Source organism: Molossus molossus, unplaced genomic scaffold, assembly GCF_014108415.1.
Source record: "Molossus molossus isolate mMolMol1 unplaced genomic scaffold, mMolMol1.p scaffold_m16_p_1, whole genome shotgun sequence".
NCBI classification, from domain to species: domain Eukaryota; kingdom Metazoa; phylum Chordata; class Mammalia; order Chiroptera; family Molossidae; genus Molossus; species Molossus molossus.
The window spans coordinates 48,528,794-48,600,882 of record NW_023425344.1 but is presented as its reverse complement, the minus strand read 5'-3'; positions in this window follow the sequence as shown (position 1 = coordinate 48,600,882).

The window sequence follows — 72,089 nt, the reverse complement described above, 5'->3', positions numbered from 1 at the left end:
TCACCACTGGTAAAGTTTGCTTCAAATGTCCTTTCATCTACTTTTTGTGTATTTTGCTAAAGTATTTCTTTCCATAATAATTTTAGACTATCTACTGTAAATAAAGTAAGTTGTACATGTGATCCTTCCTCAAGGAGGTTATCAACCATTTCTTATTAGATCTTGTTTCTTCTAGTTTTCCTAACTACCCACGTAACCAACCAAAAACTCTCTTTACACGCACCCTTGTACGACCTCTCCTATTTATTAACTAGTGCACTTTTTCTAGTTTTTTACTTTTTCCTACTTATTTGCATCTTATACCTCTTGCATCTAGCCAAAAGCAAGGTACGTAGATCATAAAACTTCCATTAATATTTAATTTTTTTCAAAATAATACATGTATATTTTAAAAATATAAAATAATACTAGTAGGCTAATATTTAATAATAGCAGTCACCTGCCCCTTCTTTCCTTGTTTCTACTCCCTTGAAATAACCCCATTTACACCTTTTTATTTGATTATATTGCTATTTCTTGATTTTTCAATTTTATAAATAATCTGTTAGCCCCCTGTTCCTCTTTTTCTTTGTTCAACACAATTATATTACAACATTTAATTATATCAACATTCAATATTTACATTTTTATAATCATTATTCACAGATGACTCAAGAAGTGTACTTTGATTAAATTTTTTTTCTTGTTAATATTTTGCTTTTTTGGAGTTACTCTTAATGACTAATGTTATAATTTGTTTCATTTTCTATTAATCTATTGTTAGTTAATCTGCACTCTACAGAGACCTCATCTAAATTTTTTAAACATAGTGGATATTTCACCAGCTATATTTTCATCTTGAAGATGCCTTTCCCAGGCCTCTGCCCTCCTATTTCAATTGGGAATGGTTGTTCTCTGTGTATGTTGCACAGACTCATCCTGATTTTACCTTGTTTAGGTTATGGATGAGGTTCCAGTGAGCCACCTACATGGAGATGTGTAGTAAGCCATTAGAGGGAGCTAAAGTGTGAGGTCTATTCTTTAGGTAAGTGTTTGCTAATTATTAATATATAACCTATGTAGATAGCAGAGGTCATGAGTATATGTGTAACCGCCCAGAAAGAATGTGTAGATAAAGGAGAGATTTTGCACCAAGGATGAAATCTGAATGTGTACGGAAGCCTATGAGTTAGGCTGAGATGTCCCAGGCAGGAATATTGAAGGAAAATCCAGAAACTGCTGGGCAGCTGAAGCCAAGAAGTAAAAAGTAGTCACATGAATGAAAATACTGTTAGATGAGGAAGTTTGTTGTATTTAGCAGCATGCAAGTCACTGATAAAAGCACTTTAGGTGGAATTATGGGGGATGATTTTAGTGGCTGGATAATTAAAAATGGGAAAGAATCATGGTCATAGTTAAATGCTAATGTGGAGTTAAAAAGGAAGAGTTTGGAGATACAGGGAGAAGTGGAGAAAATCAAGAGTAGATGACAAAGAAAAGAATGGTTATTAATGCTTGTAGCTTTGCAGCCTTGTAGGTTTTTGGTTGGAAGTTTGAAGGGGTTCCCTTATCATTTTTATGATTAAAAAAAGAGTGAGCTGAGTTGAGGTTTAGGGACAATGGAGAGTGTTCTGAAGAATGAGAGAGTGAATTAAGAAGAACTGCCCTGGCCGGTTTTGCTCAGTGGTTAGAGCATTGGCCTGCGGTCCCGAGAGACCCAGGTTGGGTTCCCCATAAGGGCATGTACCTCAGTTGCAGTTTGTCCCTGGCCCTGGTTGGGTTGTGCAGGTGGCAGCCACTCAGTGTGTTCCTTTCACGTCGATGTTTCTCTCTCTTTCTCTGCCTTCCACTCTATCTGAACAACAAAAGGGAAAAATGTCCTCAGGTGAGGATTAAAAAAAAAAAAAAAACCATCCGTATTTTCAGGGAGTACAGTTGATGTTTGTGAGCACATTTATGGTTGGCCCCGTCTATCTAGTTGTACGTATTTTTTTAGGTGAAGTTGCAGAGAAAGACATTTTTGTTCATTCAGAGTAAGGTTTTGTTGGGTACAGGGAAGGAAGGAAAACGAAGAAAGGACACTGAGAATACTGACAGAAGGGTCCAAAATTGTTAGAATTAGAATTATTAAGGATAAAAAACCAACATGATCAATAGTCATTATGATAAAAAGAGATAAAGTAGAAGGGTCAGTATTGTAGCGGTCTTGATAAGGCCAAAGAATTGGTATAGTAAGGAATGATTAAAAAAATTTTTTTTTTCTTTATTGATTTTAGAGAGCAAGGAAGGGAGAGGGGTAGAGACATTGGTGAAAGAACATTGATTGGCCACCAGCTGCATGCCCCCCACTGGGGATCCTCAAGCCTCTAGTTAATGCCCTGCATTGACTATGTATGTATGTATGTATGTATGTATGTATTTATTCTCATATCCCCACCTCCTTCCTTTTGGCCACCATCAGCGTGTTCTCTATATCTATGGGTCTGTTTCTGTTTTGTTTGTTTCTTTACTTATTTATTTTAGATTCTACATATGAGTGAGATCATATAGTACTGTATTTGTCTTTTTCTGACTTATTTTACTTAGCATAATACTCTCTAGGTCCATCCGTGTTCTCACACATGGTAATATTTCATTCTTTTTTATTGATGAATAATATTAACATATACTTCTTTATCTATTCATCTATTGATGAATATCAAAGTTGTGTTCTTATCTTGGCTATTACTGGTAATGCTACAATGAACATAAAGGTGCATATATTTTTTAGAATTAGTGTTTTTGTTTTTTTTGGATGATACCCAGAAGTGGAATTGCTGTATCATATGACAGCTTTATTTTTAATTTTTTGAGGAATCTCTATAATCTTTTCTATAGGGGCTGCACCAATATACAGTCCTACCAACAGTGCACAAGGGTTTCCTTTTCTCCACATCCTCACCAGCACTTGTTTATTTTTAATTTTTTTTATAAATTTATTTTTCTTTATTGATTTTAGAGAGAGAGAAAGAGAAAGGGAGAGAGAGATAGAAACATCAACGAGAGGGAACATCCATTGGCTGCCTCCTGCATGCCCCCCACTGGGGTTTGGGCCCACAACCTGGGCATGTGCCCTGACTGGGAATTGAACCGGTGACCTCTTGGTGCATGGGTCGACACTCAATCACTGAGCCACACCGGCCGGGCAGTAAGAAATGATTAAATGAATAAACTTGGAGGATAAAAGGCTATGTTCATAAAGTGAGATGAGTGAGATCGGAGGAGAAACTGATCCAGTTAATGAAAATATGTGTGTATGCTTATGGTATGTGGGACTGAAGTGGTGCTGAGATAACTGAAGCGATATAAGGAAATAACTAATTGGATGGGTTAGTGAATTGATCAGACTTGTGAACATTAAGAGCATCCAAGTTGACTGTAGGCCATTTGAGAGAAGTGTCAGGGGTTGTATCATCAAATGACATGCTCTTCAAGTATGTAATGGTCTATGAGAAAGAGAGAGGAGAAGATAGACTTGGGATCCAGACTCAGGCTGTATCAATGAATAAACAAACATGCTGTTTATTCTTATTGAGAGTGCTCAATAAGAATGTTGTTCTTTGGAGTATATTAGAATAGGCTCCATTAAGCTGCTGAAACAAACAGAACTAGATCTCAGGGGTTTACATACCAAAAGCTTAACACATAAAAGTCACTGTCAGATTGAATGACTCTCTAGGACAGCTATCTCCAAAAATCAAATGTTCTGGCTTCTCAAATCTGTACACTGAGGCTGACCTCAGGAGTCTCAAGGGATGGACAGATCCATTGCATATGTTGTAATGCATAGGGGTTCAGGGGGAAGTTTTTAGTATTGTTCACAGAAGTGATATCACTGGTAGCTGAGCATGTTTAGTTTTAGCATTTTTCCCCATGTCTTTATTTCTATTCTGTATTTTAAAATTAACTTTTAAAGTTTATTTAAAAACATACTGGCCTTTATTTATTTTAGCTTTATTATTTTGAAATTCAATTTTTTACTTTTGTAATTATTTCTACCTTAAATTTTCTCTCTTATTCTCTATTTTGATCTTACCTTTATTGAATTTTGTTTCACTTGATCATGCTTCCTAGAAGAACTTATTTTCTCCCCTTTCCAATTACCTTGGGGAACTTAAAAGTATATTGGAAAGTCTTACTTTGAGGAGATAAACAGACATGAAAATAAGACTTGAATCATGCATGAGGGCTAAATACAAAAATTTTAGAATATATATTACTCTTTAAAATCAATGTAACCTCAAATGTAAGCTTTTGGGTTTGAAAATACATTTTATGATAAGTTTATACTTTAAGAGAAGTAATGAGATAAAAGAAAAGTTTTATGGGTCATAGGATAATGATATTGTCATCTAAGTCCTTGAGAACCAACATTCCAAAGATAATTGTATATGGCCTACCCTATACTTAATGTAGTACTGCAGAATTTCTAAAGTGATTTTCAGCTGTGACAAAGTGACGTTTTGAGACTGTCACATTGTTAAATGTTAAACTATGAGTATGTGAAAATCAAATGGCTTGTAAACTGTACAAATTTTTAATACGCTTTGATAAAAAATAATTTGTTTTAAAATCCATTAGAATAATGGATGCAAATGACTTGTGACACTAATTTTTTTTTTATATTCACTTTAGTTTGTTCTCCGTAACCCATATCAGTCACCCTAATGGTTCAACACATTAAAAAATTCTGCTGATTGGGGATACCATTATGGTTAGCAGTGAACAATGAAGCTAAGAAAGAGACAAGACAGTTTAGTAAAGTACCCATCAGAGGTAGAGAACTATTTTCTATCTAAGAACCTAAAGTGGTGAATTTGGAAAGTTTTCTAAAGTGTGTGTGTGTGTGTGCGCCATTGAGTTAGCTTTGGCTCCTGGTGACCCTATGAATGAGTGATGTCCACAATGTCCGGTGCTCAACAGCCCTACTCAGCTCCTATAACTCATGCCTCTGGCTTCTTTTATGGAGTCAATCCATCTATATTTTGTTTTCCTCTTTTCCTCTCGCCTTCTAAATAGAAGCATTATTGTCTTTTACAAAGAACTCTGACTTCTCATAATGTGACTGACATTGCAAGAGAAAAAATAGTGGAAATTAATTGAAGAGAGAGAAATAGTTGAGTTGTTTTTTAGATTTGAAATCAACTTAATATGACTGCCTAAATGAAAACAACTAGAATTGACAATTGGCATCTTGCCCTCTGCTACCACATTAAATTGGTGAGAGGCTCTTGGAAAAGGGTCAGACAGCATATAATATATAAACTTTCTCCTAAGTATCTCAAAGCATTTAGGAGCTAGGATACTTGGCATTCAGTTCTAGCTCTGCCACTGACCAGTTAGGGGACATGTTGGATCTACATATATCTCACCAGGAGCCATGAGATAATAGTTACAGCCTTTCATCAATAATCTGTGCTTCTTTTTTGTTTTTTTTTTATCCTCACCCGAGGACATTTTTGCATTTATTTTCAGATAGAGCAGGAGGAAGAGAGGGAGGAGAAGAGAGAAAGAAATATAATGTGAGAGAGACACATCGACTGGCTGCCATCTACACGACCCCAACCAGGGCCGGTGACAAACTGCAACTGAGTTACGTGCCCTTAGCGGGAACCGAACCCAGGTCTCCCTGGTTCGCGGGCCGATGCTCTAACCACTAAGCAACCGGCCAGGGCTGCTCTGTGCTTCTAATCCAGGTGAAACACAAAGCTGGCTTTTCTGCTGGGCAGAGTGATTTAAAAACATTTAGGATCTTTTTTCCCCCTTGCCCTAATCTTACTTTCCCTTTTAACTTTATTTCTTTCTTCTGAAATATTTATTGAACTAGTACTTTATGCTAGGCATTATGCTAGCCTATGAATATTGCATTTATTTCTGAAGAAAAAAACATGTCATTGAACACTTATGACCCCACTTCTAATTACAAGGACTTTAAGGTAGATGGCAGCTCCACATCTTTCCATCTCGCTGTCTCTGCCTCTGTCTCTGTCTCTCTCTCTCACTCACACAAAGACACACACACTTATGCACAGAAACAAAGTTAAAGGTAGATCCCTGATGTTTTTACCATGTAATCCTGCGTGATTTATGGGAGGATATTACAAGAGAATGTTGCTCAGTCTGCAAGCTAAAGGAATTTATGTAGGATTGGCTTCATATTTGGCACTTAAAACAATGAAAAAGGATATCATTAATCATTTTATCTTCATTTGAATAGTCATTAAAGATGCTATCTGAACTGCCTGCCACACTCCCAGGTGCACAGTGGGCCCGGTGACTATACTTAAACACAATTACTCCGTGGCTTCCATCTCTACACCACGCTGCTCTGACAGCTGCTGCAGCACCCCACTCAGATGGATGGTACTTTATCATCATTTTTGATGCCATGGAGGTTTGCTATGATGTGCATCACATTTGTCCTGGTAAGCTTGTTTACTACTTATAATCCTGTCCTTTTACTTTAGGTTCATTATGACTTGGAGGAGCTCTTGTGTTATTTATGTTTAGATCCAAATTCCCTAAATAGGAAACATTGTTTTAGGTGCAGTTTTGGACACACTGATGCTACCCTATTTGCTTCTTCACAGAGGCCTTTATTTCTGTTTTTTTTTTTTTTTAATTATCATGATACCATTGAAAAATGCTTTGCATAATTTCAGGACAGTTTTTTTTGTCATTGTGTTTTAATGAAAATGTTACATTCTGTGGGCAATTTTCTTGATTGTTCTGGTATTAATACATAATTGGCAGTTCATAGTACTGTATTTAACTCTGCAAATCTCTGTGTGGTTAATAGCACACTGTGTGTTCACTTTTGTGCACCTGGCCAAGTCCCTAGATGAGTGGCCTACGTGGTTTTGGTTACTATCTTTTGTCTGCTGAGTTGGAAAATGGAGGAGATTAAGAAGAGCAGAAAATTGTCTTCTGGGCCCTAGTTATCCATTAGGCCCTGTTCCTCTCCCCTGCTCTCTGGTCCTGCTTGAAGATTCCCTAGGACACATAGGTTTGGAAAGGGTGTGGTGGTGCTTTTCTGATGTTTCATGGCCTGGACGTGAGCCAGGGAGAAGGACCAGCTTTGGACAAAGCCGTCCATGGCTTTGAGAACTTGCCAACAAACGTTAGTGAATAATAATAATAATAAAATGACACCAGTGATAATAGCATGTCTTGAATGTTTATTATTTCCTTTATTTATTTAACACACACACACACACACACACACCCCATATGACAAATGTAGTATCTCCACTTTGCAGATGAGGAAATTGAGGCACTTGTCCATAGTCACCATGTAGTAAGTGGCCACACGGGTGTTTGAACACAGGCAGTCAGGGAAAGTGGTAGTAGGACACTACATTCCTCAGAGGCACCCAACAGTCTCTTCTCTACTTCTTGTCTTCTGCCTTCTGTTGTCTTGCTGGTCTGAGGACATTTTGCCATCTGGTGTCTGGTTTGCCTGCTCCTCTTAGCCGGTGTTTTTCTTCTGCCCCTTCCTTTTTGTGTCATAAGGTATTTCTAGGTCTGGCCTCAGGACTAGGGCCACTACTCATCCATTTGACACCTTTGTTTGAGTGACAAAAGATACGCTTCCTTAAGTCAAACATTTCTATATGATTTTGCAACCTGGAGAGGCCTATGTGGCAGTGGTCCTGGCCGTGTGCACACGCTCCTCTCACCCACTCACTCCTGTGCCTTCGGTGCACACGCCACTAGCACCACACACATTCTTGACACCCCCTCTGCCGCCCACCTTCCAACACCCTTTGTAGGTTAGCAGTTGGATTCTGAGACTTCAGGTAGGTGAGGTCTAGCCAGAGCTCAGCTTTCTGCATGTGTGTATGTGTATGCATGCACATGTGCACATGTATATGTGTGTAAATCTCAAGTGTGCACAACTTTAAAGGCCAGTAGTTTGTATGTAAGATCATTTCTTCTCTTTTTCACAAGACTAATATAGAAGCCTCAGGATCTCTGCTCTTGCTCTCATGTAAGGTAGCAAAAGTCTAAGATGTAGAGGTGGTACCTCTGAGTAGTGGGACCTGAATGCCTACATACCAAACCCTGCATTGTCCTCATTTAGGGGACCTTTTCCTATGTGTATCCCACAAGACAAAGTCTGTCCTTGCTAGTCATATAGGCTTAAAAATCAGATACTCTCAAAACAGGATATTGTCTTCATCATTGTTATTGTCATAAATGATTCAATTTCAGTAGCAGCTATCTGACATACATCACATAATTTCCAAAATAACCCTGTGGCATAGGGGTTGTCCTCATTTTATTTTATTTATTTATTAATTAATTTTATTTTTGTTACACATATATCTCTTTTTCCCCCACCAATTCCCCCCTCTACCTCCCTCCCCGCCCTGTCCCCAGCTTTGTTGTCCATGTCCATTGTTCATGCATACATGCATATAAGTTCTGTGGTTTATCTCTTCCCTCCACCCCCTCCTCTGGGGATTGTCAGTATGTACCTGACTCCCACGTCTCTGGGACTACCTCATTCCTCAGACTGTTATGTTCATTATATTCCACAAATAAGTGAGATCATATGATACTTGTCTTTCTCTGTTTGGCTTGTTTCACTTAGGATGATACTTTCCAGGTCCCTCCATGTCGTCTCAAAGGATAAAAGATCTTTCTTTCTTACAGCTGCTTAGTACTCCATTGTGTATATGTACCACTGCTTTTTTATCCATTCATCTACTGATGGACATTTGGTCTATTTCCAGATCTTACCTATTATAAATAGTGCTGCTACAAACATGGGGGTACATATATTCTTTCTGATTGGTGTTTCAAGCTTCTTAGGGTATATTCCTAGAAGTGGGATTACTGGGTCAAATGGCAGTTCAATTTTTAATTTTTTGAGGTAACACCATATTGTTTTTCATAGTGGCTGCACCAGTCTGCATTACCACAAGCAGTGTACTAGAATCCCCTTTTCTCCACACCCTCACCAACACTTGTTCTGATGATTTGTTGATGGCAGCCATTCTGACAGGTGTGAGGTGATACCTCATTATTTTTTTAATTTGCATCTCTCTGATGATTAGTGATGTTGAGCATTTCTTCATATGTCTCTTAGCCATTTGTATGTCCTGTTTGGAGAGGTGTCTATTTAATTCCTCTGCTCATTTTTTTAATTGGGTTCTTTGTCTTCCATTTGTTGAGTTATAGGAGCACTCTATATATATTGGAAATTAACCCCTTATTTGATACATCATTGGCAATTATGCTCTCCCATACAGTGGGTTGCCTTTCCATTTTGATGATTGTATCTTTTGATGTGCAGAAGCTTTTGAGTTTGATATAGTTCCATGTGTTCATTATTTCCTTTGTTTCTGTTGCCTTAGGTGATGTATCAGTGAAAATTCTGCTGCATATGATGTCTGAAATTTTGTTGCCTACAGTTTCTTCTAGGATTTTTATGGATTCATGAGTCACATTTAAGTCTTTTATCCATTTTGAGTTTTTTTTTGTGTATGATATAAGTTGATGGTCTAGTTTCATGTTTTTGCATGTAGCTGTCCAATTTTCCCAACACCATTTATTAAAGAGGCTGTCTTTACTCCACTGTATGCTCTTGCCACCTTTGTCAAATATTAATTGAGCATATTGACTTGGGTCCATTTCTGGGTCCTCTATTCTGTTCCACTGGTCTATATGCCTGTTCTTATGCCAGTACCAGGCTGTTTTGATTACAGTGGCTTTGTAGTATAACCTGAAACCTGGTAATGTGATCCCTCCAACTTTGTTCTTCTTTTTCAAGAATGCTGGGGCTATTTGAGGTCTTTTTTTGGTTCCATATGTACTTTTGAAGTATTTGTTCCAGTTCTGTGAAATATGTTGTTGGTATTTTGATGGGATTGCATTTAATCTATTGATTGCTTTGGGTAGTATGAACATTTTAATGATGCTGATTCTTCCAATTTATGAACAAGGTATGTGGTTCCAGTTTTTTATATATTTCTCTATTTCTTTTTTCAATGACCTGTAGTTTTCTGCTAATAGGTCCTTTATTTCTTTGGTTAAGTTTATTCCTAGGTAGCTTAATTTTTTTGCTGTGATGTTAAATGGGATTGTTTTTTTAGTTTCTCTTTCTGTGAGTTCATAATAAAGGCCATATATGAAAGACCTACAGGCAACATTATACTCAATGGGCAAAAATTAAAAGCATTTCCCTTAAGAACAGGAACAAGACAAGAAAGCCCACTTTTGCCACTCTTATGTAACATAGTACTGGAAGTCTTAGCCACAGCAATCAGACAGGAAGAAAAAATAAAAGGGATCAAAACTGGAAAGGAGGAAGTGAAAGTGTCATTATTTGCAGATGACATGATACTATACGTAGAAAACCCCAAAGACTCCATCAAAAATTTACTAGGCTTAATAAATGAATTTGGCAAAGTAGCAGGATATAAAATTAACGTCAAGAAATCAATGGCATTCTTATACACTGAGATTGTCCTCATTTTAAAGATGAGAAAATTGAGGTCCAGAGAGTTATATGGCCAGTGAATAGTGGAGCAATCATTGGTACCCAGGTTAGTTTGATACCGAAGTCTGTGCTTTAAAAAGCTATACAAAGCTGACTCCTAATAGAGTTATTAAAATAATGTACACAAATAACTGTTCAACTTCCATTTATTTTTTCTTTATATTGAATTTATTGGGGTGACAGTGGTTAACAAAATCTTATAGGTTTCAGGTGTACAATTCTACAGCACGTCATCGGTACACTCTCTTATGTGTTCACCACCCCAGGTCAAGTCTCTGTCCATCACCATTTACCCTCCCTGTACCCTCCTTCACCTCCCTCCACCCACCCCTGTCTAACTTCCATTTAAATTCTGTTTGCACAGGAAGATTTTTTTCTTGAAACTTTTTTTCTCAATTCAAAAGATGGGATGACTAGTTCTTCCATTTCCCCCAAATAAGTAAGTAGAAATATAGGATGAAGGCAATCAACATATATTGTTACATTACCAAATACAAAAATATTAGTTATCATGCTCTAAATATTAACCCCTCATTTGAAACAAAAAAGCAATTGTTTTATTGATAAACAAAAACATCTGAGAATAAAAATTTTAAACTTATGTCTCCCTCATGACAGAATGTCACTGTGTCTGAATAACATATGTTAACTGCAGCTGTAACCTTATATCAATCCCCTTTTAAAACTTATCTTTTGCTTATGTCTTCACAATACCTTATCATCCTGCTTATCAACATTCATCAATTATAATCCACATTTTACACATATGTGTAGGCTAAACTTTAAAAAAGATTTTTATTAATTTTTTAGAGAGAGGAAAAAAGAGGAAGCGACTGAAAAACATTGATGTGAGAGCAAAACATCTATTGACTGTGTCATGCATGCCCCCTACTGGGGATTGAGCCCACAACCCAGGCATGTGCCCTAACTGGGAATTGAACTGGCAGCCTTTTGGTGTATGGGACAATAATCAACCAACTGAACCACACTGGCCAGGGCAAGCTAAACTTTTAAATTTATTATTATTATGCAAATTTTAAATCTCCCAGACATATGTCAGTGTCAACTTAGTCTTAAGTGTGTGCTTTTTTTGGTCACCTTTCAATCTTTACATTCTATTCACCTATTCTAGTTTTTCTCCACTAACCCAATTTGCTGTTAATTGTAAAATCAACTATTATCCAAGCTGCTCATGTCAGAAACTAACACCCATTTGAAATCCAGAAGTTCACTTATAATCCAGAGTTCACTTATAATACCATATGGAAAGGGACAGCTCATGCCCTATAGCAGCGGTTCTCAACCTGTGGGTCACGACCCCTTTGGGGGTCGAACGACCCTTTCACAGGTTCGCCTAAGATAATCGGAAAACACGTATTTCCGATGGTCTTAGGAACCAAGACACCGCTCCTCTATCCATCTCCAGGGGGGTCTGCCCACATGCAGATACACCCACATACAACATGAGGAACTGTATTAAAGGGTTGTGGCATTAGGAAGGTTGAGAACCACTGCCTATAGAAACAGAGGGGGCAGTCTCTGGTCAACAGCTGGCAAAAAACACCCCCCAAAATAAACAAACAAACAAAAAAACAGCCAACCAACCAAATAAAACCCTGAAGTTTTTAGTCCTAGCTGCAAGGAACAAAATGCTGCAAAGAACCATGTAAGTGTTCAGCTTCCAGATGAGACCCCTGTCCTTGCTGACACCTGATAACAGCCTGGTGAGACCCTAAGCAAAGGACCCAGTCCAGCTGTGCCTGACCCCCTGACCCACAGAAATGGTGAGGTAATAAATGTGTGTTGCTTACGGCTGCTAAGTTTGTGGTTGCCATGCAGCAATAATAAATTAATATTACATAAAAAAGAAAAGAATAAAGCCTGATTTAATTGATATTTATTGAGTAACATATGTAAAGTTGTGGGTGCTAAGTATTATCTGAGGACAAATACATATAAATGAGCAGGAGCTGAGGCCAGGTGTGGAAGTACTGACTTCTGTGATTAAGCCTTGCAAGAAGCCATAAATCATGGAAGTGATCAGATGTTCCTAGAAGTGGCAGTATGGCTTGTATTATGTGATTAATGATATTAAGGGATTCTAGTCTATGTTGGTAGAACTCAGCAAATTAGAACTATAACCTGTACAAAATAATGTCTAATGGTGAAATTGTAAAGGTATGAGAGTGAGTTAACCGAGAGAGATGACGTAATGAGCACAGCAGACAGAGTCAGAAGAGCTTGGGTTCCAGCATTTCCACCACTCTTTCTGGTATAGGTGCTATGTTTGCTGACAGGAGTAACCTAATGAGAAGGATACAGATGCTGGAAACCAAATGGAAGTATATTGAGAAACTCTCATTTTATTTTTCAAAAGTGATGCTTTGACTGTTAATGTATTTTTCTAGATCTGTCTATGAGTCATGCAAACAAATATTTTAAGAGCTAGTGAATTGGAATAAAATGATTAATAGATTATAAATCTATAGAATTAGGAATTAGGACTGGAAGGCTGCTTTATCCATTCTTACGGGAAGAAAACATATTTAAAGTTATTTTGATAAAAGGCAAAATTGACATACTCTACCCATAGTTTCCAGTTAAAGATTTTTGCCAGTCAAAGGACTTTATGCTGCAGTGTTGTTTCAAAACAAGTATTCTTTTTTTTAAATGCGTTCTACTCCAGTTACATCATAGTATATTCTATCCTCTCCCCCCTCAATGAACATGAGAAATATACCACTTTGATATTGCATCTTTGTCTTGGTATTGAAATTGTAAAGCTAATAGACTGTTAGTTTGACCACTCTTTGTCCCAAGTATCTTAGAAGAAAGTGAAGTATAATTTGTAAGAGTTTTCTAAGGCTGACTATAGGCTTTTCCCAGAAAAGTTTGAGAAGTTGCTACGAAGGAAGAAACTTTCCCTGCATTGATTAGTAAATACCATACTAATATACATGCATGTTGACCTTTTAGTTTGTTTTCCAGAATACAAATTAAGTAGAGCCCCCATGAGGTTGCACATGCTGTGAAGGTATTTTGGGGGCACTGGAACGCTAATGGGTATATCAATCTACACACTTCCTTTCAGAGCCTCTGTGTGGAGCCGTATTTCTGGCTTCTCTGTGGTACTGGAGCAGAGCTCATGCCAGTGAGTGGGCCTGGGGTTTAAAGATTTCTTCACCTGGAGCCCTGCAAGCTTAAATGAAAAGCAGAGTAGAATATTAGACAAAGCAAAAAATGAGTGGCTTATACAGTCTTTCCCCTTTGACTTGAAAAATAAATATGCCTACTTTGTTAGACTGTGTGTACATTGATACAGGCTTGACTAATACTGGGCAAGGAGAACAAAGAACAAAACCAAACCCCAATGTACTTTTTCCATAGACAGAAAAAACTAATTTGTGTGTGTGTGATTTTGAAGAACTCAAATATGGTACTGCCAATCAAAACACAAATTGAAAGGTTGTATAACATAGCATTTAAGAAGTGTTTTCAGATTCCTTCAGCTAAGTTTTACTCTGTGTGTTCAGAGTTGCTGCATAATTATGGCTCCCATGTACTGACAGGCTAGAGTTAGACACTGTGCTGTTGTCTTTAGACTCTGCATATATTACCTGTACAACTCTACAGGAAAGATCTTATTTTACCAATTTAAGCCGATGAAACAGAACCTGGAGAAGTTAAGCGTAAGTTCCAGGTTCAAAGTCTGATCCCCCACATATTCTCGGTACCTTCCTGAAGGAGTTTCTTAACCTCTTTGGGCCTCATTTCTTCATCTTTAAAATGAACATAGAAATATTAGCTACTCATAGGTTTGTTGTGGAGATAAAATTAGTTAATTATATGAATAGACAGGCATATATAAAACCCTTAAAACAGAGCATGACATATAGCAATCATGAAATAGTTTATTATTATTATTATTATTGTTGTTGTTGCTGTCATCATTATTATAACACTGTAATTAACCATGTTGTCTATTTCCTAAACATTTAACAACTTTTTAGTTTTTAAAATTGTTCTGCTTCAGGTGTCTGAGATAGCAGAGAATAAAATAAAACTGAAAATCTTTGCTCTCATAAAGCTTCTGTGCTGAGAGGGATAGACAGTTAATAAAGAATATAAGTAAATATAAGCACATCATATATGCTACAGTGAAACTTCAAAAGAGAAAAACAAAGCAGTGAAAGGGGACAGAGGGTCAGCATTGGGGTTTCTGTTTTTATATATGGTGATGGGCGAACACATTTCTGGGAAGAGAACATGTGAAGAAGGACTAAGTGTAAGGAGGCGAGGAGCTGAGTCCTCCGGACGTCTGGAGGAAGAGCATTTCCACTGTTAGGGCAGAAAGCACACACACTCTGTTGGAAAGCACACCTGACAAGTCTGAGGAGGGGCAACATGTCCGCAGGAACAGAGAGGAGTGAGATTTTAGGGGGTGAGAGTTACCAGGGAGTCATAGCATCGGATCCTATAGGGTCTGGGAGACCAGTGCAAACACATTACCTCTTCATCATACTGAGAGGGGAGATATTAGAGATTTTTGAATGGAAGAGTGGTAGGATCTGACATAGATTTCTGTGGCTACAGTGTTGGGAATTCACAGACAGAGACAGGGAGACCACTTAAGAGGTCATTGCAATAATGTAAGCAAGATGTAATGGTGGCTTGGACCAGAATATTGGTGATGGAGGTGGTGAGAAGTGCTTGAGCTCTGGATATATTTTGAAGATGGAGTTAGGATTTGGTAGAATAGGATGTAAGTGTGTATAAATGTGAGACAGAGAGGCAAGAGTGACTCCAAGGTTTTGGCCTGAGCAACTGGAAGAATGAAGCTGCATCTTCAGTAAGAAAGACTGTAGTAGAAGGTTTGGGGAGAAGGAAAAATTTGGGAGTTCAGTTGGTGGTATTTTACACTTGAGATGCCTATTAGATATGCATGTGGAGATAGATGCTGTTGAAGTTAAAAGGTGAGGCCCTGGCTGGAGATTAAATGTGTGAGTCATCAGTACAGAGGCAGTATGTAAAGCCTTGAATGAAATCACCAAAGAGCAAGTGTAGAGAGAAAATAGGTGAGGTTTAGGGACCAAGTCCTGGATTATTCCATTGTTAAGAGGTTAGTGAGCTGAAGAGAAATTAGCCGATGGACTGAAAGAAGTGTCTGGTGCGTATGAGAAAGTCAGGGGACTGTGGAGTTTAGAAACCATGTCAAAGAGAAATATATGATCAAATGTATCATATGCTGATGATAGGTTAAGTAGATGAAAACCGGAAACTGATTTAGTCATGGTGAAGCCATGTTGACAATGATAAAAGTAAGAAGAGTTTTGGTGGAGACATGGAGGAAAAAACCTTATGCGAATGAACTAAAACAAACAAACAAACAAACAAACAAACAAACAACAGACAAACAGGGAGAGAGAAATTGGAGATAGTAGGCACAGGAACTTCTTCCTTGGTGTTTACTGGAACGGGAAGGAGAGAAAATGGTCTGTAGTTGTCAGGGGAGGTGAAATCAAGGGACATTTGTTGTTTGTTTGTTTTAACGGGAGAAACAATAACATGCCTGGAAAAAGTAACCTAAAATATTCAAGAGAGAGAAGAAAACAGCTGGACAAATATTCTCAAGCATGAAGGAGATGATGTGTTCCATTGCCAAGTAGAGGAGGTAACCTTAGCTGGGAACATGGACAGTTAATTCATAACAATAAGAGAAAGAAGAGAGCATAGGCAGATAGGTGGATGGGTATAAAAGTAAAACTTGTGAAAATCATCTTATTGTTTCACTTTTTCTCAGGGAAAGTAAGAATAAAGTTTAGGAAAGAAGGATGACCAGGAAGTCCCGGGTTTTCTGTGATGAGAATGTATACAGTAATAAAGGCGTTATAAAATTAGTCCTGATGATCCCAAGGCTAGACCAGATCACTCATGGTGAGGCAGGCAAAGGATGGCAGTCTCACCTGGAGTTGCAAAGATTGGGTGCGACATTAGGCAGTGAAGGTATAAAGGACCAGGGTTAGGCTTAGTTCTAGCTCTTGGGGTCCCTCTGGACCCTGCAATGAAAAGTTGAAAGAGGACAGGGGGTGATTATCTTACTCTGAATATGCAGTCCTCCCTGTGTGAGGCTTTCTCTTGGTCTTTGTTGGCGGGAACTCTCCCTCAGTCCATTGACCTATAGTTCCTCAATACTTGTTTTTTTTTTTTTTGTTTTTTTTTAAGGCAAAATCTATAGGTATAAATAAAACACAAAAGGATTTAAATAGTAAAGTAATGCTACAGTAGTAATATTCAGTGGTCAGTGTTCCAGGGCTAATAAAGTGTGTGGATCCAAGGAGCTTCTATTTTGGATTAGTTTCTCATTTGTACTTATTTGATTCCTAGCATGGGGCCAGTTCCTTTCCATTTCAATTAAATTTATTTCCATGATTTGAAGATTATCAGGACCAGATAATTTGGAAGACTTAGGGAAACTATCTATCATTAGTGAGGGACTGCAAGTTATCCATTAAAAGTAAAACAGGTTTGATTTTACAAGGTAAAGCAGTATTGAAACACTTCATTATTGAAAAGTAACTATAAAATAATCAGACTGATATTTTTTTATGCTGGGCCAGTGTCATTATTTCATAGTCAGAGATCTTATCTTGTATATTAATTTTATAAAACAGCAAAACTTTTTGTGGATCTCCAGATGGAGTGAAAATAACATCATTTTATTTTTAAAATGGATTCATCACTTTGTTCCTAGAAAAGAGGTGATAATAATGATAGCAGTTGTTACACAGGTACTATGAGATGGATATATTGTCTCCTTTATTTTTAAAAATTCTTCTGAGACATGGGAATTATTGATCCCATTTCACAGATGAGAAAATTTAAGATGAGAAAGATTAGTAAATTGCTCAAACTCAAACAGCTAGCAAATGGTAGAGCAGGGACTTAATTTCAAGTCTGTATGATTTCAAAGTCTGCTAATATTGCATTCTTTCAACTCCTTCTGCCTCGAACTCTCACTCTGGACAAATCATGCAGGACAGCTTCATGAGTAAGCAGGGTAGATAAGTGCTCCAGAAATGAACTCTCCTTCCTCTCAGTTCATCATTATAACTTCAATCTTTTGGGTAATAATGTTTTAGTCTTTGAGAGTCCATTTAGGTTTAAAATGCTATTACTTGTGGGAAAGGTCATTCATTCAGCCATTATTAGCTAACATCTTTATTACTAGTCAACTATGAGCATTAATTACCGGACAGTTTGCCTAAGGAGTGAACATAAACATATTCACCCAGGATAAGATCTGGAGCTCGGAGAGAGTTCTTGGGGATATGTGCCAAGAGGAAGGAAAAATAAACTGACTGGAAGGTTGTAGGCCGGACATTTCCCTACTTCACCATTCGACTGAGTATCCTCTACCATGTCACAGTAGAGAAGTTTATAGTCAGATTGGTCCTTATAGCTCAAGCTCTTTAATGCCTTTTTTTTTTTTTTTTTTTTTAGATTACAAAGCCTCGCCCCAAGATCACACTGTAGAATGAAAGTAGAGGTAGGATTACAATTCTCAGACCAGAGTCCCTCCCACGATCAGGCTGCCATAAGTCATTCACTGCTTTTGAATCTTAATGTTCTTACCTTCCTTCGCTATTTTGGAGTCTGAGCCATGTACCTTTCTTTGATTTAAGAAGCACTGAGCTGCTCTTCAGTTTCTAATCCCTCCCCACCTCTTTATGAGTCTCCCAATCCAAGGTCACTAATATAAAAATTTTAACCCAAGAACTGTGCAAAAGAGAATCAATTACTGCCACATGTACAGGTCTAGAAAAAAGGATGCAAAACAAAGCTGCATGGTCTTGCTTGAAACAGTTCCCATTATCAGTAGCAGGGATCCTGTCAGCAGCAAGAAAGTGCATCAGCAGCAATTCCAGAAATGCTAAGCGGCAATTAACTCACAATCAGCTATCTCAAATTTCCTGTCTTCCAATAAGAACTCAAACTCTTCTTTGTTCTTGTTTTTTGGCAAGGCTTTGATTTTGGAGTGTGAATGGAAAACAATGAGTAGATTATACCAGTGCTAAATATACAGAAAATCAAATTTGGCTTTAGAAGATATACATGAAAAGCCTGTGAAATCTTTTAACTAAGCAGTTTTAATCATTTAGAACCAAAAGAATCCTCTGGACATTCTAAATTCCTACATATGATTTTATTAATGTCCAAACCTGATGTCTTGTTCAAATTCTACCAAACAAATAATTAAGTTGATGTCTACAGCCAACCACCATTTATACAATAAGGTTTATAAATTCCTCTTCATCTACTGTGGATTGGATACTAAACAAGACAGAAATAAGTAGATTTAATGTCCTTGAAGGTTATGTGGAATTTGAAACTATTGATGGAAATTTACCTATGAATTAGTCAAAAGATCATTTGTCTGGGGAAGTTGTAGCCAGACAGATATTGACCCTTGCATCTGCATCTTGTTCTCAGCATTGAGTCCAGCTCAAAATCAGACTGAACAAATTACCAGAGGGGGTCTACCATACCATTGTTATTTTACATAGGTGTTTGACCTGTACAGAGAAGGGAATGGAAGAGTCTAGATGTCAACTACAGGTTTTTAAAAAAATACTTGCAACTTAATCTAACTTAATTCTTAAAGACATTTTTGAGGGTTGAGAAAAGAAAAGATAGGCTTTGCCCTGGCCGGTTTGGCTCAGCGGTTAGAGCGTCGGCCTGCGGTCCTGAGAGACCCGGGTTCGGTTCCCGCTAAGGGCGCGTACCTCGGTTGCAGTTTGTCCCCGGCCCTGGTCGGTCGTGCGGGTGGCAGCCACTCGATGTGTTCCTTCCACATCGATGTTTCTCTCTCTCTCTTTGTTCCTCTCTCTCCCTCCCACTCTATCTGAACAAAAAATGGAAAAATGTCCTTGGGTGAAGATAAAAAAAAAAAAAAAAAAAAAAGAAAAGATAGGATTTTTCTTTGTTCCTAGGACTTTTTTTTTTTTTTTTACTAATAATGGTGAAAAGAGTGTATATTTCCTCTGATGATTGGGACAGTTATGTAAGTGTAGTTCTAGTTGTGGCCATAGCCCCAGTACCTCTGTTCATGATGGCTTCCCATTTCCTGGGAGACCTATGTCACAAGCTGCCCAACACTTTGTGCTGAGATACTCTCCCAAGTACTCTGAAATCACGCTGCCTTTTTGGTATTCATGGCCTCATGTGATCCCCTCCCCTTGAGTGTGTTTGCATCAAGTGACTTGCTTTTAATGACTAGGATGTGACAAAAGTAATATATGTCACTTTCATGATTAGATTACAGTCTATTATGATTTCATCTTGTTGGCCTTTTCTCTTGCCCTCTCACTTGCCTGGTCTGGTGAAGCAAGCTGCCATGTTGCCCAAGTGGCAAAAAAACCAAAAAACAACAACATCAAAAAAAACAATACAAGGGAGGTCTCTGGCCAAGAGCTTATGAAAACCTGAGGTCTCAGTCATACAAGCTGCAAGGAATTGAATTCTTCTAACAGGCCTGTAAGAAATCTGGGAAAAAGGTTCTCTGTTGAGGCTTGAGATGAATGTAGCTATGTGAGATACTCAGAGAGCCAGGGAACTCAACTAATCATCTTCAGATTCGTGGATCACATAATCTATGAGATAATGAATGTTGTTTAGAGCCACTAAGTTTTGGGGGTAATTTACTATGAACTAATAGATAACTACTACATGCTGTAATTAGGATTTTAGATTCCTTATGAAGAATGTGGAAAATACAGTCTCGCTCAATGGCCACTTTTATTCCTTCAATAAATATTTCTTAAACACTTATTATGTGTCAGGACATTTTAGATGCTGGACGTGGCAGTGTTCACATAGACACAAATCCTTGTAGAGTGGACATGATCTATTTAATGCCAAAGTAAGACTTTTGCAGTGACCAGTGTTTTCCTACATAAATTAATTTCTTTTATTTATTCACTAAACTTTATTGGATACCACTTCTAGGAAATCAATGATAAAATCACTGCATCATGGAGAAATAAAAATTAACACAAACAAACTATATTAAGACAAATATCATAATAAGAAAGAGGTGCTTAATCTGGTATGACACTCTGCTAGATGTTCCTGACATTAGTGATTAAGTAGATGTCATTTTTCTGAAAGATAAAATAAAAGAAAAAGAAGATTTAGATTTAAAGAAGATAAGTTTGTTTTTTGATTTGTTTGAATTTGTGAAACATCCAGGTGGACATGTCAAGAAGGAACTCAAGGGTAGACTTTGTATTGGAGATAAATATTTGGAAATCATCAGCATGTAAATGGCATTTGAAACCATAGTATTGGGAGGCTTGTCCATAGAGATATCGAGACTGACACATATTTAAGGAGTAGGCATTTATGCCCAAGAAGTGTTGAATAAGCAGGAGAATTAACAGAAGGGAGTGCCTTTATAATATACAAGCAGAAAAGAAAATCTCATGGCCCTGGCCGGTTTGGCTCAGCTGTTAGAGTGTCGGCTTGCGGTCCTGAGAGACCGGGGTTCGGTTCCCGCTAAGGGCATGTACCTCGGTTGCAGTTTGTCCCCGGCCCTGGTCGGTTGTGCGGGTGGCAGCCACTCGATGTGTTCCTTTCACATCGATGTTTCTCTCTCTCTCTGTTCCTCTCTCTCCCTCCCACTCTACCTGAACAAAAACTGGAAAAATGTCCTCAGGTGAGGATAAAAAAAAAAAAAAAAAAAAAAAAAAAAAAAAAGAAAATCTCATGAATGGGAAAATACGGTGTTCAATTTTATCAGTGATTTCAGAGAGTGTAAGATAAGGCTAGGTGTCCTTTTCATATAGGGGCAAGAAGAGATGAAGCCCTTCACTGAGAGTTAGCTTCAATAGGGTGGTAAGGGCAGAAATGAGAATGGAGTGGTTTGAAGCCTAGACATGCATAAAAAAATTTATGAGATGAAGCTTAAAACACTAATGTAATAATTGTAGGTCTTTGTATTAGTTGATGATGGAAGTCTTTTTAAAAATTTTCTATTTGGATAGAAATGTATTCTTTTGGTTGCAGAACAAATAGAATATGACATAAACTTTATAATTTTACCCAGTGAATTTCATGTGTTTTTCAAGTTTTATCTTGCTTCTGATAATTTTGATTGGTACTTACACTGGCTGATGACATTGAAATTTAGGAAAGTTATTTTGGCCTATGTAGGTTGCATGAGCTCTCCTCTACCTCCCTGATTCTGTGCTTAACAAAGAGTAATAGAAACTTGAATTTGGTCTTTTTTATCCATCCTTAACAAACCTGGATTCATCTCTCTAGATATGTTGAAATAAACTCACCTAGAATGGAAGGCAGACATTTTAAGTCTCAAAGAGAATTTTTGTGAAATTGTGAATGGTTTCTGTATTTTCTTTTTTTAATAGAATGTAATTGATTTAGCAGTGGGGGATTAGTGAAAAAGTAAAACTCTGTTCAAAATGAATATTTAAAAATAAAATAAATACCACCTTAAGTCTGCTGTCACAGTTGGGAGTGACAGAGAATAGCACTTAGGAGTAATGGATACAACAGCCATCCGGACTCACAGACATAGTTTAACCACTGCTCTGCAACTAGCTGACCTCTAATACTTAGATACTAAGTGGTGTTTCCATTTTGGGCGTGTTCTTTAGAGCTAAATGGTGGCTATACATCACCAGCAATGAAAGGAGAAGCTTTCTATACATGGAGGTGGTCAAGGTTGCTCTCCTGCTTTCTCAGGTGCCCTTCCCAGGTGGGCTGATATCACTGCTGTCAGTGTGGCAAAATGAGGACCCTGAGTGGAGAAACTAGTGAATTAGGCTAGCTGTTAAAATACAGCCTTTTATTTTAAATTGTGTAAACAGGAATGGATTTTCTCCTGAGAACCCCACCTGCATCATGCCCATGGAAGCAGACTCAATGACCAGGTGATGGAGGACCTTTGTGCTTTGTGCAAGTAGAGAAAGGAGCCCATATCATTATGTCGTACTGAGGAGAAAGGGGAAAGGTACTCATAGTTCTGCAAATGTAAAGTAAACAGGAAATGAGAAAGTATTGGAACAAAGGGTGTAGGTTAAAATCATTACTTGGCAGAAGGGAGAAAATGATATATATTAAAAGAAGGAGACTTGAACCTCCACATTTTTTTGGTAAATCAGGCACTTGATTTTAATTACTCATAGTTTTCTTCTTTCTTTTCCTTCTCCCTTCCTCTCCTCATCCTCTTCCCTCTTTGTTCTATTGAAGGTGGGGTGACTGAGGCACTGGGACACTAGCTGTCAAAATAAAGTGGACAAGAGGGCAGGTATACACCTTTTTCTTCCATTTTATTTGACAGAAAAGAATAAAAAGTAGTAAAGGAAGGTAATAATTATTGACCCTCTGTATTAACTTTGCTCTCTTGGGTAAGCACATAATTAGGTTGTTCTTTAAAATGCATATTATGTAGTTGGCAGCAGACTCTAGTTCAGATGGGATAACTCCTTATGCAGGCAGCTTTTAAAATGCACATCGTGTACCAAAGGAACTTTTCTGGTCTATTGGGTAAATATGTATTAAAGTAATTTTTAAAATACTTATGTACTCAATAGGCTGGAAGTGGTCAATGGTTTAATGAATAGTCATGCATTTTTAAACGTGTATTATTATTTATGCACTGACCCAAGTGAGAAAGTCTTTTAAAAAGTGGCATATTCTTGATGACTGTGTAATTTTGCAGTAAAATCTTAGAAGTGTTCCATGAGAACAGGAGCCAATTTTAAAATTACATTATCTAATCATCCCTTCACCTCATTTTTCCTGCCTGCTCTTTCTCTTGTGGGATGTATTCTAATAGGCTCACTTATGGCTTCCCTGCTGGCCTAATTTCATTTTCAGAGATTAAGGCTGATTTACATTTGAATTACAATTTTAGTGTAGAATTTATTCTATGTGGATTCATAGTGTCTGGCACATAGTAGGCACTCAGTATGTATTGAATGAACTGTTTTTGCAGTTTGTGACCTTCTTGCAAGCAAACATGAGCCTTGCACCTACTATCTGCTGAGCAGTATTGGGTGTCACTGTAGCAGAAAGGTAAGACATTGCAGGTCACAAATAGATCCAAAGCTCCAGCATCATCACCTACCAGCTGCCTCTCATTTGACAAAGTAGCTCCCTCTCTATGCATCTGTTTCTTATCTATGAAAGGGGAACAATAGCTCCAATCTGGCAGATTTCTTAGAGGATCAGTTGAAACTTTATGTAAAATGCCAAGCACAGTACCAGATACCCAGTGAGCTTTTTCTCTCTTGACTTGTATTCCCATGTAGAAACATGAGAAACAGTCATTCCTAAATGGCAGAGGCTTCCAGACTTGACAGTGCCTTAGTCACAAATATCAAGAAGAAAATTTAATAGCCCCTACACACAGGCAACATCCTCTGGTATTAGGAACAAGAATATTCAATAATTCTCAAAGCCCCATTTCCAGATGGGACCTCCTGTGGGCACTGCGCTCAGCATTAACACTCGTCTGTGTGCTCCTCTTACCTTCGCCTCCCAAGGTGGCTTCACCCCAATGTTTGGCTTCTTTCCTTCCCACACTAACAATAGGAGTAGAGGATGTCAGATCTCAATGTCCCTTCAGAATTTCAGAAAATTCCATGAATAAGCAACCCTCCCAAAAGTCAGATTTTCTAAAAAAAAACCCAGAGGTAATGATATCTACTGTGGCACAATACAGTAAATAGGGCTTTGAGAATAAGCTTTATTAACATGCTCACTGAGCTGCCTCAAATCCTATTTGGAGGGAGGCATGGTATAAATAAATAAACATGCTCCCTAGATCGTTATGGTAGGAGGTTTAGTGATATAACAGACATTATTCACAGTGTAACTTCTGAGCCTCTTGCTCCAAGATAAGAAAAGGGCTTTGACAGAGTGTTCCTGGAAGGGTAGGAGGAGAGGTGGTAAAAAAAAGAGTGAACATGCATGACATGAATGTGTTTGAAAATGGAGACATGTAAAAGGGATCCGAGAGAAGGTATAGAGAAGATTGTTTTGCAGGAAGGCAGGAGCATGCCAGAGGCAAGGATATTGTCTGATAAGGAGAGATGCACTCAAAATCTGTAATCTCAGATAAGAAAAGGGGTTCTGGAAAACAAGACCAAGAGATCAGAGATGGCTCTAGGAGACTACAATTTCTTAAGATAAAGGTGAACAAAATAACAAAAAGGTGGAGACGTGTTTGCGAGTGGAATACTGATAGCTGTATGTCAACACAACTTACAGAGTCTTTCGGGTATAGTAAAAACGGAATGCACAATTGGTTGGGAATAAATCACACCTGAAACAGCCTCCTTGGACCTCTCCGGAACCAGGATATCTTCTGCCCTTTCCGTTCATTTAGAGCATCCAAGTCATTAGGCGATGCTTTCTCTCCTGGCTTCTGCTTGGCTGTGGAGGGATCAGGATATGACCTTAGAGTTGATGTATTCCCTTCCTTCCAATTCACGTGAATTAACAATTTCTGTAACTTGTCCATTAAAAAAGAAGGGAGTTGCTACTTTTTTGGTGAAGGAAGAAATTGTGCCAACAGGAACACTGTCTTCACATGGTCTGAAAGGTATATCTGAACCATCCCTTACCACTTAACTGCTGGTGGCCTCAGACCACAAGGGTGCTTAAGACAGGAAAATAAGAGCCTTTGTCTGTTGAGGGAGAGATCTTCAGATAACTTGCCCTGGGCCTAGCCTCTCCAACCAATCATGTTTCTATAGTATTTATAGTTTTTTAGGACTAAAAGACTGATACCCAAATTACCACTGGTTAGTGGTTTTCCTTTTTCTTTTTATTCATTGATTTGTTTTTCTGAGAGAAAGAGAGAGAGAGACATTGATTTGTTGTTCTACTTACTTATGCATTCATTGCTTGATTCATGCATATGCCCTGACCAGGGACTGAACCTATTATAATTTTGGTGTATTGAGACACCTCTCTAACCAATTGAGCTACCCAGCTGGGGCCTAATTATTCTCCAGTGAGTCCAATAAGGTAAAACAAAATCTTTTCTAATCACTAGAAGACAAGGGGGCTGGGCGGTGAAGTCAGCTTTTAAGTAAACCCTGGAATTAATGGCCATTTCTGCCACCTCCAATGGCATTCTGTTGGTAAAACTTGGAAAGCATGAACTGGCCAAAACCAAGGTAGGTCTAGGCAGTAATCTCTGTTCTTTACCTTTGCCTCTGTCCCTTCTTTATAATCACAGAGCTGTGCCCCATAATAGGGAAAATAACAGGGTGGGCATGTTACCTTGTGGACGGTAAGAGGTTATGGGTATCATAGTGAATGGACTTAGTGAGGTCAGAAGTCCTAGAGCATGGAAATAAGTGAATGGTAAAATAGCAGAGACAGGTCTAGATTTAACTGGAAAAGAATGACTAGAATAGAAATACAGGAAGATGTGGAAAAGTCATTTTTTGTTGTTAATCCTCTCCCAAGGATATTTTTTTCATTGATTTTTTTTTTTTTTAAGAAAGAATGGAATGCAGTGAAGGAGATAAAGAGAGAGAGAGAAACATTGATGTGAGAAAGACACATCGAATGGTTGCCTCCCACATGACCCAGACCAAGGCCAGGGATCAGGGCTGGGGATTGAATCTGCAACCCAGGTGCATGCCCTTGAACAGAAATCAAACCCAAGATCCTTTTGGGCACAGGTCAACCACTGACCAGGGCCACTTTTTTTTTTTTTCCCCAATGCATGAGACCCTTTGCATATTTGAGGACAGAGGAGAAGCCTGTTCATAGGGTATATATAAAGGAATTAGTGTGAAAAGGGAAAAGTTAACTCCTGGCTCTACCAATCATTAGCTCTATGACAGTAAGAAAGATATCTATTCTCACATATTTAATTTTTAATTTTTATATTAATATTGATAGTTAGTTTAGGCCAAGGGTTTCAGTCAGGGGTAAAGATCAGAATCATGGGAGATTTTTTCAAAATACTCTGAAGGTTGAGGTTGGAGCATGTGGGTATTTATAAAGCTTTCTAGATGATTTGGATACGTAGTTTCTGTGGGTAGGAAGTCCAGGCATGACAGCTAAATGAATACTCTCCAAAGGCTTAAATCAAGGGGCCAGCTGGTTTGGTCTTATTTGGGGCTTCACTGGGGAAGGACTAGCTTTTGAGCTCAGTAGTGTTGGCAGCATTGAGGTCTTCATGGGCCGTGGGACTGAGTACCTTAGTTTTTTGCTGACTGTTGGTCAAGTGCGTCCCTTTGTTCCTTGCCACATGGGTCTTCCCCATGTGACTTCTTACTTCCTCAAAACCATCAAGAAAGAGGGAATCTCCTCACAAGATGAGCATTGCAGTTTTACGTGGTGTATTGTATACTTACAAACAAATACATCTTGTCACCATTGTTATATTGGTTGGTTAGAAGCAAGTCACAAACCCCATTCACACTCAAGAGAAAGGAAAAAGCAAGGTGTAAATGCCAGAGGGCAGGACAGACCTTTGAGTCTGCCCACTACACCTGTTATCTAAAGTCCTTTCAGTGCCTCTAATTTTAATTGCTAAAGGCGAGTGACGGGTTTTCACTTATGTATTCAGTGAATACTTCATGTGCCATATGCCAGGCCCGGTCCTTCAGTGACAGATATATAAATGATTATAAAATATAGTGAATGCTGTAAGAAGCACCTGGAGAGGTTAGGTATGCCTAATGTAGGACAGGGAGAGGTGTTTATCAAATTTGGGCACAATGTTAGGAGAGAGTACTAAAGGGATGGTTTGGTGCACTGTGAATGGGAAACAGCATTGACCAAAACCATTAAAGCTTAGTGGGACTAAGTTGGTAGGCCACACAGAATTCATTTTCTTTCTTTCTCTTTCTTCACAAAAAGGCTTATCAAGATAATTATAGCAGGCTTAGAATGTTTAGTCAAAAATATTTGGAAAGAAGTTCTTATTCTGTCCACTTGCAAATAGTGAAGAAAGAGGGAACTGGAATTTATTACAACTAAAGAAATTAACTGCTAGCCGAAGAAATATGCTCAAAGAATACCAGTCAGCACTGCTCAACTACTGAACCCATGTCAGCCCTGTGTCCCTCTTAGCAATTTCATCAGTGATGGGAGTGAATACAGAGATGGCACAGAAGCTGAGGGGAATGGTGACCGCAAATGACAAGAGGAGCAAAATCCAAAATGGTGATGTGGTAACAATAGATCAGATTAGTACAGTGGATACTTCTTGTGACAAATGGGATAGCCTTCTCTTGGTACCAAAAGTTGGTGGCAAGTATGAACTTGAGGAAAGTTAGGAACTTTAGGTTATTCAAGTTAAATGTGAGCTATTTGTGTGATATGGATGCCACAGAGAATAGTACAAATAAAATATTAACATGCATTTTTTGAAGCATTGCCCCTAGATCCACAGAAAACTTGTTTTGATCTCCTGGGTTCTAAGAAGATTTCATATGAAGAGTTTTATCTGTTCTAAGGATGCCTTTTAAGAGCATCCTTAGACAAGCTGCAACATGTTCAGAGGACACGAATAGGACTGATAAAAGGGATAGAAAACTCCACCATAGGGAAAGGTTGAGGAGATGGAGGGGCTGAGTCTGGAAGAGGATGTTTCAGTAGGGACTCTACTTGAAAAATTAGAAAGGCCATCTTGGGTGAAGTGAATTGGACTTGTTTTAAATAGCTTCATTGGGCCAATTTCTAGAAATTGTCATGAGACTGATTTCGAAGGAATCCCTTGTACTCTGAGCTGTGAAGTTGAAATAGTTGGCTCTGAAAGTGCGTCCACTGTCATTGAGGGAGTTCAGTAATATGCTGGACAATTTGATAGGGGGTTATTGATAAGTCAAGAGTTGGATATGTTGGGCTGGAGACTGGCACCTAATGTCCATGATTAACAGTTCGATGTCATTGACGCCTGTGGACTTTTAAAAGCCTTTATACATCTATGTACCACTTTAGACCTATTGTATAATCAGAATGATCTATACATTACTTCTATAGAATTATTTCAACAGTTTGAATAAATTTCACAGGCAAATTTGCAGAGAAATTAGAGTTGCCTGGAGAAGGGTACAAAGGAGCACTTTAAAAATGCTTCACAGCTTGGCCTGGCCGGTTTGGCTCAGCAGTTAGAGTGTTGGCCCGTGGACCAAAGAGTCACAGGTTCAATTCCGATCAAGGGCATGTGCATCAGTTGTGGCTCTGGTCAGGGTTGTGCGGGAGGCCACCAATCAATGTGCCTCTCTCACGTCGATGTCTCTCTCTTTCCCCCTCCCACTCTATCTGGAGATAAATGGGAAAAAATATCCTTGGTTGAGGATAAAAAAAAATACTTTACAGCTTCTTTACTCTTACCACAATGTTGAAATACACATACCGTTAATTGTGTTCTCTTATTTTCCCTCACTTGCTTAGGTGCTAAATATTATATAATCATGTGTTGATGCCAACTCTCCGTAGTAGAAGATTGCAATGGAATAGGCATCTGAACCAAGAGGTTTGGATTGGGCAGAAAAAGATCAACTACTCAAATTGATTTAGAAGAAGAAAAAGGGAATTCAGAAGGTTATAGATATAGAAGATATCTTTAGGACAAATTTCCTTTCCTTGTGAAGTGTTTTCCCAGGAACATGTGTTAGAACAATAGGCTTAAGTAAGTAAAATGGAGCTGTGCTCACCTTCTGGGTTCTACAACTTATTGGTTGGTCTAGCGTTTTTCCAACGGGCTTCCCTGTGCCATTGGGGCATAGAAATTACGATGTACTTTATTTACTCTGATTTATGTCTTCTCTCTGCTTTCCCCTTCTGTAAAGATGACAATGAAAGTGCTGATGGGGAAGACTAGAGGAAACAAAATTGTTTAAAACAACCCATGAAGAAAAAGCAACTTAAGAAATTTTAAAAATTAATAGGAGCCCGGGCCGGTTTGGCTCAGTGGTTAGAGCGTTGGCCTGCGGTCTGGAGAGACCCGGGTTCAGTTCCCACTAAGGGCACGTACCTCGGTTGCAGTTTGTCCCCGGCCCTGGTTGGGTCGTGTGGGTGGCGACCACTCGATGTGTCCCTTTCACATCGATGTTTCTCTCTCTCTCTCTCTCTCCCTCCTACTCTATCTGAACAAAATATCGAAAAATGTCCTCGGGTGAGGATAAAAAAAAAAAAAAAAAAATTAATAGGAATCTTTTATGCTCTAAGAAGGCCTTTGTAAATTATAACAAAACTTTATAAACTATTATCAATCAGATCATCACATTTAGAGTTAAAAGGGAATCTAGAAATCGTCTCCAGTGATCATACTGACATCTCCCTCCCCCCCACCCCCGCCCCCGAAGTCTTTCTTGATGGAGAACTTTCTGGTACAAGTTCCTTATCTCCAGTGCATGGTATAATCTCTACTAACTACTTTGACTAGTACTGATCTGGTCAATACCTCCTGTTTTATAAATGAGGACATAAATTGGGATAGGTCTTAGTAGCCTCCAAATAAATGTTTATTCAAGTATTCAGCACTGATATAAAAGCGAACTAGACCATTTTGTTATTACCTAAGTATTTTTGGAGGTGAAAGTGGGGTATTTTTTCCTGTATCTATTTGGAGAAAAAGAAAATTAATGTGTTCATGAATAAGAAAGCTTACCATTGTAAAGATGTCAGTTCTTCCCAAATTAATCTATAAGCATAATAAAATTCTATCTAAAATTTCAGTGTAATAATTTTGAGAATTGAACAAAATAATACTAAAATTTTTGGAGGACTAATTGTCGATGAAAAACTCTTACAAAAATAAAAGTAAAAGTAAATAAAGGAGACTTGTCTGACCAGAAAATTAGATATTGTTTCACCAAACAGTCAGATAATCTGATTATGGGTATGTGTATGAAACACTCATATAGATGTGTATATACACAAGTAAACCATAGACAAAAGATTATTTAAGAAATGCTATCAGAAAATGGACTTTATTCTTGCAACTCTAAAAAAATTAGAATAAAAATTGTTTAAAGACCCATACATGAAAAGAAATGTTATACAACTATTGGAACAAAATTTAGAAGAATATAGTTTTGACCTTGGATCTGGGGGAGATTCCTTAAACAAGATACAGATGGATTAATCACAAATAGAGGAAGATTACTGAATCTGATTATAGTAACATTAAAGATTTATGTTTAACAATGGTTACCATATATAAACATTAAAAACAAACAAATAACTGGAAGAATATGTCTTTAAAATATGTAAATAAAGGAGGACTAAAATTTAAAAGTGTAAAGAATCCTGTAAATCAGGAAGGAGCCATCAGGCAACCCAAAATAAAAGTGAATAAAAGGTATTAATGAACAATTCACAGAAAGAAAACTTGAATGGCTAATAGTTACATGGGAAAATGCTCATATTTATCAGTAATTGCATTTTTATTAAAAATTAAAAAGACATGATTTTGTGTATTTATTGGAAGAGGAAAACTTAAAAATCAGACATCGTTCAGTGCTGGGGAGGTTATGAAGGGATTATTTACTATAAGAAGGAAAAGATATTGGAGCAACTATTCAAGGGACCAACTTGAGTATTTAGTAGAATCAAGTATGCATAATCTACTGTGGAACAGTATTGCTCCTTGGTATACTCTCAGAGAAACTCTTAACTAGGTACCCAAATAAATTTAGATAAGGGATAATATCAGAGCATCACTTGTGATACAAAAGTTTGAAACAATGGAAATGTTCATTTTATGTTCAACTGGACAACACTGTAATATATGCAATAAAGAATAATACATCACAGTTAAAAAGAATAAACCTAATCTATAAATATCAGTATGGGTTTATATAACATGCATATGTGTTGTGGAAAAAGTGAGCAGAGTTAGATATATAGTATAGCACCATTTGGTTAGATTTAATACTCAAGTTCAGATGCTTAGAGGGGGGGGAAGAATAGAATGGGATATTGTGGTTATGGAGATGAAGGGAATGAAATATTTTTAAAACATGAGTGTTATCAGAGAATTGCATGGATTGTCTTTCTCTGTCACTAGTGGGAGTGGGGTTCTTGGTAAAAAGCTTTATTTGCACATAGTTATATCCCTCATTTCCAAATTTAAGCTAGTCCTGGAACAGGGGCATCTGGGGTTTTAGCAGAGCTAAAAGCAAAGCCAGTGTCCAGAGTTTCTGTACCATGGTGGAGTTGAGTCTGGGGTAGCATCAGGCATCATCTTAGTCATAGTCCATTAGTCCATTGTGTGTGGGACCCACATGGCCATAAGCCATGCAGGCAATTCCAGAAGCATGAGAGCTCCGCCAGCCAGGAGTCAGGTGCAAGCAGCAAGCAAGAGGACCAAGAGGGCCAGGAGAGGGAACTCCCTTTGTTCAGGAGCTTACATGTCTCAGATTTTGTGCCCTTGCAGTATCCACACTTATCCTGACCAATTGCCCATTCCCAGGTGTGATTGACAGGTAAGCATCTTCTCACATCACCCAGACCTTACTGGATGTGCATCAAAACTGCCTTTGTCCAGTCCCTTCCCCCATCGATCTGTGGGGAACAGACTTGGAGAATGTTTAACGGCAGCTTTCTGGAAAAGCTATACAAATGGCATGCCTGTATCAATCAGTCTTTCCTTTGCTCCTTTCTTGATAATTAGTAACTGGGTTTTTATTATGGTATTATGAGGACATCTATTATTGAAAATAATATGCCACAAACTGTTAATTTACAAATCTGAGACCTGAAAGAAAGAATGCAAAACCGCCTAGAGGGCCAGCTCTCTACAAGAATTTTATAGACTATAGTTCCTCATTTTGTAAAGGAGTCTTTTTTCTTTTTTTCTTTTTTTAAATAACCTTTGTAACCATGCAGGTGTACCCATAGTTTCAAAGCTCACTTGAATTTAGGAAATGGAAGGATCTCATCCTAGAGGTAATCTTGGTGGACTTTACCTTGGAGAAAGCATATAAGCTCGAGAGTTGAGAAAATGTCCATGTTAGTTAGATAAGAACAAGGAGCAAAGTTCAAGAAGGGACAATAATATTCCAGGCAAAACTTACAAAACTGGATTGGGCCCAGGAACTTTAAAAATGATGTCAAACCAGCCCTGCCAGTGTGGCTCAGTGGACTGAGTGTCATCTCATGGACTGAGAGGTCCCAGTTTGATTCCCGGTCAGGTCATATGCCCGGGTTTTGGGCTCGATCCCCAGTAGGGAGCGTGTAGGAGTTTGCTATTAAACTTTATCACCTCTAAACACAGAGTGATGTATTATAAGAGTCATTGCCTCCCCTTGACAATACTCTTTCCTTGACTAAACTTTAGGCAGGACCCTCTGAGCCTTCTTTTTGACCAAGCCTTGTTCTTGGGCCCTCCCTTTAGTTTGCTAAATATAATTTTAGGAAGAATCCTATTAAATCAGTTTAGCTAGTCCAGCTGGTGTGGCTCAGTGTTTGAGCATTGACCCCTGCACCAAGAGGTCACCAGTTCCACTCCTGGTCAGGACACATGCCCAAGTTGTGGGCCTGATCCCTAGTGGGGGACATGCGGTAGCCAATCGATGTTCTCTCTCATTGATGTTTCTATGTCTCTTTCCCTCTCTCTTCCTTTCTCTCTAAAAATCAGTAAAGAAAAATAAATAAATAAATAAATAAATAAATAAATAAATAAAATTTAGCTAGAATCCTCCCACCTGTGACACCTGATCACCCTGGCCTGATCATTCTTGCCTTCATCAAAAATACTATTAATTTAGCAAGAATCCCCTTACCCTTGATGTCTCTTCCTAGTAATTTACTATCCAGTGACACCCCTATCTCTGCTCAATGGCTGTAAATCCTCAGCTGTTTTTGCTGTATCTGGAGTTGAGCCTAATTTCTTCCTTTATTGTGATAGCCTTGGCATTATCACAAATAGTCTTGAATAAAGTTTTATTTTTTTTATTTTTTTTTTTCAGCGGAGAGTCAAGTTTTACTTACCATGTTTATAAGGGTCAGAATAATGTTTTCTTTAACATCCTGAAACAGGAAGCTTCAATGAACAATAGTAGTCATGGAAGGTCACAGGATTGTAGGGGATAAGGTTATGCTCTTCATTATATGTAAGAGATCTAACAAACTCCAGGGAAATCCCCTTGTTCAAGTGGTGTCAGTATTAGACATACATGCACAACTGTAAGGAAAGGTGAATTATGTTCAACACAGGTTCTGTTGTATCTCTTTTGATTGCAGGAGGAAGATGTATAGGCATAAGGACTGGTGATGGAAAGCGTGTTTCCTTGTGCCTTCTGCATCAGGACCATATGCTGTCATATGTTAGTCTCTGATCACCATGATTTTGTCTCCATATTTACAATGATAGTGACCTCTTCAAAGGAAGCAACTTTTGAGGCAGTTATGAAGAAGCCCTTCAGAGGCACCTTTTGACTTTTCCTGTGGTGCTGTTGCATGCTGACAGGTGTCAACATAAGAAATGTAAACCTGTGAAGAATTTTGTGAGTTTATTTGAGCCAAGCTGTCGACAAATGCCGGGAAGCAAAACCTGAACAGATTGAGACAATGCTCAGAGAATTTGTAAGTGGGTTATGTGAACCCCATTAGTGATAGATTAGGGAGGTGAAAGAAAGCAAAATGAGAAATCTCTGGGATTGGATAAAAAATAAAATGATAGACACATCCTTTTTTTTTTTTTTTTACATAGGTGGGTACAGGATAGTTAACAGTCAACAATTAACATGATAATAATAACAAGGAGGGGATTTGTGGTTTCTGCCCTGGTACATAGGTTGTGCCGTTCAGGGTCTGGAAAAAAGAGAGGTTACCGCACATTCCAAAGGCATGTTGTTTGAGATGCAAAAAGACAATAGACTCCATTAAGGTGAAAATGGACCTGTGTCAGGGAAGATGCTGGTTTAGGACAGACTACCTACCATAAACTGCTTTTAGTCAAAAAGTTTAAATTTCAGACCATTCTTTGTGATCACTTCAGGTCTTTGAGTTTGCAAGGCTGTCACACAGGCCTTCCCAGAGCTTGTCAGGTTAGCATGTGGCCCCCTTCCATCCACACGGGGAGGCTGTACACAACAGGGTGGCAGGGAAGGATCTGCCCCTTCATCCTCTCTGAATCGGAATGTTTTCCTTCTCTGGGAGTTCCTTTGTCTGGAGCTCTGCCAGTAGAGCAGAGGACTTTGGCTCTCCACAGAGGCACCTGACTCCTGGTCCGTTGTAAGCGCCTGTCCATATTGTCTTTTCTGGAGGTGACGAGGAAGGTGAACACTTCTTCCTACTGAGTCTGGTTTATGTGATTGATGCCAGGACTTCCAATTTCTAGGACAAACGATCCATTAGTGGAAATGGGCACACAGGAAACCTCAGTGCCAACAAGTTAAGTACTCATCACTGTCCTCAGTGAACAGTCAGCCCATCTCAACTGTAGGCAATTAACAGTGATTAGCAAATGTGTGCTTGGTGGGTGGCACAATGAGATTCTTCTTCCTGATGAGAGGAACTCACAAACAACCCAGAGAGGTATTGCCATGAAAACACAACAGAAAAGCTCAATCACTCTGTGAGTGGTTCTGACCAAAGGAAGACTCTTGTGAATGTTTTAATTTCTCCTCTTAAACCTCTCATTAACTCTCAAATAATCCAGTAATATGCAAGGAGGGCCAGATACTCATTTAGAATCAGATACTTTTTTATGCATCCCGAGTTAGAGAAATTAGAACAAGAAAAAATAAATCCCCACAAAATTATGCAACCTGGGGGAGCAGGGAGCTATTTCCTCTTTGTCATGGAATTTCCTTCCAAACTGGCAGAGTGCCTGGCACCTAGGGGATCTCAGTCAATATTGTCAAAAGTGAATTGAAATCAGGTTTCCTTATCCAAGCTACTTATATTCATGTTACCCTTTTCTTGTCTCTGACATTATTTTATTTTTTTGCTACCTTCTTTCTCTTCCCCTTTTTAAATCATTAAGACTATATTTGTAATGTGTTTTTTGTATTAGATATATTTGAGAGATTTGTAAAGTAGAAATTAAATATAAATTTTTATTTCCCTATTGGCTTTTATTATAAATTTCATAGTAGTAGTCTCATAAAAATATCTGGGCCCAAAGGCATGATGAAAAACGACTAATATGAATTTCAAATAACTTTGTGCTATTGGCCATACAGAGTCACTGGGCAATCGTTCTTCCATATAGCAAGAAATAATCAAGTGGACAATTAATCCGCATGTTCTTTAAACACCCACCTATTAAATTACGTTGTACAATTCCCATTTCCTTGCAAGTTCTCACTGACTTTATGAGACCTGCATGAGTTATACTTGGTATTCAGAGAAATTCACTAATCGGAAGAAACTCAGAGATACTGTTTTAACAGAAGCAGGGTATATCATTTGGTACAGGATGCTCCGTGAAGGCAAGAACTACTACATGTTTACATAAACTCCCTGGTGCCTAGCACAGTGCTTGACATGTAGTAGAGTTGAAAGAATAAATTACTTAATATGGAAGTAAAACAGAGGTATTGTTTCATAAAAATAAAAATATATCCATTCTTAATGTTTCTTCTTAGAAATTAAGTAATCACTACTGTCAAGTCTCATTTAAGTCTGTACATAGCTACATGGTAAAACACAATACATTATGTCACCAACTCATTAGAGGTCATGCTTTTAGAAAGAACATTTTGTTGTAAAAAGGATACTATTGCTCAACATATAATTTGAATAGATGATGCTATGACCTGCAACTAAATTATGCATCTCAGGATCTAAGGCCAAAGTGAGAAACTGACCATAAAGTTAACAAGAATCAATGTCTAATGCATGGAACTAACTGTAACCCGACTCTCTTTAAGGTTTGGATCAGAATATCCTTACTTTAATGTAACACAATCTTAACTTTGTTCTAACTATATTTTTACCAAGCAGTCTCCTGACTATAAATCCAGTTTTCTTCTTCTTATTATTTTACTTTATTTTATTTTTAACTACTTTATTGAAGTATGATTGACATACAAAGAACTGTATACATTAAATACATACAACTTGATTTGTTTGATAACTGTTTACCATTGCATTGCTATCAATGCCATGAACTTATGTATCACCTCCAAAGTTTCCTCCCACTCATTTTCTTTCTTTCTTTTTTTTTTTATAGTAAAATAGTGATTGAATCACTTTATTTATTTTTTTCCACATCTTTATTGTTGGATGTAAAATGTATTACAGATGTTCCACATTTTTCCCCCATTGACCCCCTCCTCCCCACTCCTGCCCCCCTCCCACCTTTTCCCAAACTATTGTCCGTGTCCATTGGTTATGCATATAAGTTCTTTGGTTTATTTCTTCCCACCCCCCCAACCCCTTTCCCTTTGAGGTTTGTCAGTCTAGCAATGAATTTGTGCTTCTTAATCCCTTCACCTTTTTCATCCATTCCCCCAACCCCTTTCCCAACTGGCAACCAACAAAATGTTCTCTGTATCTATGAGAATGTTCCTGTTCTTCCTGTTCATTTTGTTTGTAGATTCCATTGTTGATACATATGTATTCATTGCCATTTTGTTTGTTCATACATTTTATCTTTTTCTTTAAAAAGACCCTTCATCATTTCATGTAATAACGGTTTGGTAGTGATGAACTCCTTTAACTTTTTCTTGTCTGGGAAAGTTTTTATATGTCCATCGATTCTAAATGACAGCTTTGCAGGATAGAGTAATTTTGGTTGTAGGTTCTTGGTTTTCATCACTCTGAATATTTCTTGCCACTCCCTTCTGGCCTGCAAAGTTTCTTTTGAGAAATCAGCTGACAGCCTAATGGGAACTCCCTTGTAGGTAACTAGCTGCCTTTCTCTTGCTGCTTTTAGGATTCTCTCTTTGTCTTGAACCTTTTGCATTTTGTTGATGATGTGTCTTGGTGTGGGCCTCTTGGGGTTCATCTTGTTTGGGACTCTCTGTGCTTCCTGGACTTGTATGTCTGTTTCCTTCACCAAGTTAGGAAAGTTTTCTGCCATTATTGTTTCAAACAGGTTTTTGATTTCTTGTTCTCTCTCTTCTCCTTCCGGCACCCCCAAGATGCGAATGTTGGCACGCTTGAAGTTGTCCCAGAGGCTCCTTACACTATCCTCATTTTTTTGGATTCTTTTTTCTTTTTGCTGTCTGGTTGGGCGTTTTTTGCTTCCTTATATTCCAAATCGATGGTTTGCTCCTTGGATTTACGTACTCTATTATTGAAGCTATGTAAATTATTCTTTATTTCAGTTAAAGCCTCCTTCGTTTCTAACTGTGCAGCGATCATTTCTGACTGGTACTTTTTTATGCTCTTGAGGCCCTCACTGAGTTCACTGAGCATCCTTATAAGCAGTATTTTGAACTCAGCATCTGTTAGGTTGCTTATCTCCATTTCGCTTAGTTCTTTTCTTGGGGTTTTGTTCTGTTCTTTCATTTGGGACCTGTTTCTTTGTATCCTCATTTTGGCTGCCTCCCTGTGTTTGTTTCTGTGTATTACTTAATGAGAGGTATGGGGCTCGCTGAGACCTGATGCTGCTTGTTTGAAAGAATTTAGGAAAAACCTGAAGCAGGATCCAAGACAGGCCAATCCTATGGTTAAGCAAGTGGCAACAGCTTGGGTGGGCTTGAAAGTTGTGTGGGGCGGGGCCTCAGGGAGTCACCAGGGCGGGGCTACCAGTGTGAGCCAGGTTGCTGGAGTCCCAGATATGGCTTCTGTCTGCCGCCCCCGGGAAGGGCTCACCAAAGGAACAAAGGCCTCTTACAGCACGTTTGTCCCCGAGAAAGCCCCCTCTCCAGCCCTCGCCCCAGTGCCAAACAGCTCAGTTCTTTTCTGTATGTCTCTGGCGCCCCTCGAGCTGCCTCCCCTCCGAGCTTAGAGGGAGAGAGTCCGATAAGTCCGTGCGCGGTCCCTTTAGGGAGCTGCCTGGGGCTCCAGCCAGGTCAGCTTCCCTGAGCCTCAGTTTCTGCTGGTTTTTCCAGCCAGAAGTTATGGGGACTTCTCTTCCTGGCACTGGAACCCTGAGCGGGGCACCTGGTGTGGGACGGGGACCCCTCAGTCCTCAGGAAGGACCTTCCCAGCCGCGGGAACCTCCTGATTTTTATCCGCCACACTTGGGTGTGGGACCAGCCCGCCGCTGCTGCCACCCCTCGCGCCGCCGCCCCTCCTACCGGTCTGGATGTAGCTGCTTTTTTTTTTTTTTTAATTACGTAGTTGTAGGACTTCCATTCACCTTGATTTCAGGCGGTTTTGGATGATGGTTGTTCTGTAGTTTTGCTGTAACTTGGATGTGGTTGTGGGAGAACGTGATACTGCGTTTCCCTACGCCTCCATCTTGACCGGAAGTCCCCACTCATTTTCTTTTGTTTCTTTCTGTGGTAAGACCATTTAAGATCCACCCTCTTAGGAAAATTTTAAGTATACATTACCATATTGTAAATATTAAAAAACAAAATTCAACCGAGTTAGTTTGAAGATCTAATTGGCTTTATGAAATGATTCATGAATCTGGCAGCATCCCATCTAGTAACTAGAAGGACATTAGGGGAGGTTGTACAAAATGGAAGGTTTTTATGGGAAGAAGGTGGGGTGAGGGGATTATTAACTAAAGAAAAGAGAGAATTATTTTTAGACTAAAACATCTCCTTTTGGGGATAAAGGGATAGGAAGGGTTTTTATCATGTAGAGTGCTTTCTCTTTCCATGGGAGTAGGGCATGGAAAAGGCCCACTTGACAGAATACCTCATTTGTGTTGACCAGAAAGCTCCAGACTAGTTGATGAAGGTTATATTTCTATGAAAGGTTGAAGTAGTGTTTGGGTCAGGTATTAAATCTAGGTTTGGTATCATGGGATTTTAGCACAAGTGACACCATTTGGGCCTTTAGTTTTCTCTTCATCATTATTCATAGGCCCTATGTTGTCCAGAAGAATTCTAGAACTTATTTACTTTGCATAACTGAAACTTTGTACCTTGCGAGCAACACCTGCTTATCTCCCCCTCCTCTCAGCCACTGGAAGCTACCATTCTACCCTCTGCTTCCACATGTTTGACTTTTAGGTTCCACATATATGTGAGATCACGCAGGATTTGTGTTTTTGTGTCTGGCTTATTTCACTTAGCATAATGTCTACTACATACATGCAAATTGTTGCAAATAGCAGGATTTTCTTCTCTTTTAGGAAGAATAACATTTTATTATATATATATATGTATATATATACCAAATTTTCTTTATGTGTTCATTAATGGATACTTAGATTTTAGCTGTGTCCTTGCTAGTGTGAATAGTGCTTCAATAAACACAAGAGTGCAGATATTCATTTGAGCTTCTGATTTCAATTCAGGATATATACCCAGGAGTGGGATTGACTACAGGATCAAATAGTAATTTTATTTTTAATTTTTGGGGGAACTTGCATATTATTTTCCATTGTAGCTGCATCAATTTACATTCCCACCAACAGTGTACAAGGATTTCCTTTTCTCCACATTCTTGCCAATGCTTGCTAGTCTTTTTTATTTTTACTTATTTTTTTAGGGAAAGAGAAGATGATAGATAGATAGATAGATAGATAGATAGATAGATAGAAAAAAAGAAAGAAAGAAAGAAACATGGATTTGTTGTTCGACTTTTTTATGCATTCATTGCTGATCCTTGTATGTGTCCTGGCTGGGATTGAACCCATAACATTTTGTATTGGGACAATGCTCTAACTGACTTAGCTATCTGGCCAGGGCCACTAATTATTGATTTTTAGATAATTGTAAATCTAACAGGTTTGAGGTTATATCTCAGTATAGGTTTGATTTGCATTTCAGTGGTGATTAGTGACTTTGGGCACCTTACCATATACCTGTTAGCTATTTACATGTCTCTAGAAAAATATCTATTCAGGTCCTTCATCCATTTTTAAAAATTGGAGCCCTGGTTAGTTTTGCTCAGTGGTTAGAGCATTGATGGTCAGAGCACTGGCCCTCAGACCAATGAGCCCTGGGTTCGATTCTGGTCAAGGGCACGTACCTTGGTTGGGGTTTGTCCCCAGCCCTGGTTGGGGTCAGGTGGGAGGCAACCAGTTGATGTGTCTTTTTCACGTCAATGTTTCTCTCTCTCTCCCTCCCTCCCACTCTATCTGAAGATAAATAGAAAAATATCACGGGTGAAGATTAAAAAAAAAATTAAATTATTTGTTTTTGTTTTTTTTTTTTGCTATTGAGCTATATGTTATTGATAACCTTTGGATATTTATCCCTTATTAGATATACATCTATATATCTACATATGTAAATATATATCTTATGCATTTTAATTGTTGTGAAAATTCTTTTATTATAAATGTACAAATCTTGCCATCAACTTTTACATATTAGCCAATTTTGAATATGCTTAGTGTTTACCAGTTTACTAAACATCAAATTTTCCCTGAGTGAAGTGAATAAAATATAAGGTTTTTTTTTTTTTTTGTATGTACAGAATTGAGGACATTGCATACCAAGATACAACTAATTTATTATTTTGTTCCTAAATTATTCAGTATGGACTATCTTGACTTTTAAAAATTATTCATTTCACCATGTTCAGTAACCCTTGATCATCATTTATTGCAAAATTATTCATGCCTACACTGAGTCAAAGTCCAGGGTTTCCACTAATACCACAAAGTCCTGATTTTGAATAATCTGAGGCCAGATTAATGAGGATTAATTTTGTGCCTTCCTTGATGTTCTTTTGACCTTTTCATGTGAATGAATCACTTTAGCCTTTAGCCCTTCTGACTGCTTTTTATAGAAGAATGCAAATATACAGTAATGAGCTTGAAATTGAACAAAGATTGTTTCAGGGCTCTTGTTATTGGGGACAATTAAAATCTTTCATTATTATCACCTTGATAATATTTAAATGTGAGTAGATCAAAGATTTCTTTTTATGTGCTTTAGAGATGTCTACTGATTGGTGGGCTGAATAGAAATGCTTGTTGATAATAAAGTACTTCTTGACTTGCTTCAAATTGATTTTATATCAGGAAGCAATAGCAAGACTAATTCAGACAAAACAAACCTAAACAAATTTTATTATCACTACAGAATTTTTATTTTAATTTTTTCCAGTTTTAGTAAGTAATGAAATATAGTACTATGTAAGTTTAAGGTGTACAGCGTAATATTTGACTTACACATATTGTGAAATGATTACCACAGTTAGCTTAGTTAACATCGTCATCCCATACAGATACAAAAAAAGAAAGAAAAAGAAAATAGTGTTTTTTTCTCTGTGATGAGAACTCTTAGGATCTACTCTCGAAAAATTTGATGTATACCAGACAACAGTGTTAACTATAGTCATCATGTTGTACATTACACCCCTAGTACTTATTTTATCTCATAAATGGAAGTTTGTACCTTTTGTCCCTCCTCATCAAGTTCTCCCTTCCCCACCCCCTGCCACTGGTAACTACAAATCTGACCTCTTTTTCTATGACTTTAGGCTTTTCTTCTTTTATTTTTAGGTCACACATATAAGTGAGATCATACAGTATTTGTCTTTCTCTGTCTGACTTATTTCATTAAGCATAATGCCCTCAAGGTCCAGCATCTATATTATCACAAATAGCAGAATTGTTTTTAATGGCAGAATTACACACACACACACACACACACACACCACACCACACCCTCTTTAGCCAATGATGGGCACTTAGGGATTATTGAGTTTTTTGGTAACTTTATAATTAACTGCCAAATTTTTTTCCAAAGTGTACTATTTTGCATACTTTCTGGCAATGTATTAGAGTTCTAGTTACTCCACATTTTGGCCAAAGTTTGGTATTATCAGTCTTTTCAGTTTTAGCTGTTCACATGGGTATTGTGGTGTCTCATTGTAATTTATATTTGTGTTTCCCTAATTAAACCAAATAAAAATTTAAATCCACTTTATAAATGATAGTCTCATGTGCTTTTTAATTTTTAATCTATTGTGTATGTATAGATATAGATGTAGATATCTGTATCCTAAATTAATGGAGAGTTGCTATAAAAACATCTAAACTTCACATTTTGCATTGATACTGTATTTTATTATTTAAAAAAATTTTTTAGATTTATTTTTATTAATTAATTTATTTTTGTTACAGATGTTTTTCCTTTTCCCCCCATTGACACCCTTCAACCGACTGCCCCCCTCCCCACAGCACTGTTGTTATGTCCACTGGTTATGCATAAGTGCTTTGGTTTATCTCCCGTCCCCTGCCGCACCCCCTCCTCTGAAGTTTGTCAGTCTGAATCCTATGTCTATGTCTCTGGGTCTATTTTGTTCATCACCTTATTTTGTTTGTTATATTCCACAAATAAATGAGATCATGTGATACTTGTCTTTCTCTGACTGGCTTATTTCACTTAGCATAATATTCTCCAGGTCCCTCCATGTCGTCTCAAAGGATGTATATCCTTCCTTCTCTAAGTTATTTAAAGGCCTTTGAAAATTCCTTCAGCATTTTATTTATTTATTTTTTATCCTCACCCGAGGACATTTTTTTTCCATTTTTTGTTCAGATAGAGTGGGAGGGAGAGAGAGGAAGAGAGAGGAGAGAGAAACATGAAGGGACACATGGAGTGGCTGCCACCCGCACGACCAACCAGGGCCGGGGACAAACTGCAACCGAGGTACGCGCCCTTAGCGGGAACCGAACCCGGGTCTCTCTGTACCGCAGGCCGATGCTCCAACCGCTGAGCCAAACCGGCCAGGGCTCCTTCAGCATTTAAATTATAAACCCCCTTATTATATTTAAAGTAGACCTAGTTCCTTTAAAAAAAAATGTTTTTTTTTCTCATTTCTTTGCTAACCTCCGTGCTCCACCCTCTTTTAAAAGATAATATATATTTTTTGTCATTCCTTCTTTATTCTTAGACCTCACAATGGGTGTTTTATTCTGTCTTGTTTGTTTTTACATTTCTCTTTAACATTTTCGAAGTGAAGGCAGTTACTTTTTGTCCTTGATTTTCTACAATTAAAATAAAAGTATTCTAAGTCATTTTGGCCCAAATTTGTTGGCAGATCTGATTCACCACCCTTGGAGGCCGATGGAAATGCAGGGGAACTTACACGGCATCCAGATCAGAACCATGAAGGAAGAGGAACACTCTGCTGAGAACGATTCCTCGTTCCTTCAAAATAGTGCTTCATTCAGTCGTCATTACGTTCATAACTTATTTTCACTTTTCTGTGAACTGAAATTAATATTACATGGTATTTGAGAAATGGTGGTCGATAGATGGTTGTGCAGGGTTGGAAGAGTCTCCAAGTCATTCTGAGAGCCAGCTGCTCCGTGGGAGCCGGAGAGTAGCCTGCAGTAACCAGTGCAAGCAAACTGCTGAGGGAATGTGGGGAGGTGTACACTTGGGCAGGGAAGAGGTAAAGGGTGAAATCATCTTAGAAATGAGAAGTTTCAGACTATGCATGTGGGAGGAAAAGGTAGTTAATAATAATAATAATAATAATAGCTGATTTAAAGACATAGTGGTAGAAATATTTAGAAGAACCAGAAAGCACCTAGTTAAACAGGGATATCGTATAATACTTAATCAGCAGAGAAAGCATGAGGAAGAACAGAATCTCTCTTGAATGTTTTTCTTTGTCATAATGGAAACAAAGAGAATTCAAAACCAAGATATTCATTGGAAAAATTTCAGGAAAATAATGAGTTAGGATGTGAATGGTGTGAAGAGTAGGGTTTTGATTTCAAAATCAGGGATAACTTGTGACTCAGATAGAAAGAATTTTAATTTCACAGAGACTAAAAAAACATGTAATGAAAGATTTACTAGGTTTGGAAGTAGAAGGAAGGGTAACTAGAAATAGAATTGGGACAGGTGTGAAAATGTCATTTTGTTAATGCACAAGGAATTCAAGTTAGTAATTCAATTGAATTCATAATTGTATTAAATACGTTACTTTTATTTAAACTTACTTTTAATAAATAAATTAATGCTCTCTAACTAGTTGGTTGTGTAGATTATGCTGCAGTTCAAGTTTGGGGGAGCAGTGAAGTAGGAAGGAGTCCATGGGAAAGGTGACAATGCTTGAGGCAGAGCCTGTCAAGGAGACACGAGCACAAGTGTGACATTAAAATAAGCAGCAGGAAGAGTACCAGGGAAACTTCTCTCTGACTGACTGTAGGGCTTCCTTTCATCCCACTAATGTGTATCCAACAGTGTAAGGGACCAGTGGTACTGGACAGGAGGCAGGGCAGGATTCTGAGAGAGTTCCTGCTGGATTTTGCTACTAAAATGTGGTATGAACTTGGGTAAGATCATCAGTGTTCTCAAGTCTAAAGGGTTAATAATAGTCTACCTGGAAAGTTATAATGTAGCCTGAATATATACATATAATTGTGTGGGCTGGGCTGAGACTTATGTTAAGTACTTGGAAAATAGTTTAGAACATGGTTTAATTTTTTGGGATTATTTTCTTCGAATTTATATACTATGTAAATATATATACATAGCTACATATATATTTTTTTTATCCTCACCCGAGGACATTTTTTCATTTTTTTATTCAGATAGAGTGGGAAGGAGAGAGAGGAAGAGAGAGAAATATCGATGTGAAAGAGACACATCGAGTGGCCACCACCCACACGACCCAACCAGGGCCGGGGACAAACTGCAGCCAAGGTACATGCCCTTAGTGGGAACCGAACCCGGGTCTCTGTGGATCGCAGGCTGACGCTCTAACCGCTGAGCCAAACTGGCCAGGGCCATAGCGACATATTTTTAAGTTTGGATATCACATTACAGATAATTTGTGCATACATTTTAATTTTTATAAAAATGTATATATTTATTCACAAATAATCTATAAATCTATAAAATTTACTGATGTATTTTCGGAAATAAAGAAGAGAAAATACAAATCACTGATAGTTTTCCTTCTTGAGATAATTATTATTAGCATATTGGTGTATGTCTCTCTAGTTTGTCCTCTAAGCATATAAATGCACAAATTTTTTTTTTTATGCTTACCCCAGGATATTTTTCCATTTTTTGTTCAGATAGAGTGGGAGGGAGAGAGAGGAAGAGAGAGAGAGAGAGAGAGAGAGAGAGAAACATTGATGTAAAAGGGACACATCTAGTGGCTGCCACCCACACTACCAACCAGGGCCGGGGACAAACTGCAACTGAGGTACGTGCCCTTAGCGGGAACCGAACCCAGGCCTCTCTGGACCACAGGTGGATGCTCTAATTGCTGAGCCAAACTGGCCAGGGCCAAATGTTTTGTTTTATAAAATGCATTAATACTGTGTATTCTATTGGTAATATATTCTGCTTTATTCACTTAGCATTATAAAATGAGCACTTGGTATAGCTTCCATTGATATTTCATAATAGAGGAACCATTTGGGTCTGTTATGGAGCCAGGGAGTCAACACTTGCCTGAAGAGATTATGAGAAGTCTAGTTATATGCTTATGTGAATTACGGGGGGGAAATTGGCTGATTTGGGGGCTTCCTGATAGGTCACTTTTTTAAACTAAGAAAAGTTTTTTTGGACCAAACTGTAGACTCATGGATCTAATCTGCCTCTGAGTTTTTGGCTTTGCTATAATTTTTTCTGATGTTTCTGAAGTTACTGCTGCCCATAATAGCAACTGTTTCAGAAATATGAGCATGACTACTTATGAGGGAAGTGGGTTTGTTTGGCCAAAGTCTCTTGACTGTCATAGCTGGAAAAAAACAAAACAAAACGAATTAAAGCAGTCTCACTGATTTTTGTGTGCACAGGCAAAAGTGGAGTATTGTAAAATTCATGCTTTTATTCAAATTGAATGCCTGTTATGTGTAGGTTTCTGTGCACTGTGGAGGCACAGAGCCCAAGTCCTTCTCTCCAAAAATTCACAACCTGCCAAGTGTGATGAGATACAGACAGTTCATTACAGTGGAAGGTGAAACTTTGTATTTGTGTTGTTCACAAGAAAATAACATCAAAAGGAAACCATACATTTTGAGTGATTTTGAAAATATTTTCAATATTTTTCTGGGATGGAATAGGGAGGGAGCATTGAGAATTTAAAACTTAAGCTTCATTTAAAAAAATTGAACAGCTTCTATTATTTTATTAAATATCCATTCTCTATTTTATTTTAGTCAATCCAGATAAGTAGAAATTTCATTATGAAACATAATTTTTACTTATGATAAGATTTTAGGGAGGTGGAAAGTGGCCAATGAACACTAATTAATTGTTAAGTTTTTGTAATAAAATGAAGACAGATTGTTCTGACTCTTTAAAATAATTATAAAGCTGACTTACTGCTGTACTGAAAAGCTGAGCCTAAGTATTGCTTGGTATTGTTGTTCTAATTAGATTTTATTTATTTCCTGTATCTCTCGAGGAGACTGAGAAAAGATCATACAAAGATGGTCCATTATGAACTACATCATTTGAACTTTTAAAAGATAAAGCAATTCTTGATGTGGCAGAAATCCATGTAACACCGAGGCTTTCCTCAGTAAACGCATAAACTAGTGGCAGTAATAACATCTTTAAGTCACTTTCTCAAGTGCATCTCGGCTGCAGCTTCGACGCATACACGTATACCACTGACTGTGTAATAACTCGGGAAAATGTTTTTAGGAGGCAGAACAGGCTCATCAACATTCAATTCAGAAAAATCAAAACAAAAGAAAAGAAAAAGAAAACCCACAAACTCCAAGTCAATCAATGAGGATCTAACAACAATTTTTGGGAAATAATATGTGCCAGTCTTATTGTTGAGTATGTTTATAAGCCAATAGGACCAATATTCTGCATGTACTCTTTCTGGTCCTTGATTTAGTATAGTAAATTGGCTTAGTGTCTATTGTTGCCTAATATAATATTAACTGAAAGTCCTAACTAAGACCCTTGATTGAAAGTGCTGGGAATTTGCTTAAAGAAAGCCTTGGATCAGAGAACAGTAAGATGTGTAAACATCAAAATATTCAACAACCATATTCATTGCTACCAATAAACAATGAATATGGCAATACGGATACATTCCAGTCGGATGTCAGCTCTCATTGTCTGGTGTTTGAGAGATTTTGCCCGAGGTGACATTTGCTTTAGAGAATTAGAAGAAATGAGATTAACAGGAGGTAAAGCAAACTTCTCTTTGTCATACAGAGGAGCAGTATGTCAGAGGCCCTGGTGACCATGTTGTTGCATAACTACAAAGAAACAGCTTGGTAATCATTGTATTTATTTAGCAAACACTTATTAAATGTCTATGGGAGTTAACCCACGAGTCCATCTATTAAACTTTTCCCATTATGTACTCAATTTTATTTAAAATAAATAATAGAGATGGAGAAAAATTTGTGGGTCATCTAATAAAGCATTTATATTTTACAAATGAAGAAACTGAGACCCAGACTGATTAATAACAAATATTTATTGGGTATCTACTATGTGCTAAGTAGTTTTCTACGTGCTGGGGATAGAGTGGTGAGCATGTAAAATGTAATAACCCTCTTTTCATGGAGTGTACATTCAAGAGCAAAGAGAGAGAATATAACTAAGCAAACAAAATTTCAGATAGTCATGAGAGCCAAGAAAATGAGGAAACAGTAGGATCTGAGAGAGGGACTGTGGGTGAGGATTGGCCACTTAGAGTTGGGGTTTAAGGAAGTCCACTTGAGGAGGTGACATTAGACTGTGACCTGAATGAAAATGAGAAGCCGGGCAGACGAAGATATGAGGCCAAACATGTTCATCAGAAGAACAGCAAGTGTAAAGACTGAAGTTTGCAGGTAAAACAGAAATAAGGCCCGTGTCTCTGAGGTGTTGTGTGGAACCAGACGAAGCTGAAGAGATGGGAAGAGCCAGGTCACAGGGGGCTTTTGGATCTTGGTGAGTAGTTTGTTTTCCATTCCAAGTTCTCTGCAAATACACTTATATTTATACTTATTGCCTATTATACATAGCATGTATATGTACAAATATGCAGGGCATGAGAATGGTAAGATCTGATGTATATTTTTGAAAGATCATTCTGGCAGAAGGTGAATCACTTAGGCTATGCCAATCAAGTAAAAGGGGATGACTTTGTGGATTGTAGTGGTAGATGCAAAATTGAGAGAAGAAGATGGTTATAAGATGTATTTTGAATATCAAAGGTTTGGCAAAGAGAGCAGTGAGGTTGCCTCCTAGTTTTTTACTTCATCATCTAGGTCGATGGTAATGCTGGTCAGTTGAGGTGGGTACACTGGGGAAAGAACAGGTGGGTGGGGAGAGAAATCCAGAATTCTGCTCTGAATGTGTGAACTACGAGATGTCCATCAGATGTCATCACAGAGATGTCCAGGGGGCCACTGGGCTGTTGGATTATAAGTCTGCAGCCGAATGAGGAGATGAATGCTACGGAGAACAATTGGGGAATCACTGGCATATTGATGGTATGTCAAGCTATGGAACAAGATAGATCTCTCAAGAAGGAAGAGAGATAGAGGAAAGGACTGAAGGCTGCGTTCCTCCAACATTAAGAAATTGAGCCAAAGAATAGCTAAGAACGATGGCTGAGAAGCAATAGCCAGTAGGTAGAAAGAAAATCAGGGGAGGTAATGTCAAGGATGCCAGGAGGCCCAGTTACCTGACTCTTACACAAGTCCTGTTTATAATCTTACCGCTGATCTTTTTCCTTATTCTGTTTTAGCTTATTATTAAAAAAAATTTTTTTGTTTTATTGATTTTAGAGAGAGATGAAGGGAGAGGGAGAGAGAGACAGAAACACTGATGAGAGAGAACATCGATTGGCTGCCTCCTGCTTGCCCCCCACTAGGGATTTAGCCCACAACCTGGCCATGTGCCCTGGCTGGGAATCAAACTGGTGACCTCTTGGTGCATGGGTCGATGCTCAACCACTGAGCCACACCAGCCGGGCATCCTTATTCTTATTTGTGGCTCATATTTTACTCCAAAATAAAAAGTGAAAAGCTGGATCCATCAGTGGCTAAATTTTTAACTTAATCTTCTGCCTTGTGACATTGCCTGACATGCCTGTTTGATTTTGTCTTGATCATTCTTTGGTGATATTTTTCTCATGTATTTGAAACTAGACTCCTTTAATTTAGAATGCCTCCTGGTCTATGGTTAATGCTCCCTATTAAGGCCTGCTGATGGTCAATCTGGTGACCAGGATAAGAGGTTATTATTTTTTTTCCTTGTTCATGTCCTTCCCACTGTAATTACCTCCTTAACAGTATTTCACAGGAGGCAGCAGCTTCGCGTTTCAGGTTTTCTCTCTGACATCCAAACCCCCAAACTGCGGCCAGAGCTTTATATATCTCTGCCCTTTACTCGTTGCATCGATTGCCACATCTTGCTGCTTCACTTTATATTTGCAGCTTTTCCCTCTCCCTCCACCGCTGCCCTAGTCTTTACCTGAATGACACTCTTTATTGGAACACTTTGCCTGTCAGCAGTCCATCTGTTCCATTCCTGCCGACTGCCACCGTGCACGTGGTTCCCTCTGAAGTCGTGGCATTTCCATTCTTACTCTTCAGGCCCACACGGGCTCTCATTCCCTAAGGAATCAAGGTCACAATTCTTGCCCATGTCAGGTCCTCAAGCTCTGAATGATTTTGTTTCCCTCATGCCACTCAACATGTCTGCCTTCTCCTTTTTCTAGGTTTTCGGAATTCTCTTGTTGACAATTGTTTCCTATTTTCCTTTAATCAGACCCGTGCTTTTTAAGAGCCATTAAAAATACAAGAAAAGCAAGACTATTTATTTATGTTTCTTGCTGAACCATAGTTCAATTGCTCATGATACATGTTTAACATATCAAAAGTTTATCCAATGAAGTTAATATGCAACACACCTACAGTTATTTTACCTCATGGCTCCTATAAAACTTTGCTATTCCAAGACCAAAAGGAACAAAGAGTAAATGATCTAATGATGCCCTCCAGACAGGTACAAATAAAAGCAAATGTTTGGGGCCCTGGAATGAGCCAACAGGGTGAATAGAAAAATGTTCTCTCTTACAAAGTGCCTGTTTTTACTTTGACCTTTGATTCTGTTGGCATGAATAGATCGGCAGCAAGATGCTCAAAGTAAAAAGGAAGAACTGAGGTAGTAAGCATCCACTGCCGTGTGAGCAGAGAGCTGTTTGTGTCGCAGACCCTGGCAAAGATCAAACCAGAGCAAAGGCTTTCATAAATATGACGGAGCGCAGCCGCTCGTCACCCCTTCGCACAGCCTTGGGGAGTAGTGTGTGACTGTCTGCTGCAGGCGTGCCTCTGACAGGGAGTCGCAGGGGACCCACTGGCCGGGACCGAGGTCGGCCTGGGTGGTGATGATGATCTGGGCTGATAGGAAAGCTGAGGTACCAGGTTCCAGCAGGAGTTAACAGATACCAGGGTATTAAAGCAGCCAAGCTAGCAGTGATCTCGGACAGATGTGACAGCAGCTGGAGAAAGCTCCAGGAGCAAAACAAACAGCAGTGGCTTCAAAGACACTCAAGCATTCCAGCTTTAGGTCATTGCTATTTGGGAATCCCTGAGAGAGGAGAGGGTTGGACACCTCTGCCATTGTTTTTGAAGGGCTTAAAGTTAGCTGACTCTGACTATTCCTTATGTTTATTCACACCACCTAAACCCACATCTAAAAGACGTGTATTTACATGGGCCTGGCTTAGGTAGTAATAACAGCTTGGCATTCTCCGTGAATATTTGTTGAAGGAAGGAAAGTGGGAGCGAAAACTGATTGGAGGGTAAAACTTACATGTAAATTTCCAAGTAAGTGGTAATCCTATGAACCAGGCTGGCACTGGGAGTAGGTAGCAGGCAAATGGCAACATTTGAGGAAATACATGTTTTCTTATTTTCTCCCCAACACCTGTCTGTGAACCTGATACTGTTACATATCCTTTCATGAATCTTTTCAGGCTGGAAGAATTTCTTACCAAATGTAAATAAGTCTAGTGAGGGAAAGCACCTTAACTATATGTTTGACTTACACTTTAATTGACAACCAGTTAAGCACAGGGCCCTTTTGAAAGGGGGCACAGACCAGATAGTTGGGTTGGTGTGCTGCAGATTTCAGGAGGAAAATTGATTTCAACTCACTCGAAAGAATTAGGAGCAGCTCCTTTCTTCTATTTTTACAATTCTGGGTAGAGCTAGCACTAACAAAATGAATTCATTATCAGCTAGTGTGCTACATGAGGTGACATGTAACCTGATTTCAAACGGTACACCTCATTCATTCTGTAGAAATATTTTTGTCCTCATGCAAAATATAACCCATGCAAGCAAAGGTGCTATATATGCAAAAATATACACGCAAATGTGTGTGTATGTGTGTGTGTGTGTGTGTGTGTACTTGTAGTTGGGGAAAAAGTCAAGTTCAGAGGGGTTTCTTTGAGCTTGTTTAGTATTGTCCAATAATTCAAAGAGCTCCTATATAGAGTTTGCAATGCAATTATCTTATTTACTCAGGAAATTAACCTGGAGAATCAGTGCCTCCAATGACACGAGGAACTATACAGCCAGCCTCATTTATCAGTCTTATTCTTACCTTTTAATAGTTATAGAAAAATATTTGGATTTACACAATGGATGACAGAATCACATTCCATTTCTAGATGCTAATGTGTCTCTGAAGCAGCATCGGGAAAACTGGTTGGATTTCACTGTCACTATTATTTTCTGAAGGCAGTTGGAGAGCCTTGTAAGGTACAGAAATTAATGTGCAGTGAGTGTAAATTCAAGTTGCAAATAATTAGCCTCCTGTGGAGCAATTCTTCACCTTCAGGAGATATCCCAGCACTCTCCCTGTAATTTTGATGAAGGCCAGTTGACCAAGACTTTGAATTGCTTGAAAAAATTTCTTCAGGAATAAAATGACGGAACTGTGACAAGTGAATAATTTCTACCCAGCGTTTTGATACGTGTTCATGAGAGTGCTGTGGGAAGTGTTACAGCCTAGGCCTAATTTGAGTTTGTGTCGCTCTGTGACCCTGTCAGTTGTCTCTCATCGTTTTGCCATTATTAGACTTGTGGCTGGCCCAATTTGGGTTCTGTGCTGGAAATGACTAAGACTGGATTTTGCCCAACTTCTGCCTGACTTTTCTCAATGTTTGTAATTGGCTAGGTGATTTAGGTTGTTTTAAAAAAATACATTTCTGAGCATAGTTGATCAATATTTTTCTAATCCAAGGTAGGTAAGTATCCCAATCAATCAGTTATTTAACATGTGCTTTGGTGTGTGTCAAATCTAAGTATGAATCCCACCTCTCCTCACTCATAGCTGTGGATATTGGACAAGTCATTTAATTTTGCTACACCTCAGTGTCATTATCTATAAAGTAGGGATAATACCTCAATAATCTATGGTGAGCACAAAATAAAATCATGTATGTGATATTCTTAGGCAGTATTTAACACTTTACAATGTACTAGGTGATGGGCTAGATCAGCTCTGTTTAATAGGAATATAATGCAAGCTACATAGCTAATTAAAAATTTTCCAGTAGTTATATTAAAAAATAAAAAATAAATAGATGAAATTATTATTTTTTAATTGTATTGATTTTTCTTTTTGAGAGAGAGAGAGAGAGAGAGAGAGAGAGAGAGAGAAAGAGAAAAACATCGATTGGAGACAGCCCAGACAGGAGATAAAATCCACCACCTTTAGTATATGGAACAACACTTCAACCAACTGAGCCACACTGACAGGGTTGAAATTAATTTTTTTTTTTTTTATCCTCACCCGATAAAAAAATATTTTTTTTTATTTTGTTCAGATAGAGTGGGAGGGGGAGAGAGAGAGAGAGAGAGAGAGAGAGAGAGAGAAACATCGACGTGAAAGGGACACATCTAGTGGTCGCCACCCACATGACCCAACCAGGGCCGGGGACAAACTGCAACTGAGGTACGTGCCCTTAGCGAGAACCGAACCCGGGTCTCTCCAGACCGCAGGCCAACGCTCTAACCGCTGAGCCAAACCGGCCAGGGCTGAAATTAATTTTAATAATATATTTTACATATATCACTCTGTGTAAATATTTCAATATGTAATTGATATGAGAATTATTAAAGAGCTATTTTACATTTTTCCCTCTTTACCAAGTCTTCAAAATCCAGTATGTGTTGTATACTTGCAGCACACCTCCATTTGAATGCTAGATTTTCAACAGACAAAGTGAAAAGCAGTCCTGACAAAACAAAGTTGTGTTTAACAAAAAAACTATTTTACCCTGCTCTAGTTCATAAATGTAATGGATTAAATTAAATAGAAGTAAGAGTTAGGTTTTTTAGTCTCACCAGCCACATTTTAAGCCACGTGTGACTAATGGGTAGTGGCTAGAAAAACGGTACATAATGAAATAAGTGCCCCAACTATAGACTTCAGCCATCACCTGCTCTCTCTCCTTAAAAGCCTTAGCCGCCACCCTGGCCAGTTTGCTCAGCGGTTAGAACATTGGCCCATGGACCAGAGAGACCCAGGTTCAGTTCCCACTAAGGGCACATACCTCAGTTGCAGTTTGTCCTGGCCCCAGTCCCCGGTTGAGGTCGTGTAGGTGGTGACCACTTGATGTGTCTCTCTCATGTCGATGGTTCTCTCTCTCTCTTCCTTCCTCTGTCCTTCCCACTCTATCTGAAGATGAATGCAGAAATGTCCTTCGGTGAGGATAAAACAATAAAAAAAAAAGCCTTAGCTGCCCACTGACCTCTGCGATGGTGCTTACTTCGGGATAACTGTCGGGATCAACCAAATGTTGGGAGAGACGGCAAGAAAAGCTGACTTGTAGGCAAGATTGGTTCCTCAGGCCAGACTTCCTTCCTTGAGAGCTCCTTTCTGGAGGGTGGAAACAGGGGCGTCAGTGAGGCAAGGAAGCTCAGCTCGACGATCCAAGGATCGGTGTAACCCTCCATTCCCAACTGCGTGGGGAGGCGACCACACTGCAGAGCCACAGTGAGTAGTGAATCTGGAACAGACTGTAGATGTCACCCTGACTGCTTGTTGGCACTTGGCAGGCCAAGCTCAGATGCAGTGGGTGGTGGCTGAGAAGCTGGGAGTCCTTGTCATCCAGGACAGATTCACAGCAATGTAGTGATCACAGTGGTAGCAGTGAAATAGATTTAGTTGTTTAAGAGAGCCTCTGCCACCAGGGATGAAGGAAATGCAAATATGTCACAGGTCGAGTCCTGCTATACTCCACTGAAGAGTAGTCTATTTGCAGAGATAAGACATAAGCAGAGGAATATTTTATTTACGTATTAGATAAAAGTGCACAATAACATTATAAAAATGGTAAAAAAACAAAACAAAACCCTAGAATACTATCAATTACTAAATTAATAATATCAATATTATGGGATGTTGGAGCTGACATATACAGAGATTGTTATAGACTGGATTCATCTGAGAAGACAGGCAAACCTGAGTTGAGTCTTGAAAAAAATGTTTTCCTGGGGTCGGAGTCTAGATTGAGTAAAAGCACTACATCAGAAAAATACAAGACTTGTTGGCTAGCATAGAAAATTCAGAAGTAAATAGTTGGAGCTGAAATCGTGATTGGACTATTTGAGATTATTTTCTTCTCTAGACAATAAACAGTCCTTAAATGCGTGGCTTATGAGTGACAATATCCAAGAAAATAGATTTTTTAGGAACATAAATAACTGTTAGAATGACATACTGGTACAGGATTTTATAGTTTCACAAGATATTTGAATTTATTATTTAACAAAATCCTCATTAATAACTTCTGAGAGAGGCAAGCAGGTGTAATTATCTCCATTTCTACAAAATAAGATACTGAAGCTCAAGTGATTAAGCTAGTTGGCCAAGGTCGAATGACTAGTGAGTGGTCCCTAGGACTAGAATCCAGGTATCTTCATTTTCAGTCTAGGGCTGTCTTTGTTATATGTCAGTATAAAGTTTCTGGGTAATTCATGTACTCTTTGATCTACTGACTGTTGCTATTGAAAGGAATTATTTAATTTGGACTATCCCTGGGCACTATTATCAATATGCAAATTGGGCCATTGGTGTCCTCACTTTAAGTTTTTCAAACTTTCTCTATCTTCTCACTAAATCCAAATTCCTAGAGTCCTCCTAATGTAACCAGAATGATTAGGACTCCTACTCCCAGGGCAAAAACCTTACCTCTTGACCTTCTTTCTAACTAAAATGTATCTGTCTCTTGTCTGCAATGATAATTTCAGGTCTTGAGGTATGAGTCGGTAAAAATACTTTTGTCCCTCTGTTACTGCGCGAGATATTTTCTTCCTTGCCATATGCCCACTAGAAAACCACTTACTGAATTCTGTCCAAGTGCTAGCCTGTGTTCAAGCTCCATTCAAGGAGCTGTACACACACTTGTTTCTAACCCTCTAACTACCCTGCAAGTTAGCTCTGACCAGCTGGTATTCATCTTGGTTCAAAGCCCAGGCTGTCCCCTTATACCAGATTGCTCAGTGAAGTTTCCAAATGGCAGCTGCTCCAGGATCTTCTCAGCCTGATTGTTTTAACTCAAAGGGCAACAATGCACTTGTCAATTCCTACTCCTAATGTCTAGCAAAAAGAATATCTTGGCATTAGACGGGTATCCAAATCTAGGTTTTGCTCTTTATTAGCAGGAGGCTTAAAATTTAATGTACTTTTTTTTTGGTAATTAAATTAGGGCTCTTAATACAATGCCTGGGATAAAGAAAATATTATAAGTGGTTTTGCTACCTCTAGTACTACAACTACTGTTATTACTACTGTAACCATCATTATTGCTATTGGGGTCACATTCTCTAGGACTCAGTAGAAGAAGTTTACTCTGGTAATTCTCAATGGGAAGGGAAGCACCAGGTTATTGACTTCCTGGGCTCAGAAGATCTGTTAGCTTGGTCACCCTCAAGCTTCTAGTTAATGCCCTGAACTGACTATTTATTTATTTATTTATCTATTCTCATATCCCCACCTCCTTCATTTTGGCAACCATCAGCTTGTTCTCTATATCTATGGGTCTGTTTCTGTTTTGTTTGTTTCTTTTTTTTTTAATCCTCATCCGAGGACACTTTTCCATTTTTTTGTACAGACAGTGTGGGAGGGAGAGAGAGGAAGAGAGAGAGAGGGAAACATCGATGTGAAAGGGACACATCGAGTGGCTGCCACCCGCACGACCAACCAGGGCCGGGGACAAACTGCAACCGAGGTACATGCCCCTAGCGGGAACCGAACCCGGGTCTCTCCGGACTGCAGGCGGACGCTCTAACCGCTGAGCCCTGGCCGGTTTGGCTCAGCGGTTAGAGCGTCCGCCTGAGCCAAACCGGCCAGGGCTGTTTCTGTTTTGTTTGTTTCTTTAATTATTTATTTTAGATTCTACATATGAGTGAGATCATATGGTATTTGTCTTTTTCTGACTTATTTTACTTAGCATAATACTTTCTAGGTCCATCCATGTTCTCACAAATGGTAATATTTCATTTTTAAATTATTGAATGATATTAACATATATACTTCTTTATCCATTTATCTATTGATGAACATTAAAGTTGTGTTCATATCTTGCCTATTACTGGTAATGCTACAATGAACATAGGAGTGCATATATCTTTTAGAATTAGTGTTTTTGTTTTCTTTGGATGAATACCCAGAAGTGCAATTGCTGTATCATATGACAGCTATATTTTTAATTTTTTGAGGAATCTCTATACTCTTCCATAGGGGCTGCACCAATTTGCAATCCCACCAACAGTCCACAAGGGTTTCCTTTTCTCCGCATCCTCACCAGCACTTGTTATTTGTTGATTTATTGAATAATGGTTATTCTGACAGGTATGAAGTAATATTTCATTGTGGTTTTAATTTGCACCTCTCTGATAATTAGTGATGTTGAGCATCTTTTCATATGTCTAGTGGCCATATGTATGTCCTCTTCGGAGAAATGTCTATTCAGGTGTCTGCCCATTTTTAAATTAGGTTGTTTTTTGTTTGTTTGTTTGTTTTGTTTTTGGTGTTAAGGTGTATGAGTTATTTATATATTTTGGATATTGACCCTTTACTGGATATATTATTTGCAAATATCTCCTCCCATTCAGCAGGTTGCTGCACTGACCTTTAAGTGTTTGTCCTCAAAGATAAAGGTGGCATCTGTCACGTTCTGTCCAAGTTCTTTCATGTGATCTTAAGGAATCTTGTGCACATGAGAGTTCTCAGGAGTCTTTGAGGTCAGCACGTATACAGGCTGCAATAATCCTCTGCTCACACCCATTCCCACAAAGCATATTGTAGTTGTAGGGAAACTAATTTGACTGTGTGCTTTCAAAGGCAATCCTTGAAACTGTCATTTATAACGATGAATTCTCAGTTTCACAATGGGAGTAAGATTATCTTTGGTCTTGCAGTGGACCATGTGCTGGGACTGCTCCCCCTTCAGGACTGGAGGACTTTTCCTCCAGCTGCTGGGAGTACTGCTGTGCTGGCAATGAGGGCTGAGGGCTATTCTGGACCATGCCCTGGGAGTGCAGCACTCCCAGCATCTGTCTTGGTCAAATGATATCTCCTCCCCAGGAGCAATTTATGCTTAATATCTAACCTAGCTTCAGAGCTCCAGTGGTCTCAGCTGAGGTCTTTTTTGAGAACATACTGTGGACCAACCTCTCTCTCTGCCCAATTCCAGTTTCTTCCCTTCCCCTCCAGATGTTAACTTCTAGAGCACTCCTTTGGTAGTTTCCTGCAGGCTAAGCGGTAGCTCAGAGTTTACTATCCAGGAAACCTGTGCAGCAACTATTTATGCTTAAGAGTTCTAATTGAATGTGTGGGTTATCTTAGATTTTGCACATTCTGAATGTGTGGGTTATCTTAGATTTTGCACATTCTGAGTGTACATGTAGTCTAGAGGGTTGACTAGACATTTCCTAGGTCAAATAATACTAAGATGATTGTTGGAAGAGGACAAGACACACACACACACACACACACACACACACACACACACACACACATATAAAATGATTCAAATAAGCTAGAACTACAGATGGCAGTTCTAAATAAATGAGATTAGCCCTGGCTGATTTTGCTCAGTGGTTAGAGCATTGGACTGTGGACCAAGGAGTCATGAGTTTGATTTGGTCAAGGGCATGTACCTTGTTTGCGGTTTGGTCTCCTGCCCCGGTTGGGGTCGTGAGGGAGGCAACCTATCGATGTGTCTCTCTCACACTGATGTTTCTCTCTCTCTCTATCTCTATCTCTCCCTCTCACTCTGATAATAAATAGAAAAATATCCTCGAATGAGGATTGAAAAGTAAATAAATAAATAAATAAGATTATAGAGCATCTATGTCTATTTATGAAATATTCTATATTAAATCTATTTTGTTTTGTATTTATAAATAAAGCCATTATTATTATTGTTATAATAAAAAAGAAATAGAATCATTCTAAGCATAAATTGAGCTCTCCATGTGTATATCTGAATCTTTTACTAAAACTTTCAGGGAAATCTGCCCAGGGTATTTTGTTCTGTAACATTCATATTGAATGTGTTTTCTAGAAAATACATTGACAAGAAACATCCGAGGTCTCCCCCCCTCCCCCCCCGGCCCAGACCCCTCTCTCTTTGTCATACTAGGACACAGTAAGAAGTTGCTTTTCACCTTTTTGAGATCTTTTATTGCCAATTTATTTTCTGTGAAAGAATTGCCTCATTTGAAAAATCAAAAATTTCTTCATCCAAAATAGAAACTGAAAAAGGTTAAGAGTTTTAGTTTTAGTTACTTAATAATAATAAAAAAGAGAGTACCAGATATAATATCGTTCTTAATGGGAGATAATGAGCAACTTGGACTTGGTGGGCTTTGTTAGCAAAATTTCATTAGTGTAGTATTATTAGTTTTGTGAGAAGGGAATATTCCACTTATTTAAATAACACCAGGGTTATGTTTCCTGAAAATGTGGACTTTATTATAAATGGCCTTATTTACAATAATTATCCATACAAACAATATTGCAAATGAGAATTAAGTTCTAAGAGAAAATCACTTTCATCGTATCATAAGATAAACTTTTACTTTTTCATTCACTGTGATAATCACCTCATACTCGCTCTTTCTTTAAATCTCAAATTCCATCTTCTCTTTTTTTACTCAAAAGAGAACTACCATATCTCCTCCAACAAATTTCCAAAACATACTGGAGATGAGCCGACACCTTGTCTTTGCTCAGCTCGGCTTCAGTAAATTCTGTTATTGCATGTGGCCACTCCCTCTCCTAGGCACAGATTTTATCACTCTTGCCTACTCAAGGTCTCTGCTCTGTAGTTATTCTCCCTTTCTCCTGCCTTAATTAATTTCTCCTCTCCTGAATAATTTTCATCAGCATACAAACTTGCTATTATCTCCCATTAAGGAAATTCTCTCTTGACCTATTGTCCTTTTTCAGCGGCTGCCATACTTCTCTAATCTCCTTTAAAGCAAAAGTCCTTGAAAGAATTGTCCCTACTTGCTTTCTTCACTTCCTAATTTTCAATTCTTTTTTACCCCATTACAATGAGTCTTTTGTCTTCATTAAAACTCCTCTAAAAACGGATGTAACTATTGACCTCCATCTTGTCAAGCCCAATGATCCAGTCTCTCTTCTCTTCCTATTAAGCTCTCAGTGGACTAGAACACAGTCGAATACTTTCTTCTATTAAATACATGGGACCATACTTTCCTGGGCTTTCATTCTATAGCTCTGCCAGCATTCCCTCCATCTCTTTGTTGACGTTTCCCCCTGTTACCAGGCTCTAAAGGTACAGTGCCAGAGGTCAGCTATTGGTCTCTTCTTGCCCTAGACTCTCTCCTAGGTGATCTCATTCTGTTTTATAGCTCTAACTACCACCCTTCTACTGATAACTTCCAAGTTAGGGGTTTATCCTCAACTTTCCCTTTGGCCTTCCCAACATCCAGCCTTCACTGGGAGTTCTAATAGGTATCTCAAATTTTATATTTTAAATTTGACTCTTAATTCCCCCCTCATTACTCCTCCTCCCCTTGTCTAACCAATCTTTGTAAATGATACCCCATTTATGTAGTTTCTGAAGCCAAAACTTAGGAGAAAGTCTTCATTTTTCTCTCTCTTTCTTTTTACGTTAGACATCGAATCTGTCAGCAAGTCCTGCTGGCTCTACTTTCAAAATAAGTACTGAGTTCCATCACCTCTTCCTATTTCCACCACTATTAAACTGAGACCATTATTTTTCATTAATCTTTTCCAACAGCCTCCAATCTAAAATGCTTTCACTTTTGTCCTTTTAGTCAATTCTCTACATAGTAGACAGAGTGGGTTTAAAAAACATAAATTAGATCAAATAATTCTCTTCCTTAAAACCCTTCTGTATCTGTACATTATATTCAAAATCATCTTTAAATTTCTCATTGCTCTTAATATTTTATATGACATGACTCCTGTCTGTCTCTGCAAACTCATTTGCACCACTCTCTCACTTGTTCATTCTGTTCCGACCTTCTTGTTCCTTAAACACTCCAAGCTGATTCTTGCTTCATAACATTTGCACTTACTGTGCCCTCTGCCTGGAATATTTCTTCCAATAGGTCTTCACTCAGTGGCATCATTCATGGCTCTGTTGTGGGTTAAATTGTGCCCTCACCCAAATTTGTATAGGGTGGTTTTTGAAGATAGGGCCTTTGGGAGATAATTAGGGTTAGATGAGGCTATGAAGGGGGGAACTTATGATGACTTTAAGCTTTCTCTTGTTCTCTTTCACCATATTAACATGCAGTCAGCAGTTGGCCATGTGCAAGCCAAGAAGAGAGCTGTCATCAGAAACTGACCGTGCTGGCCACCCTAACTGGACATCCAGCCTCCAAACTGAGAAAAAATAATTTGTGTTTAAATCTCCTAGTCTATGGTATTTTGTTGGGATTCTGTTTAGATAATGTTTTAAAAATGCACAGGATGATAATCCGCATCAATGTCACATTAAAAAAGCTTATATAATTTAGTTCTAATATTACTGTTGGGTCCATTTGGCAGCACTCCGAAATCTATTAAAACCTAGGAGTCTCTTATATCTGAGGGATTCACCTGTGGACATGAAGACCATGCTCTGGAGAATTGACTATGCTCCAGGCACAATTAGCTCAAGGAGATTTTTAACACCTCGTAAGACCCTATCATGTGAGTGCTGGATTTTACCAAAAAGGACCAGATATTGCAGTAATATTAGAGCATAAATTTAAGGTGTAAATATGCCTGATTGAACATAAAATTTGTTCAATGTTAATATTTCTGTGTGAATTATAATGATAATATTTAGTGGTTTTATATAGTAGTTCTATAACTATGTCAAAGCAGTTCATATTTCTAATTAAAAGCCATATTAAGTTATCTTTTTAAGTTCAATGTGACTATGAAATTTGTATGTTTTCAAGTATTTCACTAGTAAAATGCAAAATGTTTTGAAGTTTGCTTCTGAAATTGCTTGCATATGTTGTATTGATAAAAGAAAAATGCACAACAAATCTTGAATGTTCAGTGTTAAATTTAGGTATAGAACTCCCATAGTCTGCCATTCAAACATTTTTTGCCTTTGATTTTTCAAAGACCATTTGTGAAAGAGCTATCTTTGATGGTGGTTTAAAACAAAACACCAACATCATTCATTCACTTTCTTAGGTCTTTTTTTCCCCCTTCCATCAGTGGTACTTTTCTATTCATTCAAAGTAGTGACTTCGTAAAAAGCAGTTACATTTTCTGGACAGTTGCTAGGGACAAGAGGAGGCATGAGGAGTTTCATTGGTATTATAATGGCCATAGAAGGTCTGGGAATAAATGTTTTCATCTTTGTTGTACTAAAACCTCACACATTTGGAAAAAATCTTTATTTAAAAAGGAATAAAATAGATGGGAATTAAGTTATTAATTGGACTATTTTACAGGGACTTAGTTATGTTTTTGTGAGATTGCAGATCACTGGTCTCCCATTTATAATTATTAAAATGACATATCACATAGCATCCCAAATAACCTCAGAATTATCTTAAATAAAGGCACTTCAGAGAAACTAGTTGCCTGTTTGGGGAGACAATCACATAATTGGGATCCTGTAACTATACACTCATTAGAGAGATTCTGCACTCATTGTAAGAGTCAGGATTTGAACAGTGGCCTGGCTATTTAGTAGCAGTATGATACCAGGCAAGTCACTTTATTGTTATGAACCTCTGTTTTCAAAATGGTATAACATCTCTCTCTCTCTTTCTCATTCATTTATTCTACCAACATTTGTTGAAAGTTTACCTATTTATCTATGAGAAGAATAGGGTTGTTGTGAGGATTAAATAACTCAGCAATGTGCAAGTGCCTAATGCAATGCCTAGAATATGAAAAGTGATATATATATTCGAATGATGTTGGCATACAAAAATGATCAACATTTAACTAACAATTATCTCATTAAAAGTCTTACTGTATGATTTACGTGTACCCAGAGGGGACAGTGTAGGGATTCCAGGAATTCTGAGTACCAAAACAAAAAATACCCTTCTAGAGGATGAATCAGCTACTGGCTCTTTGCTAGATATTACATTTTCTATTACAGACATATGTCTATTTTCTGCTCATTCCATTTTTTTCTTCACTGTCTCTTAGGAACAGAGGCCCCACCATAGTTAAATTGTGGTCCATCTGGCTTTTGAACTATGAGCAAAAGCCTCCTTCTGAACTTCAACCCAATTCTTCCCTTTCTGCTCATGTTATTGTATTGTTAGAGAGACGTGAAGGTAAAACTGAGATACCCTCATTGCTGCAAAAAGAAAGAACAAACAGCTCCAGAAAAATATGCATAGGTTTCTTACAGTTTGCAACTGGTCAAATTTCAGTTGTTTAAAAAGCAGTCAGTATCATGTTGAATGTTCAGCTGATTAGTACCAATGGCTGTTACTAAATGCTCAGTTGGTCCTATAAGGATGAGGAAAGGTAGTTCCCAGAGTGGAGGTTCTGATACTTTATGCGTCTCATTTTCAGAACTCAATCTTATATGGTTACTTTTCTTTTTTTTTTTATCCTCACCCGAGGATATTTTTCCATTTTTTGTTCAGATAGAGTGGGAGGGAGAGAGAGGAAGGGGGAGAGAGAGAGAGAAACATCGACGTGAAGGGACACATCGAGTGGCTGCCACCCGCACGAACAACCAGGGCCGGGGACAAACTGCAACCAAAGTAAGTGCCCTTAGCGGCAACTGAACCCGGGTCTCTCCGGACCGCAGGCCGACGCTCTAACCGCTGAGCCAAACTGGCCAGGGCTGGTTACTTTTCTTTAAGTTGAGATTTAAAAAAAAATCTTAGACACAGATAGCATCTATTTATGTTCTATTTATGATAATATTTCAGTAATATGAACAAAATCATTGTTTTACTCCATGTCATTTTAAAAATGTTAAAATCCTGAGGCTTAAACTTTAAGCACAAAACAGGTCACAGAATGTATAGATTTATTTGTTAACTCTCAATTCTTTTGGAATAATGCTTAAAAGCTTTCCTAAATTATTTCCCCCTTTCTCCCTTTGCATTCAGTTGGAATTTGGTCCAAAAACAATGGTCAACCTATGTGGATAAAAAGGGATTTATAGATCATCTGAGGATATAATACGTCCACATTCCCCATTATCTTGTCTGTTAGTTGACTCTACTTGATTAATGCTCCCTGAGTAATCTCATGCAATGACTGAGTAATAACGTTTCACAGTTACATACTATATAGTTCTTACCAGAAATCTTAAAATTTTAACAATTGCTACTTTAATCACAGGATTGCATCGAGAGATAAGAAATCTTGGCTATATTATTTTCTCTAAAGTAGCTTACTTAGTAATCGCAGGCTAGTCACTTTGCCCCATTTTTCTCATTTGTAAACCAGGGATAATGCCACATGCCTGCCTTCTCATAAAGCATGTGGTGTGGATTAATTAGATAAATATCAGCAGAGCCCTCTGAGCTCCTTAGTATTGAGGTGTTTATCCATCCGAGGTATTATTATCACTGTCATTATCATGCCATTTTACTTGAATCATAAATAAAACTCATACCTGATTAAGACAAAAAGATTTTGTTAGCTTGCCAAATACTACCCCACAACCTCTCTAAGTAGCAGGGCAAGACCAAGTGAGCCCCTTGACAGAAGACATATAATGCATTAAACTGATATTTCACTTGATCACAGCCAAAGGTTTGTGTGTTAATGAGCTTAATCGTATTTACTTGGTGGGTGTCCAGAACAGCTGTCCTCTTTTGTTGCAGGTGCCAGATCCAAAGCCAAAGCAAGTCTGGATTTAGCAAATCCAGTTACTTCTCAGGATTTGCTCCCTTCCAAGACAGCACTTAACATATCACTCCATGATAATAGACACTCTGTTAAGTTGATATTCTGTACCTATAACCAAATTCAGGGATCCATTTCCTTTCTTAAAAACCACGATTTTAACTTTATGCAATGAGGCTTATCAGACACCTTTTACATTTAGAGTGAGAGTTTGGCTTTGATTATGATAACACCAAGCAACTAATTCCAGATTCTCTTGATTCGATAACACCCCTACAAGAATTGCATTTTAACGGTTTCTGAACTCACAAAGATAATTTCTTGATTACCTTTTTTTTTGTCTGTAGGAGTAAAAAGGGAATTCAGAGGACATTGTAATTAAAAATGAAAATGGTTCATCACACAAATAGCTTATTATGAAATGTAAAACCCCATGAAAAATGAATATGATCTTTCTCAAGCAGGGTAAGCTTGTGTGTGTTTTAATAATCCAAAACACCTGGATATTTCACATCCAAATAGAAGGCAGAGATGTAAGGTGAAAGTGACCTTGTAGGAAGGAAGAATTCACTATGGAAGGAGGATGCCTGAATGAGCAGACTAACCCGCGACTGAAATTAGAAAACCCTTCCAATCAGTGTGAGGTAGAGAAAGCATGTATTGGCGAATGACTGAAATGACATTGATGGCCAGTAGCTCTCAGGCTGCTTGTGCACAAACAAGCCTGCTAGGGTACCTTTCTTAAAGAATTTAGTTTCCTATTTGTTTATTTTTTTGCAGGGAGAAAACACGTATTTGGTTTGGGAATGTGCAAATTCCATTTTGAGCCTCATTTTAGCAAGTTTACATGTTCTGTCATTAGCTTTTCTTCTTTAGATGACACAGATTTGCTTTAGTGGATTAGTTAGACAAATGCTTCATCCGTAAAAATATGTTAGTGTTCCCACATGAAAATCCTTCTGCCCATTAGTGGCACATGTGATATTTCAGCAATTGGTTAATTGCGGGTTTCACATGTAACACATTTGTAGTGCATTAGACAACTTTCTATCTAAATCTTGATGTTCCAAAATCTTTCTATTTAAAATATTATCATTTTCCTAGGCAGTTTGTCTGACTTCTGAATTTTATTTTTTCTCTTCCTTCTCCTTGCATTATAATTTTGTAATTTCTGGAGTTGGAGAGATCATATATCCCAAACTTTCAGGAACTGTCCTAATTTCTCTGTGTAGTCACTGAAATGCCCTAAGCATCCAAATAGCATTTGCTTAACTGCCTGTCCCATCAGGAAACTGTACAACGATCCTGAGTCAGGTTTTTTCTAGTTTATATGACAAATATGGTCTCTGTACCCGTGTAAGGCATGAGTTTGCAATCTTAAGTAAATCCACTCACTTATAGATTGTGAATGCTTTATTTTAGCCAGTGTGTATATTTTCACCAACATAAGTTTTGTATAGCACTAATTTCCATTAAAATGTGGCATGCTCGCCTTGGCTGATGTGGCTTAGTTGGTTGAGCATTGTCCCATGCACCAAAAGTTGTGGGTTTGATTCCTGGTCAGGGCACACGCTCAGGTTTTGAGTTCTCTCCCCTGTCCTGGTGCATGCAAGAGGCAACCAATATTGATGTTTCTCTCTCTCTCCCTCCCTTTCACTCTCTCTTAAAAGGAAATCAATTAAAAAATAAAATAAAATGTGGCATACTGGTATGGCCTAATTTTCTAATAGTTAACTCTGAATATTGAAGGTCTATGAAGACTCTTTTTCTTTTCTTGGCCATGGAGTCAGTTCTGAGTTCCTAGAATAAAGAGATCAAGCTGTGAGCTGGACATTCGTGCCTTAACATGGTTATCTCAAAGGTGAATTTTTTCCTAAAAATAGTAGTAAAAAAAAATTTTAGCTTTGGCCAGTTTGGCTCAATGGGTAGAGCGTTGGCCCTATAGACTAAAGGGTTGTGGGTTCGATTCCCGGTCAAGGGCATGCACCTGGGTAGCAGGTTCAATCCCAGGCCCTGGTCAGGGTCATGTAGGAGGCAACCAATCAATGTGTCTCTCTCACATAGCTGTTTCTCTCTCTCTTTCCCTCCGTCCCTTCCACTCTATCTCAGAATTAATGAAAAAATATGCTTGGGTGAGGATTAACCAAAAAAAGAAAATTTTAAAGGAGAGTCAATGCTATCATGTTTACATTTATATATATATACACACACACACATATATATATATATATGTGTATATATATTTTTTTACAAAGTCAGAGGCATTTAACAACTCATACACAATATTTTTCTATAAATTTCTATATGCAGCCCTGGCTGGTTTGGCTCAGTGGTTAGAGCACTGGCCTGTGGTCCAGAGAGACCCAGGTTCGATTCCCAATGAGGGCATTTACTTTGGTTGCAGTTTGTCCGCCTCCATGGTTGGGTCATGTGGGTGGCAGCCACTCCATGTGTCCCTTTCACGTTGATGTCTCTCTCTCTCTCTCTCTCTCTCTTCCTCTCTCTCCCTCCTGCTCTATCTGAATAAAAAATGGGAGAGTGTCCTCGGGTGAGGATTAAAAAAGAAAATTTCTATATGCAAAGCCTAGTGATAATCATATGTATTTCTCCTCATTTGGTCAGATTTTAAATCTGACATCTAGAGAGAGAAAATGATTTATCGGATGAAGTCTAAATATCAAACTATCTGAGCCTGAGGAAACGCTAGAAGGAATTTGTTGGGAGAAGGTAGGAGAAGGCAGAGATCAGTCATGGTTTGGGGGATAAGGACCTCCAACTGTCTTACTCATGAATGTTCCCCACCCCATTTTGCTCTCTATTTGGCAACAGCATGTTATTTTTATGAATCCAGGTAAAGGGAGGACACACTGATAACAGATAAGAACTTTGCCAACTGTGATCTTATATCTTTAATAAACTTTTGTTGACCTGCTTCCATATGTCAATTACTATGTCCTGATTTTGGAGAATTTGTGAAGATGACTACTTCCAAAATAATCAAGATGTTTTATCCATTTGATTGCTGCTTTTTGACATTTTTTAATGACTGGAAGTTGAGATTAGCAAATTAATATTGATCCCCCCCGCCCCACATGGATTCTACTCTCCTAACCTTGACAGAACTGGAAGCTTAGACCAGAAGTAAGAAAAAGAGATTCAAGATTTAATGTATGTATTACATATTATAATGTATATTATATATATATCTATATCTATATATCTATCTATATCTATCTATATCTATATCTATATATCTCGGTAGATAGAGCATGAGTGTATACTAGCTAGCTATTGGATAAGCCTAGATCACTATCCATAAGATTGTCTCCCATGAAATAGAGTGATTTTTCTACTATATATTATACTGTGTTTCTTTCTGAATTAACTTATTTATGGAATTGACCCTGCATATTCTCTTGTTGTTGCCATCTTGCCTAGGCTGCTATGTGCTTTCACATTTCCCTGAATATCTCTGGCTCTTTAATAACAGTTAAAAAGTCTAGCAGCATATTAGTCATGGTAGAAAACAGGTAGAAAAAAGTATTTCTGGGTACAATGAGTTCTGTCGGGATTGCACATTACAGTGGAACCTCAGTTCTTGAACTTAATTTATTCTGGAAGGCTCTTTGAAGTGATTTGTTAAAAAACCAAAGCATTTGCCCCATTAGAAATAATGTAAATTGAATCAATCTGTTCTAGACCCCAACATGATTTCCTGTTTTAACCTTTCTTATATGTCTAATGTACTGTTTAATCTATAAATAAACACTTTAAAAGCAAAAAAGACCATGAAATGTAAATGAACATTTAACAGAGAGGAACATGTGAACACCTCTAACACACTTTGCATTATTTCTTTTTAAGCTCTATTGTTCTCAGAACTTTCCTTTTCATTTTGCTCCTATCAGTAAAATTCTTAGGACCCCTGGTTACTTATTGTATGTATTTAATTATAATAAGCAGCAATAAAAGCAAAAAAGCATGAAAATATTCACATCACAATTTCCTGAGATATTAATAACTTGAGGTTTAGTAGTAACTGACTCATACTCACGCATTCTCTCCTTTATCTCCTGAGAGACATGTGACATCATACAGCTATCAACAGGAAAGGTTGTTGGGCCAAAAACCCAAGTTTTGTACAACAACCAAGACATTTTTTGTGAACAACTTGGAAAACTGGATTGTTTGAGATGGGAGGCACTCGAGAACTGAGGTTTGACTGTATTTTCTTGTTATATCATTACATCACAATTTCTACACAAATCCTCAAAATTACATTAAAGATGAATTGCCAGGAAAACAAGACCACATATAATAAGGAACCATGATTGTCGTAGTTTTACTCTTAAATTCATTTTCTGTTCTCGTGGCACTCAATGTTAATCTTTCACATTGGAGAAATCCAAACTTGGGGAAGTCAGTGATAGTATAATTGCATGATTCCCACAATGAGACAGATTGTATTTATAGAATAATAATTACTTTGTAGTCCCATATTTTTTATCAAACTGCCAATGGGAGCTCCTGATCAATATTAATTGTACTGAATAACAGTTTACTGATTGTCTGAACATGTCCGGCACTGAGAATGTGAGGGTGAAGAAAACATAGTCTTGGCTTTCAAGGAGTTTATAATCTAGTAGGAAAGATGTACATCAATGTACACAGAGTTTCCATAATATAATCTAAAGCAAAGAAAACTCATTTAAATTTTAAACTGTCCTATAGTATTTTATGTATTAGATAAATATGATTTTCATTAAATTTTTTGAAATTAGGTAAACATTTGTATGTCTGTTTCTGAGTGGGTTATTACTAGCCCAAGCTGTGATGGTAAAGGCATTCACAGTGTTAGAATTAGAGTTCAAATTAACAACTCCACCAAAAAGGGCTTTTGACATTTCAGTCATTTTTATATATAGCTGAATTAGCATTATATAAAGTAGGTTTGCATTACAAGGAAAACACTGGCAAAAGTGTTTTTTTTTGGGGGGGGGGAGAAGAAATTTGTTTTCTACGCAGTGGCGATACACTAGAAAATGTTAGATTTGCTCCCAACCTGTCAAATGTACCCAAACCACAAGAGGGAGAAACAACTGTTTTGCAAGAAGAATTCTAGATACAATCTTTTATGAATGCTGGTTGACATTTCTGACCTAAGCATGGCCTCGGGGGAGATTATTCTCTAGTGAGTGATGTGGCATGAATGAACAGAGAAAATCGGGATTTATTATACCCATGTAGAATATAACTATTCATATTCTAGGCTCTGATTTCTTCTGCTGGTGATACTGGAAGCATAGGAGGGTTTCCTTCCAAGGCCTTTATTAATATACATAATTTGTCTCTCTCCTTCATACAAATACACATAAACACTCAGACTTAAACACACACACATTTATACACAAAGCCTCCAGTTATTTGGACAATGTTATTTGTGGAAGAGGCAGGCTCTGGTTCCTTAATCCTACAGTAATTACTTTATTTCTTGAAGCATGAGATTTGATTACCCATATATTATTATGCATGATGCATCATATTTTTGACTATCACTTCATGCAGCTCTTCTAAAAAAAGACCCTCACAATTTAGCTCAGGAAGACCAGTGTTTTGCATAGGCAGAGCAAGCTCCTGGCAAGCTCTACTGAGAAATGTATCAGGTTTTAGGAAGCCCAGAAGTAGGGATTGCGCAGACCAGCGTTTTGTGAGATGAAGCTTTTACAAAGAAGACATTCGGAAGTTTGAAACGGTGAGTGAATTTGAAGAGTGGAGAGTGTAGCTACTAATTAAATACTACATGATAAAATGTAGTTCTTAAACTTAAGCAGGGGTTGAACCCCAAACAATGAAAGGGGAACATAGTCGAATTAATTTTCCTTTACATATGATTCAATAACCAGAACTGGTGTCTAGTAAAAATCTTTTACCATTATGGTGCCCTCTTGTGAAATCTGTTTGTGTTCTTGGAATATGACGCGTAATAAAAACAACCATAAAGGAAGGGGAAAGGATGGGTTAGTGTATGGCACTAGAAAAATCTGGCTTCTGATATGGATAATAATACTGCTGTTCTCTGTTTAAAGCAATCTAACAATAGACTCAATGCTTTAAAGACCTTACTGTAAAAAGGTAAATATTACTGATAGAAGAAACAGGTAATAGTTTGTAATTTAGGGGAGAATTAAGATTATTAAAATGAGATTTCATTTTACTAATGATTAACCATGTTGAGCATCTTTCCATATTTCTATTGGCCATCTGTATGTCCTCTTTGGGGAAGTGTCTGTTCAGGTCCTTCACCCATTTTAAAATTAGATTGTTTGTTTTTTTGGTGTTGAGTTTTATAAGTCCTTATAAATTTTGGATATTAACCCCTTATGAGATGTATCATTGGCAAATATGTTCTCCCATTCAGTGGGGTGTCTTTTCATTTTGTTGATGGTTTCCTTTGCTGTGTAAAAACTTTTTACTTTGATGTAGTCCCATTTTAAAATTTATTTATTTTTTCCTTATCCGAGGAGACATATCAGAAAAAATATTGCTATGAGAAATATTTGACATTTTACTGCCTATGTTTTCTTCTAAGATTTTTATGATTTTGAGTTTAACATTTAAGTCTTTAATTTATTTTGAGTTTATTCTTGTGTATGGTGTAAAAGGGAGGTCTCTGGGCTCTCAATTCTGTTCAACTGATCTATACATCTGTTTTCATGCTAGTACCATGCTGTTTGATTACTATGGCCTTGCACTATTGTTTGATTTCAGGTAGCATGATTCCTTCAATTTTATTCTTCTTTGCAAGATTGCTGTGGCTATTCAGGTTCTTTTATGGTTCCATATTGATTTTTGAAATATTTGTTCTATTATATGAAATACACCATTGGTATCTTGATAGAAATTGTGTTGAATCTATAGATTGCTTGCAAATTAAAACCACAATGAGATATCTACTTATACCTGTCAGAATGGCTATCATCAATAAATCAGCAAACAGCAAGTGTTGACGAGGATATGGAGAAAAGAAAACCCTTGTGCACTGTTGGTGGGAATGCAGATGGTGCAGCCACTATAGAAAAGAGTATGGAGTTCCCTCAAAAAATGAAATATGGAACTGCGTTATGACCCAGGGATTCTACTTGTGGGAATATATCTGAAGAACCTGGAACACCAATTCAAAAGATTATACTTACCCCTGTGTTCATCGCAGTGTTATTTACAATAGCCAAGATTTGGAT